This window comes from Frieseomelitta varia, unplaced genomic scaffold (assembly GCF_011392965.1).
Source record: "Frieseomelitta varia isolate USP_RPSP 00005682 unplaced genomic scaffold, Fvar_1.2 scaffold_927, whole genome shotgun sequence".
Taxonomy (NCBI): Eukaryota; Metazoa; Arthropoda; class Insecta; order Hymenoptera; family Apidae; genus Frieseomelitta; species Frieseomelitta varia.
In genome coordinates, this window is record NW_025110731.1 from 1 (window position 1) to 52,159 (window position 52,159).

The 52,159-nt window shown below is 36.2% G+C and overlaps 4 protein-coding genes across 16 annotated transcripts in view; all 4 read right to left on the reverse strand.

Moving 5' to 3' along the window:
• Positions 1-1,344: 1,344 nt before the first annotated feature.
• LOC122537736 (myb-like protein AA) lies at positions 1,345-25,609 on the reverse strand. 6 transcript variants are annotated; one of them, XM_043671178.1, is made up of 4 exons: positions 25,442-25,609; positions 22,694-23,027; positions 17,137-17,208; positions 1,345-2,084 (listed from the first exon to the last, which is right to left on the reverse strand). In XM_043671178.1, the coding sequence occupies exons 2-4, from the start codon at positions 22,842-22,844 to the stop codon at positions 1,624-1,626; spliced, it is 684 nt and encodes a 227-aa protein (XP_043527113.1). In that variant the 5' UTR covers positions 22,845-23,027; positions 25,442-25,609; the 3' UTR covers positions 1,345-1,623. The 6 variants fall into 6 exon arrangements, with proteins under 6 accessions (XP_043527113.1, XP_043527116.1, XP_043527114.1 ...); XM_043671181.1 differs by having other exon boundaries at positions 25,240-25,609; XM_043671179.1 differs by lacking the exon at positions 25,442-25,609 and adding an exon at positions 24,905-25,232.
• An 801-nt stretch (positions 25,610-26,410) lies between these two features.
• Positions 26,411-31,627, reverse strand: LOC122537742 (phosphorylase b kinase gamma catalytic chain, skeletal muscle/heart isoform). 3 transcript variants are annotated; one of them, XM_043671197.1, is made up of 9 exons: positions 31,328-31,626; positions 30,446-30,615; positions 30,078-30,362; positions 29,920-30,010; positions 29,710-29,846; positions 29,187-29,284; positions 28,766-28,849; positions 27,817-27,975; positions 26,411-27,730 (listed from the first exon to the last, which is right to left on the reverse strand). In XM_043671197.1, the coding sequence occupies exons 1-9, from the start codon at positions 31,417-31,419 to the stop codon at positions 27,596-27,598; spliced, it is 1,251 nt and encodes a 416-aa protein (XP_043527132.1). In that variant the 5' UTR covers positions 31,420-31,626; the 3' UTR covers positions 26,411-27,595. The 3 variants fall into 3 exon arrangements, with proteins under 3 accessions (XP_043527132.1, XP_043527134.1, XP_043527133.1); XM_043671199.1 differs by lacking the exon at positions 30,078-30,362 and having other exon boundaries at positions 31,328-31,627; XM_043671198.1 differs by lacking the exon at positions 28,766-28,849 and having other exon boundaries at positions 31,328-31,627.
• Positions 31,628-32,139: 512 nt separating this feature from the next.
• On the reverse strand, positions 32,140-36,150 carry LOC122537739 (coiled-coil domain-containing protein 93). 2 transcript variants are annotated; one of them, XM_043671189.1, is made up of 15 exons: positions 35,824-36,149; positions 35,287-35,400; positions 35,119-35,213; positions 34,937-35,048; positions 34,712-34,870; positions 34,448-34,636; positions 34,325-34,375; positions 34,158-34,262; positions 33,852-34,069; positions 33,457-33,773; positions 33,277-33,397; positions 33,094-33,178; positions 32,776-32,929; positions 32,581-32,650; positions 32,140-32,504 (listed from the first exon to the last, which is right to left on the reverse strand). In XM_043671189.1, exons 1-14 carry the CDS (start codon positions 35,872-35,874, stop codon positions 32,607-32,609), a joined length of 1,815 nt encoding a protein of 604 aa, XP_043527124.1. In that variant the 5' UTR covers positions 35,875-36,149; the 3' UTR covers positions 32,140-32,504; positions 32,581-32,606. The 2 variants fall into 2 exon arrangements, with proteins under 2 accessions (XP_043527124.1, XP_043527125.1); XM_043671190.1 differs by lacking the exon at positions 32,581-32,650 and having other exon boundaries at positions 35,824-36,150.
• A 1,061-nt stretch (positions 36,151-37,211) lies between these two features.
• LOC122537741 (proton-coupled amino acid transporter-like protein pathetic) overlaps positions 37,212-52,159 on the reverse strand; it is a 60,550-nt gene continuing 45,602 nt past the window's right edge. For all 5 annotated transcript variants that reach the window (XM_043671196.1, XM_043671193.1, XM_043671195.1 and 2 more), the window contains 3 exons: positions 46,616-47,023; positions 44,470-44,830; positions 37,212-42,384 (listed from right to left, as the gene is read on the reverse strand). In XM_043671196.1, coding sequence (XP_043527131.1) covers positions 41,791-42,384; positions 44,470-44,830; positions 46,616-47,023 — 1,363 coding nt within the window. In that variant the 3' untranslated portion in view covers positions 37,212-41,790. The remainder of the gene's footprint in view (positions 42,385-44,469; positions 44,831-46,615; positions 47,024-52,159) is intronic.

The window sequence follows — 52,159 nt, forward strand, 5'->3', positions numbered from 1 at the left end:
ATATATATATATATATATATATATATATATATATATATATATATATATATATATATATATATATATATATATATATAAAAAACAATAATCCTGAAAACTTATCACTTATAGAATTATGAGAAATTGTTTTATGTTATTACAAATTACAAATAATTCACAATTGACAAACATTTGCAAAAAAATTTACAACTGAGAAATTTCTTCGTTTAAGACCCTCTTCTCATGAAGATGAAATTCTCAAAAAATGATACTGCATTACGAACAAACAGTCTGAAGATGAATTTTGAAAATTCACAATTTTAAACGTTTCTCAAACAAATTTCTTTTATTTTTACATAATCTCCAAATATTCCAAAACGTAAGCTCCTAAAATTTTCAATTTCAGATAGCATTTTCCACGTGGCGCGAACAACGTACTCGTCGGACGCAGTTTAACAGGTTAAAGGGTAAATCGGAAGGTGACGGACAAATTACGATAATCTGTAATAAGAGCGGGAGGACATGGACGTGTGGTGCGCGTGCACTGGTATAGCGACGCGTTTAGCACTCGTCGTCTCGGTCTCACGACGTGGTGAAGTGACGCACGTGCCATTCACCCTGGGCACGTGTACCGCGTGAATGGGTAGCGGAGACTCTCTTGCCTCGACGCTCTCCTGCTGCCCCGTACATCGAGAAAAGAGAGAACGGACAAGACGGAGAGGGAGAGAACGCGCGAAGCAACAGGCTGACATATCGGCAGCCAGAAGGAAGACGGAAAAACGTAGAGAGAAGGAAGCGGAGTTGGCGACACCGAGAGTTGGAAAGAAGCAGCGACCATAAGAAAGGAAATATAACTGCCGCTGTTGCCGGGGAGAGGTCAAGTGAATAGAGGAGGTGTTCGAAAAGGATTCTTGTATATCGTGCAAAAAAAAAAAAAGAAAACCGGTGTCGTTCCCTCAGTTTTGAATTTTGGCGCGTCACAACAAGGGATATGATGAATAAACAGGGAAGAGAGATCAAAATTAAGCTCTTGAGAAATAAGTGTAGATGTGTTGTATTTTGCATTATAATAAAAAAAGTAACGCTCGCTTTATTTTAATGTTAATTGCAGGTTATTTATATATATGTATATGTATATGTATATATATATATATATATATATATATATATATATATATAATAAAATGATTTTATCGATATGATATTTGACAAACGTATTAACACGTTCTGACAATCTCAGCAAAGGCAAATCTTTCTCTAAAATATGATAAAAATATGCTGGAGGAAATAATGTTCACTTTCCCCCTCCAATTGAACTTCACGAAATACTGACCGAAGGAACGTTCACCTTTTCACCTAGCCGCAGAACGTGTTAATCATTTATTTCTTTTTAAATGTGACATAAGTACAATAGCGTCTAATTATGTTAATTGCGTAGGTTAGAAGTGCAGAAAGTATAACAAGGCTAATTCAGAATAATCGCAATACACCTGATATATCACTGATCTTATAAATTAACCGCGAGATTAAAAAAAAAAAAAGAAAACAGAACTTATCCTATCGGATTTTGCCGCACAAATAAAACACAACATCGAGTCAGTATACATACAAAAAAAACGAGATAAAAAATAATTACAACTGTCCTTACCCGTTCCGGTGCTTCTTATTGTCGTGGCTCGATTCAACGTCGACGATGAGATTGCCCGCGTTCTGTTGCGAGTGATTTGAATTATGATTTTCCACGTAAGGGTTATGCGTGCTGTTATGATTGTTGTGATGATGATGATGATGGTGATGATGATGGTGATGCTGCTGCTGCTGCTGCTGCTGCTGTTGCTGTTGCTGCTGTTGCTGTTGCTGCTGCTGCGGCGGCTGTTGTTGTTGCTGTTGCTGTTGCTGCTGTTGCTGTTGCTGCTGCTGTTGTTGTTGCTGTTGTTGTTGATGATGAGGCAAATGGTGATGTGACGCGGAGTGTAGAGTGGTCAGATGAGCCGAGTTCACGTTTACCGAAGGTGGCGTTACTCGCGTGCTTGAGATCACGGGACTTCCTCGAGAACTAGTCGAGTGATTCCCGTTCGTCCTATTGTTCTCCAGCGGTTCCTCCTCTGAAAACACGAGATCGAGGTCATTTTTAAAAATAACAGCAAAAAGATCTGTTGCTCAGAATGTAACTGAAAGCTCTCCTCTGTCATCATTTGTAAAATATCGTGGTGCAGAGTGGCCAGGATTTGCTCATTTTCAATCGTTTTTTTATTGTTGTTGTTTTATTGCTGTATTAAATAATAAAAAATTGAAAAAAACACATGTGTTTGTAAAAGTTATACCATTCAGTCTTTCAGTGACCACCCTATAGAAATACAATAGTATTTGCAAAATAATTTTAAAATTCAATATTCAAAAAAAGAAGAACACATGTTTGTGAAAGTTATTTTTGTCTTATACCCATTCAGTCTTTCAGTGACCACCTTATAGAAATACAATAGTATTTGCAAAATAATTTTAAAATTCAATATTCAAAAAAAGAAGAACACATGTTTGTGAAAGTTATTTTTGTCTTATACCCATTCAGTCTTTCAGTGACCATCCTATAGAAATACAATAGTATTTGCAAAATAATTTCAAAATTCAATATTCAAAAAAAGAAGAACACGTGTTTGTGAAAGTTATTTTTGTCTTATACCCATTCAGTCTTTCAGTGACCACCCTATAGAAATACAATAGTATTTGCAAAATAATTTCAAAATTCAATATTCAAAAAAGAGGAAGTTAATATAAAAAATTAACTTACAATGAAAATATTTGTCAATGGAGCAAATGTTATTGCTCTATAAAAAGATGGTTCAGTATAATTATGTTCTCGAGTGTTCATTATCCGAGGTTTAAGGATATTTTACTTAAGGACGTTTATCCTAATGATTCCTAGTATAATAGAACAATTGAAAGGAATAGAGGAAAGTTTACAAGAAAAAAGAAATATAAATGATTGAGCAAATAGAAATATAAATTTCGAGCAAAGTAGGAATCTGATCTTTTCAAATTCGAATTTTAATTAGCTGCGCGTATACACATATACTTGATTTAATATATATTTAAAATTTGAAATGAAAAATATAAATTATATATAACTATAAATAAATAATACATATATAACTTAATATTTGATTGATATATTTAATTTCACGCGTACTTTACAATGCAACTAGTGAAAATATTAATATTTTACAGATTTTTTTATTGCATAAAGTATTACCTAATTCTTCTACCACCGAAGTTACGAAAGAATTGTTTATCTTTTAAAATAGACTCTATTTCTTTTCTAACCTCGAAATTATTAATTTACATGTACCAGTTCTGAAACAAATATACATGACCTGAGACAAGTACCCTACGTATATCATTTCGAAACGACATCCTAAATCAATACGACCTAAAAGACAGATTTCTTCGAAACAGCCTATTGGCAACAAATTCTCCGGTAAATATTTTTACACTTTGCCCTAAAGAAGCCGTACAAAGTACAAGGAGGAATCGATTTCCGAGCGGTTGCACGATTTCGAAACTTTCATTCTGGTTAACATTCACAGAAGCACAGCAATTCCTCGCGTCTCTATGGTGCAGACGACAAAGCTCTCCCCTTGACCATTCTGTTCTACATGCGAACAGAACCTCCGACTGAATGACTACGTTCTCGCCTAAGATTAGCGGAATGCCTCTCTGGAGTGGCGATGGCTTCGATACGTGCGAGCAACTGCGTTTCGATTCGTACTCGCCTGAACAGTCTTTTTCACTTTTAAATTCGACAATTTAATAAATAACCAACATGAATATTATCACAATTTCGCATAATAAATAACCAACGTGAATATTATCACAATCTCGCAATATTATCACATTATTCGCAAATATTGTTGTACATACATTCATAGTATAATATCATAAATACCACGATAGATCATGTGGAATGGATTTTTTAATTCGACAATTACAAATAACTATAAATAAATGTCATTTCAATTTCTCATTATGTGTAAATATTATTATAGTATAATATAAATACCATGAATCGTGTGGAACGATTTTTAAATTCGACAATTTAATAAATAACCATAAATATTATTTCAATTTCTGATTATTTGTAAATATTATTGCACATACATTCGACAATTTAATAAATAACCATAAATATTATTTCAATTTCTCATTATTTGTAAATATTATTATAGTATAATATAAATACCATGAATCGTGTGGAACGATTTTTAAATTCGACAATTTAATAAATAACCATAAGTATTATTTCAATTTCGGATTATTTATAAATATTATTGCACATACATTCGACAATTTAATAAATAACCATAAATATCATTTCAATTTCTCATTATTTGCAAATATTATTGTTCATACATTTATAGTATTAATATCACAAATACCATAAATTATTTGGAACGGTTTTTAAATTCGACAATTTAACAAATAACCATAAATATCGTTTCAATTTGTGATTGTTTGTAAATATTATTGCACATACATTCGACAATTTAATAAATAACCATAAATATCATTTCAATTTCTCATTATTTGCAAATATTATTGTTCATACATTTATAGTATTAATATCACAAATACCATAAATTATTTGGAACGGTTTTTAAATTCGACAATTTAACAAATAACCATAAATATCGTTTCAATTTGTGATTGTTTGTAAATATTATTGCACATACATTCGACAATTTAATAAATAACCATAAATATCATTTCAATTTCTCATTATTTGCAAATATTATTGTTCATACATTTATAGTATTAATATCACAAGTATCATAAATTATTTGGAACGGTTTTTTAAATTCGACAATTTAACAAATAACCATAAATATCGTTTCAAGTTCTCATTATTTGTAAATATTATTATACAATACATTTATAATGTAATATCATAATAAATACCATGAATCATTAGATCGTGTGGTACGATCACGACGATTTTAATAAGCGTGTAATCGATTAATCAACAGCCAGACACTATCGATAGATCACTTTGATAGTTCACGAGCGACCAAAACGTTTCGCTACGACGAGGAGATCCTGTAGGATCTGCAATTTTCGTGCTCGGCGAGGGCCGGCTTCATTCGTCGCGATGCTATAAATTAGCGCAGCACGTGTACGCACATGCAACTAACTCATTCATGTACCAAGAGACTTGGCAAAGGCTCGTCGCATAGCTCGACGCTTCCTAAATCTATTCCGAGCTTTAAAGACGGCGTGTACGCGTACCACGAGGAACGAGAAGCAAGAAAACAGCCGGCGAATATATATACGTTGCACTCGCTTTGCAACGCTCGCTTCGACTTCGTTGAATCACACCCGAAACGTGCCATGCAACTACGGCTCGTACAATTCAGAAGAGCTTGCCTTTTGTTTCTCGGTATTTGAAAATACCGACGCGTTTTCGAACATCCTCTCGGAGGAATTTTTTATGTTTGTTGACGGGACACGCTCGATCTTTGCACTTGCGAGTTTTTTTCTTTCTTTCTTTCTTCATTTGTAAATAGAACGATCGAACGGCTAAATTATTACACGTGATATCGAAAATATAATATGTAATTTTATATGAAATTTATATTAAATATTATATAATTTAAATATTAAATATTAAATTTATATTAAACATTATATAACTTAAATATTAAATATAAATATTTTAATTAAATATTAAATATTATATAATTTATTATAATATAATATGTGTTATACGTATATTATGTTATCCTATAACAAAAAGCTGTGTATCGCAAATTGTTTCCTTTTCTCTTCTTAGTTTCGTAACTAAGAAGAGACTTAATTGTCACGATTTTTGATATTCGATATTTTTAACAAAATATTAGATATATTTACATTTAACAAAAATTAAACATTACATTTAACAAAATGTTTTTAAATAAAATAGACTCGCAAAAAAAAAAAAAGAAACAGAGTCACGTTACAACGATGTAAACTATTAATGTTGTGGATATATTGACAATTTTGGACAAATTTTTCGATATTTTATCGACTGGCCTACTTTGCATGATAAATTTCCGCAAACAGGAAACCCGCTCTTGCGTAACACAATGTTGACAGATTCGACAGGTTAAATCTTTCCGCCAAATTTTGCATCCCCCCCCCCCCCCCATCGTGTCAACGTCAACCGGTTTCCACTTAATTCATTTTATCTTTTGTATACGATTTGCATATGAAAGAAGAAAGAATTGCCACGAATGCGAATTTTTTCCTGAGAGGGTGGGGACTGAAGATGGACTGCTAAAAATCCTATCAAAACACTGAATGTGAACGAATGAAAGTGAAATTTTAAATAAATTTAAAATGTTTTCTTTTAGACGATTAGACGTTGAAAAAGAAATTCAGTATTGAGGGATGGGGTAAAAAGAAAAACAGCGTCAGAATATACGAACATAAACAAATCGAACGGTTCGTCGTTCTTGGTTCAGAACCTAACCTAAAAATAGTAACCTCTGTTAATTTCTTATTATTGGTTCTTATATTTCTTGGTTCAACCTAACCTAAAAACAGTTAACCTCTGTTAATTTCTTATTATCCAGTGATTAGCGATTTACTAATGTTAGCAAGTTTTATCAACAATTTCTCTTTTTTTCTTTGAACTCTAGCTGGCTATTTTGCGTTCGAACAACTGAATTTATGCGACAAATTTGCAGAATAAATTTCATTGGGATGGAATCACTCGAGTCGTACGAGCTTCTGGTGCATAGATAGAAAGGGGAGAGAAAGAAGCCAACTCCAGAGATAATTCCTGACACAAAATATATAAAAACGAGCCATCGAATGAACATCGAATTCGAATACAATTAAAGTATCTAAAGTAATGGCGACACACGTATGATAAACAAAGACACCATCTCTCTCATTATTTACATATTATTACATTTATATGTACTTTATATATTATTACATTTATATATATTTTCACAAAAATATGAATTTCACGATAATTTCAGATAATTTTTATTGGCAATGCAATTGAGCTGTTCTCGTTAGAGGGGGGAGGGTTCGTTCAAAGAAAGACACCGTTAAAAGGTGCCGTGTCTTTTTTTCTTCAGCATCGAGGATGCTTCGACTTAAAGTGGTTACGCACGCACAGCCTATAAATATATTCTTTAGCTGGACGTTGGGTTCTCGCGTTACAGTAGGACCCCACTAATTCAGCTAGAGGAGGTTAGATTCGCTAAAACTTTAAATACGAGTGTACACACGGCTGATCCTATCCGCTAAATATTCACTTTGATGTTCGCTCGCCCATAGGGTGGGGAGATTTTTCAAGATGAAGTTCAAGAATAGCCACAGTCGAAGCTCAATAACGTCGAATCTTCAAGGCTCGTTAATTCGCGAACTTTTTTACCATAATTTCCTACACGTTCGTCACGTTCATTACTCATTGAAACGTGTGAATATGGCAAAAGAGCTGACTTCGTTTGATCTAAATGCACGTTTCGTCTTTCAGAAAGACGAAAACTTTCTTCGTTCTTCGTGAAACCACTTGCGCTGGAATGACATTGCCACGCACGTCGACAATGTTTTCGTTCCAAAATCGTAATATCTTCTCAGTGTTAAGTATATTTAACCCGGGATTACCCACCTGGGGGTCTAGCGCAGGTACATCCCGGCGACTAGACCCCCACGTGGGTAATCCCGGGTTAAGTAAAACAGAATAGGCAAAACAAATAATAAATTTATTACCTCTCAATCATTTCTATCCAGTCGACTGTCATACCGACGAGTTCAAGAAAGAAAGCGACGAATTGTTGTATACGGTTCGGTCACTCGTTACGGTCCGCAATCCGTTGCCAGCGCAAGTGGTTAATATAAGAACATTATTCAGAGGAATAAGCTTCTATCAACTCAATTATTTACAATTATTTAAATTTAAATCGTTTAAAATTATTTAAACTTAAATTATTTACAATTATTTGTCATGCGTTTAGTATGCATACGTAATTAAACCTACAATCCTTAAATATTTAATTCTAACGTTAAACATTATTTTATTATAAAATCTAAATATTTAATTCTAACGTTAAACATTATTTTATTATAAAATCGACCGAGAATATACGATTACAAGTCTAAAAAAATTACGGTTTCGTCTGGCAATTTCAACCTTAAGATTCATACGTGCATATCTGAATAAAAAAAACTTTTTTTAAAAACACGTACATGAGTCATACACGACGACGACGTCATAGTTAAATAAAAAATAACTGACCATCGACTAAAATTACGAAATGCATCTCTGATTTTTCCTATAGCAAATCTACAATCAACACAGATCTTGAATTGCGAATGTCCAGTCAATTCAATGGTGATTTCGTCACTTGAACGAATTATCGCGTAAAACTGAATTCGAGCGTTGAGATTCGTGTATAAACAGACATGCTTACATTTACATCTAGTTACTTTGACCTCCAAGTCGTAAAGACTGGATTTTCATGCCGATTTTGCAGATAAAAGAGCAGGCACGTTCTTTCGTCTCTGACCGTTTTAGTTCATCGCTACGAATTACCATTCGAACGTCTGTCTAGACGTGCTCTCTCTCTCTCTCTCTGTCTCTCCCTCTCTGTACAGCCTTTAACCTTAATCTCCTTCTTTTCAAAGCAATTCATTAAAAGATCCAGCCAAGAGTCATTACTAGTTTTAATATTTAGATTTGAATCACTATTTCTTCTTGCGCCACGCACGTCGAACTTTCTGTCCCAAAATTGCAACGTTTTCTCAGTTTTAAGTATATTTAAATATAACCCACGCAAAACAAATAATACATTTATTACTTCTTAGTAATTTCTGTCCGGTGATATCACATACGACGAGTTCAAAAGAAAATGGAAAGCGACGAATTGTTGTGTACGGTTCGGTCACTCGTTATGGTCCGCAATCGAGAGGTTAACCTCTAGCGCTGGAATGACGTGCCACGCACGTCGAGAACTTTCTGTCCCAAAATTGCAACATTTTTCTCAGTTTTAAGTATATTTAAATATAACCCAAGCAAAACAAATAATACATTTATTACTTCTTAGTAATTTCTGTCCAGTGATATCACATACGACGAGTTCAAAAGAAAATGGAAAGCGACGAATTGTTGTGTACGGTTCGGTCACTCGTTATGGTCCGCAATCGAGAGGTTAACCTCTAGCGCTGGAATGACGTGCCACGCACGTCGAGAACTTTCTGTCCCAAAATTGCAACATTTTTCTCAGTTTTAAGTATATATTTAGGTATAACCCAGGCAAAATAAATAATAAATTTATTACTTGTCAATAATTTCTATCCAGTGACATCATATACCGACGAGTTTCAAGAAGAAAGCGACGAATTGTTGTATACGGTTCGGTCACTCGTTATGGTCCGCAATCAGTTGCCAACGCGAGAGGGTTAAATCGAGACCTTAACTTATATCGCGAATACGACTCGATATTATAAGATATTATAAGGAGTTTAAACCGTCGTTTTGGCGCGATATCAAGGCAATTATGTGAACCGCCATTCTCCACCCCCTTTCCTTGCCATTCCGCCGATTTCCTATTTCATCTTGCGCACGGATATCCGCTCCTACGGTCGTTAGTCCCGGTGGCACGTGGCCGCATCGTATCGCGGCCGTGACACTGCACTTAACCATCGACCAGCAGTCATAATGATTCTCCGGCGATTGCAGTTTTCAACGGGAAGGAAAAGCCCGCGAACTCCACGGTGGGCCCATTCATTGCGCTTTGTATTATCTATATCTATATTATATTATCTATATCTAATGTACCATCTTTATATTTTAATATACCACGCTTTTATTTATATCGATCACACACCTTTCCTCCGCGTTGATTTATCGAGAAATGGAGACGAAGGAGAATTTATCTTGGAGATATCATGACCTAACCAGATGTGCATTTTGATTCGCGAGTGACGGGATTTCTCTTCATGTGAGAAAAAAATGTGGTATAATTTCAATTAAACTGAAAATTGATAAATAAAAATTACATACAACGTTTCGAATACTTTGAATGTCCTGAGTTAATTTTACAGTTTCAATAGGTAATGCTTACTCATTAAAATTGAAAAGAAGAGATTTAGTTTTAAAAATCCCTCAGAGAAGCAACGACGAGAGTACACACGTATCGAAGAGTAATTGTTCCCATTATAAATTTGACAATTTAACTGCTTCGACGTATATACACGTCTACAAACATGCGGTTGACGTGTAAAATGAAAATAAAAATTACCGTTTACTTTAAAAACTCCAAATTTCAATGAGGACGTAATGAAAATGTCATTTGGTGGTATGCTGCCTTCATATTGCCAATAAAATTGCTATGCATTTTATAAAAAAAAAAAAAAGTTTGATTGTTCTCTTTGGTAAAATACACAAAACAATTCGGATGCATAACAGATGCACTGAGGAGAATAGTCAACTCAGTTTGTAGAAAGTAATCCATTGTACGAGGAATATCCGACATACCGAACTTTTTTTTTTTTTTTATAAAATGCATAGCAGTTTCATTGGTAATATAAAAGTAACATACCACCAAATGACATTTTTATTACTTCTCATTGAAATTTGGAGTTTTTGAGATAAATGGCAATTTTTTACTTTACACGACGATTTTTTTATATACACGTCGAACGCAGTTAAACTGGTACTAGAGACCACAATTTTACGCATGTTTAATATCACAATTAGACGCATATTTAATATATTTTATATTTAATATATAATTTTAATATCTTTCATATTAATATATATTTAATATAGAAATGAGATTCAGTCTAAAAATTCTATTAGTGCAGATTTTCATACTTTTTCGAAAAATAGGATCTTGAAATCCTAGAGGGAAGATGGAAAGAAAAAAATTTTCCAGATAGAAAACTGTGACTGTAACTGTGTAGAAAGTACTGTGTGGTCTACATACAGGGTGTGTCGCAAATTGGCGAACGACCAACTGAGGAACGATTCGAGACGAGAGAGATATATACGGTGGAGATATTCGTTTCGACTTTCTAAAAACGAGCACACGATCGCAAATTTATAAAATTTCGATGAAAAATCAAGATAACCAACTGGTTATCTTGATCAAACTGGTAAAGTGATAAATCAATCGTATCTATGAAAAAAAAAGAAAAAGTCTGAGATACATCAAAACCACTCGAGGACGATATTCATGTACAAATGTAATACGAATGACATATCTACATTTTTATTAGACAGCGTGTATCGAGTATGTATTGAACTGGCATGATGTAACTTGATAAAGCAGGCGAGTTGCTCGCACGTGCGTCTGATGCTCGGTTCGCTAATTATTTAAACACTTCAATCAGATCTACTGTTCCCCCAAGTTTAAATATTTTGGATTGCGACATTCTATATATTTTTATGGATTTCTGAACTCTATATTTTTATGAAATTTATTATATATTTACTATATTACTGTATTACTGTGTATTTACTATATTTACTATATTACTGTGTATTTACTATATTTACTATATTACTGTGTATTTACTATATTTACTATATTACTGTGTATTTACTATATTTACTATATTACTGTGTATTTACTATATTTACTATATTACTGTGTATTTACTATATTTACTATATTACTGTGTATTTACTATATTTACTTTATTATATTTTCTTTATTTATTATATTTACTATATTACTATGTATTTACTATGCTCACTATATTACTATATATTTGCTATATTACTTTACTATACTATTACTATATTACTCTATATTTTCTATATTAAACATGTGCGACACTGCAAATTAATAAATGAAAGTTTGAAAAGAAGGTTTTGTTTATAAATCTTTAAAAATGCACCGTTTCTATGAAAAATCACGTTTGGTCAATTTCAAGCTGCACATTGTTAATTTAATGCATTTTCACATACAATCTTTTTATACATAACACTGATTGAAATTGTGTTTAACTATTTGAATACGCTGTGTTATATATAGGAAGTGCTATTGTCAAGTTTTCATTTACAATCTCAGTTTCCCGACCTAGATCCCATAGAAATTAAAATTCGACAATAAAAATTCGTAAAACTCCAATTATGGCAGAATATTAAAAAAAAATATATATATATATATATATTAAACACGTCTGAAAAAAGTCTCCAAGATATTCACTCCAAGTTTATCCTGTAAAAGATATATACAAATATTAATTACAATACTTTGCCATTAAATGAAAAATGGAAATTGTTGAAAATGGAAATTACTTTGATTCAATCCATATTTTGAAAAGACAATGAAAGCTTGTTTTTGAATGAAACAACATTTGACATGCATTAACCTAATATTTACTTGCATGAACCTAACTTAACCTGCAGTTTATTATAATTGCAATTTACACAGATTCCGTACCGATAAATTTGTATTATTATTTTATTATCGATATATATTTATTTTATAATTTTGGACAAATTTTATTATTATTTTATTATCGATATATATTATTTTATAATTTTGGACAAATTTTATTATTATTTTATTATCGATATATATTTATTTTATAATTTTAGACAAATTTTATTATTATTTTATCATCGATATATATTTATTTTATAATTTTGGACAAATTTTATTGTTATTTTATCATCGATATATATTTATTTTATAATTTTGGACAAATTTTATTGTTATTTTATCATCGATATATATTTATTTTATAATTTTGGACAAATTTTATTGTTATTTTATCATCGATATATATTTATTTTATAATTTTGGACAAATTTTATTGTTATTTTATCATCGATATATATTTATTTTATAATTTTATTATCGAATACTTCAAGAAAGAGCTTAAAATTTCAAAACAACGAAGTAGAAAAGGAAGCCAAACCTAACTTACACCCTGTTACCGATCCATCGACTTTATCAAAACGATCAAGATTCGAAAGAGATTGATCTCCATAAAAAGTAACTTCACGGTAAACGAGAGTGACTTACATTTTCATCTCGTTAATTCGTTCTAAAAGCCAGGAAAATACTCGACGGTGGGGATAAAAAGTGTCAAGTTTTTCGAAAGTATCGCGAACCTCCGAGAGATGCTTAAGGCACGTATGCAAAAAAACGATGATCACAAGATACGGATCGTTTTCTAACGAGCCTCCACAAAACTCGGATCATGGAACGAGCTCAAAATACACGCCCGATTCAAAGTAATTTCAATCACTAATTTCCCTTGCTCGATTATCAACGCGACCTTCTCTAATTATAGGGTCGTATTTGTTTCGAGTAATTGATAAAAGACGTTAGAGACTTTACTTTATCGTTGGATCGTGGCATTATCGCGTCCCAGGCGTTGGAATGAATGTATCGTGTTCGCGACGCGAACAGTTCTCGCCCGTGGAAATATTCCTGCCGATAGTTGGATCAAAAATTGAACGGTCGATAAGACCGTTCTACTGCAAACAAAGAAATAAGCCGGCACGACTGGTTGTAGAACGAAAAAAAAGGCAACTAATATAGAGAAACACGATCGCCGCGGAATTTTCTGTATTTACAACGTTAACGATCACTTGGTAAACTATTAGTTAAAATCTGTTGGATCATTTGAAAATGAAATATCGTGACTATTAATTAGGTTGGTTTAAAAAACGATGTTTAAATCGAACGATGTTTAAAGAAGCAAAAAGCATTAATGATAAACTCTTGTTTGGTCCTTAACCTATTGCCAAGAACGTCGAGAATTTTTGGTCCCAAAACTGCAATATTTTCTCTAGTTTCAAGTATGTCTAAATATAACCCAAGCAAAATAATAAATCTAATGCTTCTTAATCATTTCTTTGTTACTTCTTAATATTTCTAACGTCCAGTGATATTCCGAGCGAGTTCAAAAACGAAGCGACGTATTTTATACGGTTTGGTCACTCGTTATGGTCCGCAAACCAGCGCAATGGAGGTTAACTTTCAGAGGGCGCGCATTTTTCAGGTAAAAGGTGGCGATTACTTCTGAGAAACTCGCGTACAAATATGAGAAAGGGACTTGGGGCACGTTCGTTTCGAAATACTCTCTATGTAACTTGATCGCGGACTGTCAGAACTTCTTTTACATTTTCTACGCTTCAGAGGAAGAAGAAAAAAAAAACAACAACAACAACACGAGTTTCGAAGGAAACTGAAGATGCTGGATCGACTGGAGAGCGAGAGACGAGAAACGAGAAAGGTTTGGCTCACCGAGCAGATAATGTCGTATCCATTTTTTCTTGGGCGGGGGCGGCATCCAGCTGCGCACCGGCTCGTCGTTGACGACCACGTCGATTATACCGACGACCTGCGCCGGCATCAGACTATTCGCGTCTCTTAGCCCGTTCACATTGTTATTCGCCTCGTTATCGATGTCGATCGCACGCTGCGCGCCCGTGGCTTTAACCGCGTTCAAATTCATACGAGGCTGAACCGCCGCTGTGCCATCCGAGACCAATAGAACACCCATGTTCCTGACGGTCGAGCGCGCGATCTCTGTTTCCCCCCGTTTTGCGCCGTGCACGAGAACACGCGCCAAAGAAAAGACAGAGAAAAGAAAAGAAAGAAAGGAAAGAAACGAAACGAAACGAAAGAAAGACCGAAGCACTTGCCCGCACTAGACGTTACCGGATATACATGGCACTGGTACACAGTCAGCGAACGTCTCTTCTCTTTGTTTTTCTTCACCTCCCTCAGCACGTCCGAGAAACTGTTTCCATATCCATTTGCTATTCTCCCCGATAGAATTTTCCGCTCAGACGGGTGAATTTATAATGGGACTAGATAGGCCACTATCCTCCACCACCTCCACTTCTGTCTTCCGAGTGAATTGAGAGTTTTCTTGCCGCACACGATAACTATCCACCACAACGTGCACACACATAGGACACGCCGACGACTTTGGAACTTTCTTCGATAGGAACTTCGATCTGTACGCGCAAGCGACGACGTTACGCGTATTTTTTTTTTTTTTTTTTTTCCTTAAACGACAACGAACGAGAGGTAGATAGACACGTCGTTGTCGGTCGGTGGTCGAGATCGTCGAGCACGCATAGCCTTGCGATGACCGATAAAACCGATCGTCGTATGCTGGACGCTCGAAAACAAGTGGAAACGACCGGGGAATGCGAGGCGCGTGGAAAAAGAGAGTGGGCTGCGTCGCACAGTTTCACACGGGCAGGGAGGAGGGAGGGGAGGAGAAGCAGTTACGACGAATGAATACGACGGCGAGGTCGTTGTCTATATACCGGCAACCGGGAGGGAAAAAAAAAAAAAAAAAAAAAATCAGAACTTTCGAAACACTCGTGGGTCTCGTGCGTGACTCTCGTCTCGCCTTCTGACGAATCACCCCGTGGCTTTTCTGTGCCGGGCGATATCTCAACGTGCAGACGTCCCTTAATCGTGCATCGTTTCGAAGGATGGGCCGAAGGATGACTGTTGGAAAGGCGTACGTGCCGAATGATCTTCAGTACTGTCGGTTCGTGCGTGAGGAAACCTAGGAAAGACACTGTATCCTATACAGTTCTCACTTGTGTAATCCCTCGAGTGATAAAGCGGTGGGTCTCGAGTATCGGTGTATCCGCAACGACGCACAACCTCGACCAGCGACCTTTTGCGCGTATCTAATAGCCAGTCTGACTTTTCATATATATACATATATGTGTGTGTATGTTTGTGTGCGTACACGCAGCTCCGCGACTTGGTCCTTTATGCAACTATATATTATACGACACGACGAGTACGTGTCCTCCCTGGAATCAATTTGAAAAACCGTCGATCGATAAACGAGAAGAGTTCGAAACGGTGCAATTGCCGGTGGTGTATTGGCTTTCAATGAAACAACGAGCGATCACTCGTATCGATCGTTCGATCGCGCGTGCGTGGACCTCGCCAAACGAAGGAAACTCCGTGACCGCGTGAGCCGCGGGTGCCGACTGAGGTCTAAACGTAAGTGCCACCGCCTCCAACCTGAGGATGACGATCCCCTGGCTCCCTTACCCCACTTCTTCCGCCAGTACACGCCGCCAGTGGCGACGGCAGCAGCAGCGACGCCGACCAACTCCTCTCTTCTCCTCTCTCCGCCGCTCGGCCCACCGCCGCCGCCTTCCGTGACATCTCCGTTCGCGCGAGAGCTGCCTCCAGTCATCCGCGACACTCTGTCCTTGTCGCCCGAGGGTACGCTGCCTATCTCCCACTTCGTCGAGCGCACGACACGTACGCGTACACGTACACCACCGTTCTGCGACTCGCGTTGAAACTCGAAACGTCCGTCGCGAAATCGCGTGTGCATTTCGAAACGTAATCGGAGCGAACGAGAATCGTTAGCCTCGCACAATGATGGAGGAGAGGGGGAAGGAAAAAAAACTCGCCAACAAACAGAGAAAGATTGAGTCGTTTGATTTCGAAGCGCGCGTTCCTCGATGCAGGCTCCTCCTTTATCTACTTGTTCCAGTAACTGTTACTCGTTTTTTTCCCCGCACTCGTTCGTCGACAGACGATGTATGTTGCCTACACATGGACAAACTGGACGATCTTTGTCGATCATTGGCGACAGGCGTTAGGAATCGAAACGATCGATTCAGGGTTAGTTAACGGCGGCGGCTCGAAGGTGGCCGAGAAAAGGACAGTCATTGTACGCTCTCTGAATTTTGTAGTTAAAAATACACGAGGTTCGACTGACGGCACCGCAAGGACACCGCAAGGGCGTTAATACGCGTGGTGCGATCGTGTGCTCGATCGAAATTGACCAGCTGCCGTTAACTGTGTTTTCGACTCATCGTCGGAAGCTTTACACTCTTCGTATCGGGCGAAACAACGCTCCTAAGACACGTAATACCAGTAGTCCCCACGTAACTGACCGACAGTCAGAAACTGGCCAATTAAGCGGGGTGGTGTATTCCAGGAATCGAAAGAAAGACTGAGCTTGAGCGTCAAATGTTTCACCAATACCATATATATCGTGTTACGTGCCAGTGTTATGTTTCACGTGGCCGCAACGAACGTAGAGGGGAGAGTCCCAATTCCAAGATTTGGTGGAGATAAGCGGAGTCCAAAGTGTGGTCAGTTACGTGGGGACTGCTGTACATATTTCTTTCTTCGACGCACTTACCGTCGATAATGAGCATCTTCTCCTCGCAGAACAAGTCATCCTGCTCTGTACGCTCCCTCTTCAATTTGGCACCTGGAAACGGAGTAACGAAAGTCAATGAGAAGAAAGCATACAATGGAAATTAATTGTTCGCAAGTTCTTTTAACTTATTATTCTAAAATTCCACCCTGACAACTGAAACAACACGTCTTGTACAAATCAGCATTTCCCTTACATCCTATCCGCCCGCTACAATGCAATGCCAACCGATAAACGGACCGAAAGCCCCTTCCATCCTACATCCGACGTTCCGACTGCACTTCCGGATCCTTCGTCGGACTTCCTTGCGAACGCATCTTCTCGCAACGCGACGGCTGAATCCACAGGTCGATAAGGTATGAAAAATTGAAAGAGGCGCGTCTCCACGTGCTAGGAGGGTGGGGATGGGCAAGGATATTCCCCTAGATCGGCAGGGTGAGCGGGCAACGATGCAGCGGGTGGGGAGGAGAAACGAAAACGCCGGGTAGCACCGTCCGCTGTTTCGTTTCGTCTCTGTCGCTCCCTCTTTCACCGGGTCAGTCGAGGACTTGGCAACGTCGCGATTGATCAGAACGCCACGCGGCCGGACACGCGTGGTAGGGGGCTCGCTGGGGACAGGGCGCATGCGCACTCGGGCGTACTCGTTTGCCCGCGTGCTTGGCTTCTCAGCCGAGCACAGTGCACCGCCGTTGCTCCGCGTTTTGCTCCGCTTTGCAGTTTGCCCTTATTTACCCTGTTCCTCTAGTCTAACCTACTTTATTTCGTTACGATCCGCGATCGAAATACATTCTCGCGTCTATGTCTCAGTGGTGAATACCGTGCCCTTCTTTCTTTCTTTCTTTCTTTCTTTCTTTCTGCCGCGCAATTTCGTCCTCTCGTACTTTCGTCCTCTATTTTTCCCCCTCCCGCCGGACTACTCATACAAAGATAGGTAATCTGCGCGTATCTGGCCAGTGCGACTGTCTCAACGGTAACGAGCGCCCCTGCGACGGTTCACGGAACAGTACGGAACGCACACTGACCGATGCTGTGCGACATAGGAGTGGTTAACGACGAGTGTAATGATCGGTCGCACATTTGAACATCCTAGAATCATGATTAGCCGGATAGAGTTCAACGAATGTGACGAAAAGTTAACCTCTTGCGCCAGTAACTGGTTGACGGACCATAACGAGTGACCAAACCGTACAACGATAATTCGTCTTCTTTTTAAATTCCATCGGTATATGACTGAATAGAAATTACTAAGTAAATAAATTTATTATTTGTTTTGCCTGGGCATACTTCGATATATTTAAAACTGAGAAAATATTGCAATTTTGGGCCAAATATTCTCGACGTGCGTGGCACGTCATTCCAGCGCAAGAGGTTAAAAATGTAAGAAATACGTACACGCTTGTACATCGAAAGTCTCCGATTAAATTATCGCATGTTAAAATAGATGGGAAAAAAAAAGGAGAATCCGGATCCAAGGTTCGCTGGGGTTTGAATCAATTGCGCGTACGCCAAATCGCTTTGACACGTTACATGGGCATTTCTCCCCCGTAAGATTTACGCCTCGCACGTCCGTCGTGCTAAAACACGCGCACGCTACGTGCGTTTATGAAGTTGTAAAACTGAATTGCAAAGCATCATTTAAGTACACGATAGACGGACTTAAATTATCGTTTAATGCGCATTGCCTGTTATATCATGCACCACCGTGCCAGCGAGCACGCGCATACGCGGTAACAGACCGGATGCGCGGAGATAGGGAGCGAATTACAACGTTTAAATCATCCGTGTTACGATCGGGTCCGTGTGCGAGACACCGCGTACTCGTGATTTTCCACTTCATAGACTGCTATCGAACTAAACGAACCGATCTTTTTTTTTTTTTTTTTTTTTAATAAATTTTACACGCCTGTAACTTTTTTCGCGAAAATAAATTTGTTTCAAGTAATCAATCGAAATATTGCGACGAGATGATAAAGAAGAAATATTGTTTTATTGAAAAAAAAAAAAAAAATCGTGCGTGCATCTTTGTAATAAAATTACATCATCGTTTCAGCGCTCATTCGTCATTCTGATGATGAAAGTTTCTTTCAATAGCGAAAAAAAAAAAGAAAAAAGAAAAGGGAGGAAATAAGTAACACGTATTTTCCAGTCTTCCGTCGCATTTCAACCGTGCGCACAGAGGCGTGACCGTGAAAACAAGGGATCGATCTCTCGATACGTGTATTCACCTTCCTTTAAGGTTTCATCATGACCCACGGGGAAAATAGTCCAACGCAACAATACTCGCTATTTGCACGCTCGTGCATATATAAATATATATATCTTCGTTGCTTCCTCCCCCATTTCTTTCTGTCTTTGATAATCGCGAATTTTATATATCTCTGTTAGATAGCTATCGATCTTCGTACGTTTCACGTATGACGATAAGAAGATAAGCTTCTCGCTGATCGGCGGATTAATTTTAGATACCATTTATCTCGTATTTATCTAAATATACAACGTCGAGGGTAAGTATGCATGTATACGAATTCGGCAACCAAATTTAAATCGCATTTGCCTCGGCTCACCTGATACGTTCATCGGGCCGCGCGTCGACGCGCACGAACCCACGAAACGGGAAGATCGATCTGACCTGTATCGTACGTATTCCTTTTTCTTTTTTTTTTTTTTTCTTTCTTTTTCTGCCTGCCTGCCTGCCTTCCTTCCGCGGACGTACAATGCACCTCGCGTGGCTACCTACGCGATCTCCCTTCACTCTCCTCCGTTTCCCCTTCCCTAACTGGCGATAGCCAGTGTCCACTGCGTGGCCCCTATGTACCGTGTGCAGCATGCGCACCAGCAGCGCACGCTCGGGAATTGCTGCTGATCGTAATAACGAACCGCGCGATAAATCAGATGCATGCGCGATAACGACGGAAAAAGCCGTGTATCGGTATCGGCGCGCGCGCGCGCGCGAGTGAGACAATAGGGAGAGGAAAAGCGTAACACCGACGTGTGGAGGGGAAAAAAAAGAAGACAAAGGGACAGAAAGAGAAAGAGAGAGAGAGAGAGAAAGGAGGGAACACGGGCGCAGAGACGCAAAGACGAAGAGAAAGAGAAGGCGACCGCACGCTGGCGCAAACATAAACGACTGTACGCGAGTAGGTGGCGCGCTCGTGAATGAAGCACAAAAGCTGTCGTAGTTTCTAGAGTCAGTGACCGGGGGTCCTCCGACTCCCCACTATGGTACCTTAGTGTATCCAGGTTTGTTCCTACCATCGTCACCGTAGCACCACGGTCACCACCATCGTTACCCCTCCAAAAGCGATATCGCATATCCCCACCTCCTCTAATCCACCATCATCCCCCTCCCAACCTCCCTCGCTCCACCCCTCTTTCCCTGCCCCCTGGTGTAACGTTCCCCCCTCCCTCCCTCCTCCCCCCTCAGCCGCGGTTGCCCGTCGCAAGCTAACGTACATACCCTTCTTCACGTCGCTCCCACCTAAGCCTAACTTCCGCCACCCTTTGCCTGTGCCTCTTTGCCTTTATACGTACCCAGTGGGTCTCTGTACGTGCACGTTTCTGATGGCTGGTTCACGTTGAATCGACGACCACAAACGAGAGAAAGAGAAAGAGAAAGAGAGAGAGAAGCATACGGTCAACTAAATCGTTCCCTTCCTCCCCATGCTTCCTTTATCCCCTCTCCCCTCGCCGCGCAGTCGCTCGACTCCCCTTCTTTCTCTCTCCTTCACCTTCTCTCGACTTTTCAATCTTCTATCTGCGCTCGAGAAACTTGTAAACACCTCGCCTGGACGCTCGTCAATCGCGATACACTTTCACGCCACGATATTTAACGCGGTGGAAACCTTCGACTTTAACGCTCGTCGCGAGAGAGATAATGTCATCAGTCAATTCCGATAAATAAAATAACGATTTCCAAGAAAAATTGCGCACAATCTCGGAACAGCAAACGGGCGAAATTTTGATTTCCCGGCGGCACGAATTCGAAGATAGACGCGTAAAAGGTAACAAGAGCCGATCGACGAGAAAACGAGGCGAAGTGTTTTTTTTTTTTTTGTCGTTGAGCAACGACAACGAACGTCGTACTTGCCCGGAACTACCGGTTCACCTCGGCAATGATCGTATAACTCGCAATCAGCCACGCAACCGGCTGGTTCTGCGACTTTTTCGCGAAACTTTATCGCGGAGAATCATTTGACTCGGACGGGATCGTTAGAGAAAGAGACCGATGGCACACAGTGGCGTGAGAGATCGCCGCGCACGTTTCGTGCCCCGCCGGGAACTCTTTCGCGTGTGGCTAAGACTCGCTTTACAGGATCGGTTGAGTCATTGACCTGGGAAAACGCGGGAATCAAAGGGACACACGACGAGATGGTATCCCCCCTCCCCTTTCGAACGATCGACCGAACACTTTTGCGATTATTATCGCATCAACCAGCTCTACCTCTGACGTGTCTTCGTTCACCCTCAGAATCATTATCGTGCTCGTCGAGCCTGACCCAACCTATCTCTGCGCGGAGTTTCACAAAGATAGACCCCCGATAACTCGGATGCAATATCGGTGAAATTCAGTGAGTTCAGATTTCGGAGCGCGGATCCGGATTTTTATGGAACTTTCCAGTGCGTGACGCGTAGAAGCCAGCCAACCCGTTTGAGAGTCACTGTCGCGAGGGAAATCATACCTAATTTGGAGGCGGTGAACGCATGGGTCATCGCGTGCTATTCGCATGTACGCTGCAGTGTCTCTCATTTCGCGCACGAGTATTTTGCAATTTTTTCTTTTTTTTTTTCCTGCCGATGGAACGAAGCATTTTTCCACGCAATGAGAAAGTATCGTTACATGCAATACGCGTTTTAATACGGATTCTTTAGTGTTGTTAAATTTGTTAGTTTTGTTTAAACAAAAGCGATATTGTTGGATATAATGACAATGAAACATCGAAAAATAACATTGTAAATCCTTAACCTTTTGCGCTAGTAACCGGTTGACGGACCATAACGAGTGACCAAACCGTATACAATAATTCGTTTTCTTTTTTGAATTCATCGACATATCACTGGATAGAAATTACTGAAAAGTAATAAATTTATCATTTGTTTTGCCTGGGTTATATTTCAATATACTTGAAACTGAGAAAATATTGCAATTTTGGGTCAAATATTCTCGACGTGCGTGGCACGTCATCTCAGCGCAAGAGGTTAAAAATCGTCGATCCCTAAAAATCTTTATGTTCATTTGTAAAATAATAAAATACGCCAAGCTTCCAAAACTAATTTTTTTCAAATCCATGCGTATTTTTGCATTTTTGTATATACACCCAGATTTTCAAAAATTCTCCATGCTCTTTTATAAAATGGATTCAATTTTTTTCATCAAAAAATCTGCGTTTGTAACTACATACTAATACTGTTATTCGTCGATCAAAAAGCATCAAAAGCCAATGAAAGATTTTAGAGAACGTAACGCCGAAACGTTAAAGCTATTCCATACGTATCCATACGTATCGCAAACGGTCGCCGAAAAGTGGCGCGTGGTACTCACCACGTGGCTCGCTGGAGCTGTGATGGTTGGAGTGGGGCGTCACAGCGAGCGTATGATCAGAGGAGGAGGAAGAGCTGCTCGCGAGGCGCTCCCTCTTTTTCTCTTGCTGCTCCACGAACCGCGCCGCTTCCAGCAACGTTTCCAGGCTCATCCTGACGTTGCCGATTCGCCCAACCAAGAGTTCTCCTCCTTCTTGAGATCCTTCGGGAGATTGAGACCCTGCGATCGGACCGTCGATCCCCGTCGCCGGCTGCCGAGGACGAAGAAGTCGAGAGCCCGTTCTCCCGTCTCAACCCTCCTCCACTTTTTCTGCTGCCCAGCCGCGATTGGCGATCTATCCGCAGAATGAAAAAAAAAAAAAAAAAAAAAAAAAAAAAACAAGCGTTCAGTTATGCTGAAAATGCACCACGGATCGCGGACTCACTAACAGAGTGGTGGGGGAAGACCCGTGGTAACTCCCCCCGTTGGATTTTAATTCGTCGACCTTGGCGAACGCGAGAAGACAGGACACAACGCTTATGAATGTAAATTTACTCGATGATCAGCGCAATCGACGTATCGGCGAAGAGAGAGAAAAAAAAAGAGAGAAACCAATTAACCGGACATAGGCGGTATGACATTCGATCGGCGACACGGGGCAAGTGAGGAGAGATCTCCGTTACCGTGAAAACAAGATCACCAACACACGTCACGCTTTCTCATTTGTTTTCGGCCAGGGGCTCGCGGATTCGAATCGATCAGCCGCATGATCGTTATTTTCTTCCCAATGTTTGAAACTTTGTTGTTCGATAATATTATTAGCCTGTTCGAAACGGAGCTGCAGACGTTACGGACACGACCGGTGTCTGAATATACGTCACGTGACGTACGCGTGACGTAACGCAGTCGCGCGGGAAGCCTCATCCCCTCCCACGTATCGTCTTCGTAATACCTCGCGGAGAGGACGCGCAAGCGCAACGGTGCGCTTTCCTGGAGCACGGAGCATTAGCACGCATCTCGAGTTCCGATCGCTGGAAACAATGTAACAGTCGAAAAAGAAAAGAACCCGTTGAAACGGCAAGTTCCTCCGTTGCGAAATGTATCTCGTTATTCGCTACGTTCGAGAAACAGACACGTTTACAAATATAAAATTTGTAAAAGTTTCGAGACTTTGGAGCATATGGAATGATCAATCGAAAAAAGAAGAAATCTCGAGACTTGCGTATAAATTTCAGATATTGTATGTTGAATCTAATATCACTAAATAAGTATTTTATGCGAGAGATAGTATTTTTAATTATTACGATACATTAGCGAAATAAATGGATTTTGATGAAAAGTAAACTTACTCGAGTAGAATTGAAACTCGAAGTACCGCAGTTAAAGTACCGTTAAGCAGAAAATTGACCGAATGAACTTTTGCGATCGTTTAAACATTCGCCGAGATACGCGGCGAAGTTGCAGGAGGCGATCGTCTCGTCTCGAGCCGGTTAAATTAGTTTCCCCGTGATGCGCGGCATCGAAAACAGTAACGAGAGTCGTTACGTGACGCTGGTACGCGCAAGAGCGTACTCGCGAATACAAAGAGCGTGTAGAGAGTGTGCAGCGCGCAGAGCCGTAAGAGTATATATGTTGTTGGGTGCGCGCAGTCCGAGAAGTCAGCGAGCGATGAAAAAAAGGTTGACGAGACAGAGAGGCGGGAAAGGCGAAGCGGAGAAACGAGGTTCCGCTGCTGATTTGAAAAGTAGATATATCCCGGGCAACGTAATCGCGAAAGCGTACCGCAATCACGAGCGGGCGCACAATTGCGTACCATGGTAGCCGCGACCGTGCAAAAATAGGAAAAGACGAGTACGATGCACGGGAGCTCTGTGCCTTACACGAGTTCGTGTTAAACGAGCGGACTCTCATGGTCTCGCCGCGGAATAGTATACGAAAAGTCAAGAAGCGTGCCTTAGACCGAACGAGCTCCTTAAACTGACAAAGCGACGCACACGTTAGACGGGCGACGCACGCACCGTTGGCCAATAGGAGCTTGCGATAACGTGACGTCATGAGTTGAAGTACCGTGCGATTGGCTGGGTCTATTATGGCACGGAAAACACGCCACGCAACCACCTATACACATGTTAATTAAATAGGCGATAGTTTCCGACGAGATAAATGCACGACGGAGGGTTTTAAACGGGCGTGGTGACGCCAGAAACCGATGGGAAATAATCAGGAACTTACGGGTACGCCGCCAATGTATCCCGGTCACGATGGAAACACGCTGGACACCCACTTTCACGGTAAAAATCAATTTCCTGCGAGAATTTCAACGATATCTCTCCTGTCAAATACGCGGCACATGCGTGAAACCACGGGACACACGTACGTTCTCGTATAGCGGACGATCTCGCGACGTTTCACGACACACGACGGTTATAACCTGATCGATCTAGCGCGTGGCAGAAACATTTTACAAGTGCTAACCACTGCGCATCAACAGCCATGCTTGCTTGGCCACGATTCACGTGTCTGGGGTCCGAGGTATAGACCAATCAAAGCGCGGTTCATGACGTCACCTGGCTGTATCGACCAATGAACGCAGCCCATGTGACGCAGCACTCCGCTGGGCGTGTAAGAGAAGTGTCGAGCTGCTGTATATTGCTCGTTAGTTGATGCACTTTTTCCCCCGATTTTCTCAGGTCTACCTCGGTACCATCGCGAGAGACCGACGGAACCGACGCCCCGGTGTCGGCCGATATCTTTTACGTGCACGCTTACCTTCCGGTGGACGCCAGAACGGACGAATATCGCGACAATCGTACACAGCACACCCGACACCCGGCTCGCCCGGGCAAACACTCACTCCGATCTCGGCGGCGTCACCCTCTGCCACCTTTTGTCACGTTCCTTCTCTGTCACATGGATCGGACCTCTACACTGTTGCCACTTTTATCCGTATAGAACCGTACAGTTCATTGTTTACTTTTGCGCGCGCGCCAAAACCACGTCCCGTCACTTTTCTCCAGCTAATTCTTCTTTTCCTTTTCTTTTTTCAATTTGCGCGAGACATCACTTTTTAATGCTGTTCAAAATTTTTACAATACTGCACGATATGATACACTTAAAAACGTCACTCTGTTGTATCATCTAATCGACCTACGTTTGAACAAACGTATTTAACATCAACATTTTTATTTTTCATTACTTTGAAAACGTACGAACATTTTTAAAAAGTCGCAACACTGATTTTCTGCTGTTAATCCCGCTTAATGTAGGAAACATCGTTTTCGAACAGTATACGTTTTTATTGAAATGAAAAAGTTATTGATACAATTCAAAGAAATATTTTTAGATATAAATTTTTTTAGAAATAAACATTCAACAAAGATTAAAGTTTATTCTCATTTTGTAAATTATTATCATTATATATGTATTATTTTGAATATAACACATTTCTGCATATACTTAATCCATATAGTAAAATTTACTAAATTCATACGAAATATAATCATCAACACGTACACCTCGTGTTTTTAACAATGAAATTATTTTCTAATAGAGAGGAATAAAAATATAAAGTATTAAATATCATTAAAAATGTTTTACTTCATATACATTTTGCACAAAATATATATACACTATATATAAATATAGTAATATATAATTTTTGAAAATTTACATATATTAAACTATCACTTGCTATCAATCTTCTAAATAGATATATAAAATTCAATTCACTTTGCTTTGTTATTCTCTCCCATGAAAAATTCGTTTCATTTCTAATCTAAAACAAATTCAGTACAAAATGTGACTAGAATTTGCAAAAAATATTATACATTACAATCTACATACAGATCTTAATACATAAATATCATCGTGGAATATATTTCTCTATTACTAGTACGAAGAGATTTGTAATTATACCTTTTATTTTTTTTCTACCAATTTTTCTAAATCTTTTGTTTCATATATATTCTTGCATAATTTCTTGATTAAATTTGAAAAGAATTTTTCAAGTTTGAAAATAAATTTTTACAAATATGTAATGTAATTATTCTAAATTATATTGAATTTCTGTTTGCTACTAAAATTATACATTAAATATTTAGATATCAAGAATATATATCCAAAATGTTAATACAAATTTAATTTTGTACAAATTGCTGATTTGTAATAAATTATACAAGTATTATTTATACAACCAGTGAACATTTAATAAAAACGTACAAACATAGAAACTAGAGTCATGGAACAGAATATATTGTATTATGTTTGTACGCATCAGCACCATCATTTATATTGACCAATCATCTTAAGTCTTACTTCTTTCTTTAGCACATATAGAATTTATTCGACATTTGGATATAAGTTATTCTATACTACAGAAAGAACAAAAAATACTGTGAAGAATATAATTACAGATTTAAAGTAGAACATTCAAAGTATAATTTCACAAACTGTCTTCATTATAATACTTCTTTTAAACATAAAACGTTATCTAAGAACGTGATATTAATTTATAGCATATCACTAAGCAACTGTTCACAATTCTTAATATTTTTTTTGCATTTTCATGTAATTTATATTTATTGAAACATAAATTAGACAGAATATAGAAGATCTTGATAAATAGCATTTAGAACCTATTTTCAACAGAGGGTATTTTAAATCCAAACAGCTCAATCACATACTTCTTTAGAACACGTATAATAATTAGAACAAAGTCTATGAATACTTTATAGTTATCATAAAGATCTTTTAAATGACAATCGTATTACAGTCAAAATAAAAAAAAATCTTTATACATGTTTTACCTTTTTACATAAATTATTTATTTTTTCTTCTTACTGAATATTTTTGTTAGATACTGTAAATGTCAACTAACGTAGGAAGTAATAATTTTAACTAAATAATGCTTCATTTAAGCATTAGTTATCTGCTTAAATTACTAACGTAGAGATGTTTAAGCTCTGTCTTTGGCGTATTTTCGAAAAGAGCAGCTCGATTTTGTCCTTCTCCTTTCTTTACCCAGTGACCGTATACTCTGAATGCGCAACCATCGATAACCTATAACAAAAGATTACATAAATATCATTTCATCAATCTATAGAACAAGTCGTTAATTAAAACATTCTTTAAATAAGCAATGATACCTTCCGCAAAATTTTGATCCTATAAGGATCAGTACATGCCACGTGAGTCGAAAGAGGTTCAGGCGTATTATGAAGATGCTTGATACGAATGACCGCACGAACACATAGAATTGCTAACTGGAACCTTTTTCTTGCATTAAATGATTTTGCCTTTAATTCCTGTACAAAATTTAAGAAAGGATAAAAGCTTGACGATATTTAAAATCTATGTATAGTTTTATATTTTTATTACACGATACGCTGCAACAAAACTGTTATTAAACATAGTAATAATTACACACAAATATATATATATATATATATATATATATATATATATATATATATATATATATATATATATATATTGCATTCAGAGGTAATATTAGGATGTGCATAATAATGAAATGGCATACGAACAAAGAGCTTTAAAATATTAATGTTATTTTAATCTTGCCAATCGAAAAGATCAAAAGTGAATATCAAACAAATGTAATTTTTTAAAAGCTTGCAGAAAAAGATGAAGCAGAAGTTAATATACATACACAATGATTCAAATATTGTTTTTTTAATCGTAATTTTTCAATGTATGCTGTAATATTAATGCTTCCTTATTTTTTTGATTATTAATTGTTTAATAACTTATATACATTTACATATACATGTTACGTCTTTTTGAAATATTATCAGTTATGCATAATTACTGATAATATTTATGTGTTGCTTCTTAACTATACAGAGAATAATATATTTCGTAAACAAATTTATGTGTTGCTTCTTAACTATACAGAGAATAATATATTTCGTAAACAAAAATAAAATAAAATAAAATATATATAAATATTATATTCACTTTGATTAAGTTGAAATATTAATAAAAGTTAAATTGTTAATTGTTATATTGTATGAAAATTACAACCAAAAAAATCCACATTTAATGACAAACAAAATAAAAACAAAAATAATTTACCAAAGCTAATTGAGATATCCTACTCAGACGTCGCGAATTAGTCGATAGTGAACGTTTTAAAGGAGCGATGTCTTGATCCCATAGCTGCAATTCCAATAATTTTCCGTTTATCATAGTAGCAAGATCTCCTTCTTTTGTTTAAAAAAAAAAGTACTTCCAGATTAATTATATACATAATTTATTAAATTAATATAAACAGACTTTTATATATAATTGTATGACAATGTTTGATATTTTATAAAGGCATGTATCATTATGGACATAGATAGTTGAACATATAAAGCAAACAAATAAAAACATAAAAATACGAATATAATACACTTATTTTAAATGCGGTAGTAAATATTTCGAGTGTATTCTACTTTTTTTGCTTAAACTTTTATATATTACCATTACAAATATGTTATACTAAAATACTTACCACTGTATGGAAAAACGAATGTTCCAAAGCTTCTTTGATACTAATTCTCTTCTTTGGATCAACAACTAACAATTTTCTGATCAAGTCTTTTGGAGCTTCTGAAAATACAATAAAAATTTCTTCTATACAAAATTTGTAAACATTAGACATATTAAGAAACTATTGATACACACAAAATATGTATATAACAGCACTCCACTCATTTAGCAAAAGAATGTACATCAAAGATTTATTAGTAATAATTTTTGCTACTTTTCACAAACAAAGCAACTCACACCAAAATGATATACCTTTGATAAAAACTCAAAATGATAATATTCTGATATTAATCACGGAGTTTTATTCATGTTTGTGTATTATTATAATTCAATAACAAAAACTTCCATCTAAAATTTTTCGCCTGTCTTGCATAGATTTACAAATTTTGTAAAACTTTGTCAATTGTATATTGCAGCAATTTTTTTTAAATTATTGTATATTTGTTTATCATAGTATTGTATGAATTTTTTTAAGGCAACATTACCTGTTATATCTGCCCATTCTGGAGATGTAAATGAATATTTCCCTTCCATAATATTTCTAAGCATAACCATTTGCTTCCTATGCCAAAAGGGAGGACAACCAACTAACAAAGTAAACATAATTACTCCGCAGGCCCATCTGAAAGATGATTAATATTGTTGTAATACTAATTATTATACATGTTTGTTTCCATTATATTTCATTAATTTACATGTCAACTTCATATCCATAGCCTTCTGCATTTTCAAACATATTACACTTGAGCACTTCTGGCGCCAAATATCCAGGAGTACCACAGAGATCTGAAAAAGCCATTAATAATATATTTTTGTGAATTATACAATTGCATTTTGTAAAGTAATTACATACCATATAATTTATCACCAGTTTTCAATACTCTAGCAAATCCAAAATCAGTTATTTTTACATTTAAATTATCATCAAGTAGTATGTTTTCTGGTTTTAAATCCCTATGCACTATCCCTTGATTATGTACATGTTGAACACCTTCGAAAACTTGTCTCATAATGTAACGCGTCTTTTTCTCTGAGAGAGTTACAACAGACGTGAGGTAGTCAAAAAGTTCGCCGTTTTTACAAATTTCAAAGATTAAAAATATAAATGTACTAGATTCGAAAACATCGTGCAATTCAACTGAAAAAGAAACAAATATTGTGAAGAAATTATCACAAACGTCACGTCTGTCACTATTAAGATTGAAAATGTGAAAAACTTACTAATATAAGGATGACCCGCTACTCTACGAAGAATTTGTACCTCCTGTAATGTAGCGTCCTTCATAATATGGCTATCATCATTAGTTTCATTACTAATATCTATGATTTTGGCTGCATACTCTGTACCTGTTTCTTTTTCTATGCATCTTCTAACAGTAGAAGATATTCCTCTGTAAATATCAAAGTAATATTTAACACAAATTAATCAATGCATCATCAATATGAAACTAACTTCAATTGAAACGGAGTTTCAATATTACTAATATTAACAATTTCACTAATGATGTTGCAGAAAAATGACAAAACACAGATTTATGACTTATTATAGTATTCCTTACCCTCGTTTACTTTACCTTCATTTACTAGAAAATCAGGTACATATACAAATTACCTAGGTAGTAACTCAGGTACTATGTCAGGTAATTTGTATACTTAAGTTATCAGTATACAAATACTATAAATACTATATAAATAGCTCTCAAATAATAGCCACAATATATAGGTACATTTTTGTTTAATACGAATGACTTCTCATAATACTAAAAATACTATCGACATAAGGAAATTTCGAATTTGACAAATTTCGAAAACAATACAGAAAACGTTTCAATGTAATTTTATAATTTGTATAATTATTGTTTCGAAATTTCATAAGTTTCATTATTTTGTTAATATATACATACGAAACTATGCGTTTAATTTTGTGAAATTATATAATTGCATAGGTTAGCTTGTTATTGAGAATTCCTCGATTCATTTATCGCGATCGTAGTACACAAATGCGGACAGATACGTATCAGCAGTACGCGCACATATTCGTTAAATAACATAAAAATAGTAAGGCTATGTTTCTTATTCTCGTCAGAATATCACGTGACCAACCTTCCTAGGATTTCTTTGGGCTCGTACTTCGCGTAGAATCCCTTGGCAGCGTCCTTGTCCGGTAAAAGATCGTCCCCTTCGTCTTTTGCCATGTTGCGCGCAATATTTCTCTCATATGAGTCGCGCTAACAGCCACCGTATAGATAGCACATGTCCCTCTCGATTTAAAAGAATAGTTCTTGCACTCGACGCGAATGTCATACGACGTCTGCACGACGTCCACACTGTTCAACTGTTCAACGTCACTGCGTGTACTACGGTCTTACGCGTACTGATTCCTTTGTCTCGTTCCAACTCCAATGCCTTTCTTCTACCACCACGATGCGGCGACCGTGGCTCCATCTGGTCACCGCGTCCCCACAAACATTTTCATTTCACCCAACAATCTACGAGTTGCACATCTACTCTCAACTTTGAACAACCGCAGCTAATCGACGACGATTTTGGATTAAACAATGCTCACAGACGAGATATGTATATGTATGATCATGTGCTATTCGCGATCCACTGTACCGCTCCTAGATGCAAACTTCTCAAATTTTCCCTCTTCCTCATGTCCACCGGGCGTTGAGCACTTTTGCGCTCTTTGGCTGCAGTTAGCGAGCCTCAGCCTCGGGTTACATATCTTATTCTAGTTCTATATTGTCCGCTATATTTCAAAAAAATCGTACATCGATACCTAGGCCAGACGAAAAATATACGTGAACCGTGGAAGGGAGAATTTCGGTATAAAAACGAGGAACGAAGAGCTCTGGCAATGTAACAAGAAAAGTCTTGTCGAGCGTGAAAAGGAAAAATAGCAATCTGTTATCAAACCCAAGGTGCATATAATATATTATACAGGATATTCATCTGTACTCGTATGTCATGTAATTTTCGTATTTTACTACTTTAAATTACAACGCTACGAATATCTTTTTCAAACACAATCTTTCTTTCTTTCGTGTAAGTTAATTTTTGACGTCGATATGTCGGGACCTACCATATGTCTCCGTAAAGATTAACCCGGGATTACCCACTTGGGGGTCTAATGCAGGTAAGATTAATGGAAGGTGAGCGAAAAAGCACATTTTAGCGAGTTCATATATTCTTTCTTATAAAATTAATGTATGGAACGAGAGACCGGTCTTCCACGAAGTTCTTCATAACACCAAGTGTTACCCTTTCGAATATGTATCTGAAACAACAGAAATTCCATATGTATTAACGGTGTGTATACGTGGTGTGAATATAAATAGAAAGCACACCGCTACCTCGCTTGTTCCTCGCAGTCTTGCTCTCAACGTTGAGAACTATTGTACTGCTCGGATGATGCATCCATTCCTTCAACACAATTTCAACATAATTATTAACACTCGTTGATGAAACAACTGTGAGACAAAAATACGAGGTTTTCGGATAAGCGATAGGTTTTCGGATAAGCGAAAATGAAGTTTGTATTTACGGACCTCGCAGTTGTGCGAGCAAGGCTTCATTTTTACGACATTCAATCGTGAGCTGCCTGACTGCAGCGACGTATTTGCGTTGTTGTTCTATCAGAGTCACTAGCTGCCGGCTGAGCGCGTCCCTTCGGTTTTTCTCGTCGGCACATCGTTTCTCCACCTACGCGAAACGATCTTATTGGAATACGAAACATTTTACTGTCAGCATGAAAGTTGGATTTCGGAAGACCCAACACGAAGTCGAATAGTTTCCCTTTACGTCTGCCGAGTTACGTCTAGAGTTATAAATAAAAACTAATTATACCATAAAAAGTCCTTCATTACCTTTGCCTTGTTACGCTTAACGCCTGCAACAATCGCCTCGAACTGTTTAAGAAATTCCTCTTTGCCGCTTGTTGATGCCATTGCTCTGTTAAAAACAGGAAAAAAGGGAAATACGTCATGCGTGTAATACATAATGCATATGATATTAATAAACATAAATGTAAAGTTTACCTTACTACTTACTCATTGTAATTATCTTGAATTGAATTCAGCAGTGATAACTCCTTGCTTAAATAAAGCTTCGTGTCATCCAAAGTATTGTACAATGTGTAATATTGCTTTGTTTCTTTGTGCTTTGCCGAAACTGTAAATTAAGTTACGATAAGTAAACATATGCCAATGTGTAAAAGTAGAGCGACAAACCTTGATTATAAAGTTCCATGAATCGCCTTTGGTATTGTGTAAGCTCTGAACGACCAGGAACGTCGTCCAATTGCCTAGTTAAGGACGCAATAGCCCTATTTTTTTTGGCCAGCTGTAGTCTGACCTTTGTAACCGCTTCCTTTTGTTGCTCGTACTCCTTCAAACGATCTTCCTCCTCCTCAGACGTACCATTTTCAATTTCTTGCAGCTTACCTTTTAGAAGATTCAAATCAGACTTACATTGTTCGCGGAAATCATGTTCTTGTTCCTTTAAACCATCGTGCACCAGAAGAAGTTCTTTCAAGCGTTTGTAGATACTAAATAAACAATTAATATTCAATTAAAAATTTTCAATGATAAAAACGTAGAAAAAAATAAATAAAAAAGATAAATACCTATCATTTTCATTGATATCCATTTCCTGTGCTTTCTTTAACGAGCGCTCGATGGCTTGTCGTTTTGCACGAGATTCGTTCAGTTTCTCCGTTAATTCCAAATGCTTGGCGGACAAAGCGTCTCTTTCCTTCGTTAATTTACGAACACGATTTTGAAGCGCAGCTCTTTGATTCTCTAGTGCAGTCAAAGCTGCCGAAGAATTTGTACCGCCTGTTTCCTGCGGTTGTTGAGACATTTGGAAGTTTCGATTTACTTAGATCGTTAATAGATGTTACCATGTCTAAATTAAAAATTGGAAAATTTACCTCGGCTTCGGAAATCGACATCGTCGCATATTTCTCGGCTACTTTGGCGATCTCTTGAGCTTGAATACCAACGATATTACCCACAGCTACTACGCTTAAACGAGCCTAAATGAATCATAAGTAATGAATAATTTTTTAATAGGAATTACAATAACAAAATTACTTACTGAACTTTCTTCTATAGCAGCCAAATTCCCAGTTAATTGATCTGTATTTTCCTACAAAAATAAATTTAATTTCATTTGTACTAAACATCTACTAAGGAGTGCGTTATTTCAACCAATATTCACCTTTTCCTTCAGCTCTTCTTTATTTTCATTTTCCTTAACATCACTTGAAGCAGCCTCGGCTGGTAAAGCAGCAATTTTTATAGAATATAAGGGTGCTTCATACTCCAGGACAGTGCCAAGAAATCTTGTAGACTCCTCTCTTTTGGCGTCGTCTTTGTGTTTAAAAAGACGTCGAGGTTCATACGATTTCTAAAAGGAATGATGCTTTTAATTATTTTAAATACAAACAGTAGTCTGAATAAGAATTAGAAAATAACGTCGTACCTTGATCAAATGAATATTTTTTATTAAATTTTCTTTGACACCTTGTGCCGCAGATGAATCCTCGGAAAAAGAATGCTTTTTGTGAAACTGACTTAAAGCAAATGATCGTACAAAATCTGCTGTTTCTTCCCGGGTTTCCATCGAACGTTTGACCAACCACTGAAACACACATATTATGAGTAAACATCAAAATTCAAAGAATTAATAATAATTAATAAAAATTACCTGAATCACAGGGAAAATGTGAATGCAATCTAAGCCTTGAATTTGATGTGGTTCTATTCGATATGGGCAATTCATTTTAGGTAACATAGCTACGATTTTTTCAGTCAATGAGCTAATGATATAAAATGTATAAGATATAATATAAATGTATAATATTTCAAATATTCCATAAATTTACTTACATTTTTTGACCTATGGTAAGATTTTCCCTAAACAGTAAATCGATATCTACATCGAAGTTACATGATTCTATGCACCAGGTCATCCCACCGATTACCTAAAAATTATGATATCTGTTGATCTTAAATGTATTCTTTGCAACTGTTCAAAAGAATTCATCTCGTACATACTTTATCAAAATTCGATAGTCCCTTTATCCTAGCTCGAAAGTAGCCCGCCGCAAGAAGCAAGTCGATAATGTCTTGAAATTTTTTCGTTTGCTCTTCATCTTCGCGAACATCAACCTGAAAATGTTCCGCAATAGGTAGTTCCAATTGTATCTTAGTTTTTGTCAAATCAAATTTCCCGCTCTTTATCTGGTACATGTTAATTAGCACACGAAATTACCGACAGAGCGGTTGGACAGGAAAGCGCTGTTACAATTTTTATACTAAAGTATTTCGAACAATTATGTTTAAACAAAACATGGACAGAGAAATACGTAAATGAAGATGTTGCGAGACATAGTAAAAAAGATAAAATATTGAGCGCAAGTAGGCGAAGCTATAGTAAAAAATACACGCGAGTGATATCGCATACTTTATTGTCGCATTGTATATATGTGCATTGTAAATACGTTTTACGATAACTTCTTTGTTTTCTTTTTTACAAACTTCGACGACTGATTCACTAACTTGTCGAAACACATGAACGTTTTGTGAACGTACCTCGGTTGTTTCGGAGCTTCGTGACAATCTCTTTGACACGTCGTTTAACATGGTTACATCCTTCGGTCAATATGCAAATCGAAAACGATCAATATATATATATATATACGAAATTTAAGACGAGTAATTCATGTTTTTATTTGATAATAATCGAGTTACATGACGATACAATCGAGTTCTGTCACTTGATAGTATACACTTTCGCTATCATTCTAGCCATTTTGCTATCGTCACGCCTTAAAGAGAAACCTTAAGCCGAGTTTCTACATGCTGTTCTCTAACTAGTTTTTTCTCTTTAAATTGTTCCCATCAAAAATATAAAATGTAAAACAGTCTATATTTGAAAAATATTAAATACCGGTTTTTCTTAAGTTTTATTTATTATTATTTCTCAAAATAGATTGCGTTCATGTCTCGTTCTAAAAGAAGTTAAAATTAAAAGTCTCGAGCGACATCTACAGATGTCGTTCCTCCTTCTTTGAATGGAAGTTAAATTGATACTTGAACAAGCACGATAAATCCTTCTCATGATGGCGTGATGCAATAATATGTAATATTATTGGTTATATATACGTTATATATTTATAGTACCATGTATTATAAATATATAACATGTGTATAACACGTGTTGTACTTTTATACCACGACATTCCTTAATGTATTCGCAATGTCAATTTTTAAATGACAACCAAGAGCAACAAGGAATTAATTTATTTTAAGTTTCGTCGACATCATTTTTCTTTTCTCTGTATAAAAATAGTTAAATTATTATATAACGTAATGTTAAGTAATCATTGTGAAAAACGCCACGTGTACAGGATAAAAATGATTAATAAAAAAAATTGCTTCTATCTCGATCTCTTTTAATTATTTAACGAATTACAAAATTATACCCTGAGAATAACCGACGTTATCAATTTTGCTTCCTCAAATGTAATATTATCACAAATGTACGATACAAGAACATTTCGCACAATAACAACAATCATTGCGGAAATTTTCACGAACTTTCTTGTTTTGTTAATTCCAGATGTTTTTAATATTCATCGTATATCGTATCGCTTTAGGATGAAGTTAATATATCGAAACGTTTGAAGGACGAGTGGAGAGGAAACGAGGAATGTCCTTCGAATTTCAAAATTGACCATCCTTCTTTATCGACCTCGTCGCACTTTTTTATCGATCTTAACGCACTTCTTTATCGACAGTTACAGTTACAGATTGTTACATATGCATTTAGAGCACACGTACGTTTTCTTTTATCTATCGATACTTTTACCTATTGTAGGCAAATATCAACATATCATTCGTAGAATTTTAATCTAGTCAATTCTTCAATGTTCAGTACGAAATGGACGAAGGATGCTGGATAAAAAGCAATATAGATATTCTTTTGCAAATTGTCGTGTATTAAATATTCATAACATTGTTTGGTAGAATGACCGACAAAAATTGACGGTGTGCACGAGATAACATGCACATGAAACATCCTTTGCGCGGCAACCATTGCCACAAAGACGCGCGATTTATCGCGGAAGTCCGAAGTAAAAAAGCAGCGAAACGATATATAGTAAATATATATATATATATCTCAAATTTTTCATTTCTTAATCGTGATTCTATTATTAGAGAATCCTCGTTGTAATTTTCGTTTTGATTATACAGTCGTCTATCCTGAACTATTCTTCGTGTACAACATAGTGTACATATATATTTATAAAAAAAAAAAAAAGGAAAAAAACCTGGATGGAAAAAAGAATTGACGAGTACAAAAAAACATGGACGAAGCTCGGCAAAATTCAGCAGCCTTCCGTGGCTCGAAAGAACAGTTTGCTCATTCTTGATGAAACACACATCTGATACATTTTTGATACAAAAAAAATGGCAATAACTACCGTGCATCGGTTATTGTCTCTCTTCGATCGACTGTGTCTTTTCACGTCGTCTTTCTCTCATACAAGATACATTATTATCGACTTTAAAAAAAAAAAAAAAATCATTGAAATCGAAACAGAACGCCAGAACTGCCAAGAATGGCGAAAATAACGATTTAAGGGTGAGGGAATTTATCATGGATTTGTATAATAGTGTATAATATTCTCAATGATTCGAACGATTCTTAAAAGGAAATATATAAATAGAAATTCTACAGTGTCAGATTGATGCACATGAAAATTTTGTTTCGTCGAAATTTAAATACCATCTGGACAATATTGTTCTGCCATTAATCGCCAATTTACTATAAATTCGACATTAAAAAGATTTACAGTAAAGTTACTAAATTTCATCGACGTATAATCCAGAAATATGATCCAATTGTTGTGAACAAAATGATGAAATTATTGAAAAGATGAGTCGTTTAAAAAAAAAAAGAAAGTTTATAAATGAGAAAAATTATAACAACTCTGTCCCAAGATAGTCTAAAATAATCTCTACCGAAACGAACGATATGAAAACTACAACGTTTTGAAAACATTACGCGTACTTCAATACTTTTACGCCCATCAATCTAACTCTTATAAACTCTCTTTCCTATTATTTCCCAAATTTTACGCATTCAGTCGTTGGTAGTTCTTTTGTCAACGTACAGAATGCATCGCCTAAAGTTACCTAAAGAATCTGATAACTCCGACGTGTAAAATACAACGACGTGTAAAATAATCGTAGAAACAGTTTCCATAATTTTGGACATTCATAATTTTAGCGATGCATCCTGCACGAACAACGATCTTACATCCTATCGATCTCCGCGAGGTGAAAACGATCAAGGCACTACAGTATTGCATTGCGTTTCGAAGTGCGAACGACAGGAATTGCTCGGACGCCGATCGAAAATAAAACGAAAACGGAGGACGATCGTGTCTGTCGCTGTGCAACACGCGCCGTTCCAAAGCGTATTATTATACTTTCCGAATATATAAATAGCACTCGGCGAGTACAAAGCTGAAACGAAGGCCGGAATTAGCGGCCATCAATTTCCATTTCGTTTTAAACTTCTCGCCGAGATCCGCTATTAACAATATTAATCTTCGAATGACAGCGAGAAAAATGGATCGTTGCAAATATTTCTCGAGCCCTTTTTTTTTTGTATACTATCCCACGCGAAGATTATCAGATTTGTTACTGTTTGTTTTTTCATTGTCCAGTGAATTATTTTGTCTAACGATTTTACAATGGATGACAATCTTCGAGATTATGATCGATGATATCTTTCGTGAGAATCGCTGAATATATATTCTACAAGATCTTCGACACTGTTCGACAAATTGATTCGTGCACAAGTTGCTCGTTTTTGTTTTTGTTTTTATTTTTATTTTTTTTTTTTTGGCTGATCTCGATTCCAAGATCAAAGATCCAATTTCGCATCGTACACCTCGCGCGACACACTTGTGTCGCTGTCACTCTCGCTGTGAACTTCTTCTTACAGACTAGCAAACGTGCACATCGCGATATTATCACACCCGCTGCGCCATTCTGTCACTTACTCTTAATTAGTACTCACTTTTGTACGTTACTCTTTCGTCTCATTTCGTGCAATGTGCACTAGGAACAGATTGACGATTTCCGCTCGATAGATCGATCGATCTTCCACTTTATCGGAATACAGAATATCCTTCTCTTCTTGTCTTTTTTTTCCTTTCCAATTTTAATATCAACTGAACGAATGTGTCCGAATTTCTGTCGATAAGATTGTTTCACAGATTTCAATTCAAATCAACAGGAGAATGTGATAACGCGGATCGATCGATCGATAATCGGCCTTGGAAACCTCTTATCTTACAGATTGCTCTTTTGTTAAACGCGACAAAGTTAAACGAGCGCACGTTAAAGTCGAAAAAAAAGGGGGAAAGGGGGGGGGGGTGGAAGAAGAAAAATAAAATCAACGGTGAACGGTCCTTGTTCATAGGTAAAAATGACGCTCAGTTAAGTATAATTTACGTATCTATGTCCGTGCGTGATACGGTGCGTAAACTACAAAGAAAAAGAAGAAAATAAAAAATAAAAAATAAAAAGAAAATTATGAGAAAAACCGTCCCGCAGTTGTGCGAAGTGCGATGGTAAAAAAAACTTCGTCGTGCGCACGGTCGACGCAACGCGAATAAATAATAAAAAAAAAAAAAAAAAAAAAAAAAAAAAAGAGAGAGAGAAACGGATGGGGGAAGTGAGAAAAAAAGACGGTGCTTCTATATCCACGTTCTTGATGGTGCTCTCGTCTTTTGAACGGATCCCACGGTCTGACGGATCCGGGTACTCCGAGCCACGTTGTGCCATTGACTTTGCTCGGTTAATCGCTCGAACGTATGATCGATGCGCGGTGAAAGTCATTAACGTCGTACACGAAGTCGAAAGTAGGCGTTTGAAGAGACGCGAGAAATCTGGAAGGCGTAGGAAATTCGAAATCTGACCGATGGATTTCGAATTTCATTCCACTAATCTATTAATAAAATTCAGAGAATGAAATTCAATAGATTTAACGATTTGAGAAATCGTTAAGAAGACAGTGTGGAAATCGATGGTTTAAAATGTTAAGTGAACGTTGAACTGCCTACGTGAAACACGCCGCATTAATGATTGTCACCGTACACCTAGTGTACATTGCAGCCCGACGTCAGTAGCGACGACTCTGACGTAAATCGGCGAAGATCGATTGAATTTTCTTTTGCGTCAAGCCGCGGTTCTTATGCCATTTATGTCGGTTACACGAGTTTCACGGGGAAACGAAGCCCTAGTGATGATTCTACAGTGTGCAAAAAGAAGTTTGTGTAAGCTCAAGATAATCGATCGAGCAATAAGACTCGTTTTTTTCTATCCCGCTTTGTATGTTGCGATAATTTTTCCTGTAACTATTATTGTCAAAATGATTGAACACAGACATCGAGCTCGTGAATATTGCTTGTTTACAGAACACCGATTAGAAAACGTTTCGCACACATTTGTACTTGTAGCATTTACATACTAATTAATTAGATTCAATTCAATAATGTATAATCTTTGTATAATGACAATCGTCAAAATTTGATGTTGCGAAAATCGCATGTAGATAAAAGTAAAATTCATCAAAAAACAAAATAAGAGTATGTGCAAACACGCCGCTGTACGTATTTGGGATTATATAACTTGCAGATGTAAATTTCTCTTCTTTAATTGTTCTTCATAAGTAGACTGCGAATATCTTTAAGGAACTTAGATAGAAATTTGCTTCATCTACCACGTATAATAATAAATACTCTACTTTAGACACTATATACACTTTTTGTATGTTACATGTATTCTGTAAACTATCAAGAGTAATTGCAATTTCTCTTAGAAATCTTAGAGATTTATAAAATAGATTTGTCATTATTGAAAGGAAACATTATTTTCTCTACTTTTCACAAAGTTTTCACTTCAATTCCCGACAAGTCTAATCTCAAAACTCCTTCCATCGAGTGGAGCGCAGTCCACTTACGTGCAACTAAAGTTACCGGAGACTCATTTTGAGCAAACATACGTATCACGAGTAATTTCCAATACACAAACTCCTCGTAGTGTCACGGACAGAGGTGACACGATTACATAACAGCGATATACGATTACGATTGTAACAAAAGAATGAGAAACAAGATTGATCTGTCGAGGATCCCTATCTACAATGTGACGCCTTTGTCGCCGTTACAGTCATCGTGCTATACAACGTGAAATACAGAAAAGGAGCGAGACGAAGCTACAAGTTCGGAGCTCGCGTGGCCGCGTGACTTTGACGCTGGATGGCCCAGCAGCAGCAGCAGTAGCAACAGCAGCGGCGGCACCCTCCTGGTGATGGTGGTGGTGGTGGTGGTTGTTGTTGTACGTGTTCGTCGTCGTCTACCTGATCTGACAACGAGCTCGCTCGACGAGAGCGCGGAAGGTGTCCAACGACACGCCGGCATCTGTGGTACGCGCTGAGCGATTATTCCGTCGCACCGCAGCTCCTTCGAACCCGGCGCTTCATTTGTGTTCCTCGAGGATCTCCTGGATGCTCACGTAGGTCCCGGTTAGGAAACCCAACACGCCGAACGTGATGATCGCCAGGTTCTTCCAGAGCCTCCAGTAACACGCTCCCAATCCGTTCTCCTGTTCCCAGACGGTGACCAGCTCGATCACAGACGGGAACATCAGTCCGAGGGTGGAGAGGCAGACGGCGCCAACCAACGAGATGAACGGCCCTAGATTTGGAATGGCAATCGCCACGCACACGGTGAAGATCACCATGCTGATGCGGATCATGTACTCGCCGAGGAGCTTCCTCGAGCCGAAATACTGTTTGAGATTCTTCCAGATGATCTCCATGGGCACGTAGAATTGCAGCCCGTAGGTAAGGAAGATGGCCACCGCGATCATTATCTTGACAGACTGAGCGAGGATGTCGCTCTGTTTCAGGTTCAGAGTGATCGAGGCCCTCGTCTCCTCGCCGTACCGCCAGTAACCGAAGAAACCAACCGTGCTGTACAGCAACACCACGAAGAACATGCCGGTGTTCAACACGCCTGGGCAACCGATGAAGTGCGTCGGGGTTTTCATATTGTTTTCCAGTGGCATCACCTGTGAAAAGTAAAGAGAATTTTTTATCTATAGGCAGATGAATCTTTATGGTTTTCCTATTTCCTATTGATTACAAAGGTTCCGCTCTTTCTCATTCTCCACACATATTACTTCAACACCCATTCTCCTTGAACATAACTGCTAATATTAAATAATGAATACAGTACCAATCTTCTAATACTAAATCTTTCAACTTGCTTCTGGCAATAATTTAACTATGAAGTTACTTGTCCCATAATTATTTTGCTCATTGTAAAATAGAATAGAATACACTAAACAAAAAAAAAAAAAACTGTATAAAACAACATATGATATATTGAAAATGATAAATATAATTCTTTATCTTCCCAACACTCCATCTTTGGTTTCACTTAAAGTAAATTTTTATAGTTATCTTTATAGATCTGTTTTGGATAATAATAATAGACTGTAGTATTTGAAATTTTGAAGTACTTTCGATTTTGGACTCTTGGACATTTCTTTTCAACAGTAGTTTAAAATATGTCTCAACTGAGAGAACGTCCTTAGATTCTATTGACAATCATGTTATGCGACCCGATGGAATATACCCTTACAAATATGACAATGGCAATTGTGCTGTTGATTCTATCATAATAATTTGCACAATTTAAAAGGAACAAAAGATCTGGTGCTATGCTTCTTTTCTGTTGCCGCAACGTAATCGTATTACGTTGATGTAACCAGCAAAAGTTTCTTACTACACGTCATTATGTAATAGCTTGTGTCTATTACCGTTTTTTATGCATCTCATTAAGGCCATGAACAGTATTTAGAAAATGGTAGAGAGAATTTCTACAATTATTATTAAATAATGATATTTAATGACAGTATTAATGTAATTTAATTGTCAATACTAATACTATATTATGCTATATTATAAATAATAATATTAATTAATAGACTGCAATTTTATATATCTATGGCTGTAACTCAAGAGATAGATTTTAAGTAAAAAGTTGCTTTGTTGTTTGGATATTTCATAATATTTAATAACAGTATTAAGTCAAGTTATATTAATAGTATACTATATTATAAATACCGAGTACTGTGTTATAGATAATAATATTAATTAATAGACTGCAATTTTATATATCTATGGCTGTAACTCAAGAGATAGATTTTAAATAGAAAGTTGCTTTGTTGTTTGGGTATTTGATGATATTTAATAACAGTATTAACTCAAGTTATATTAATAGTATACTATATTATAAATACCGAGTACTGTGTTATAGATAATAATATTAATTAACTGCAATTTTATATATCTATGGCTGTAACTCAAGAGATAGATTTTAAATAGAAAGTTGCTTTGTTGTTTGGGTATTTCATGTACTATTATACATTATATGTATGCACTTTGTAGATTTTTGGAAGCTTGATTTTCCTACAATTGCAAAAATTTTCCACGCTCGTTTTTTCGAGAAATTTTCAGATATTTTTATATTTATCACAGTCCGTTTTATTCTATCTTGTGCATCTCTGATTTCCATAGATTTTCTTAGACAAAAGAAATCGCAGTTTCAAGCCCACTTAAGAACTGCGCAATATCGAAGGGTGAATTTCATCGTGATCGTTCATCGGAATTTTCGATCTGGCAATCGTTCGTAAACGTTTATCGCATGATCGAAATACTAAACGCGATTCAACTGTAATCCTCGCGACTGATCGTGCTCTGAACAGAATATCAACGATACACAACATGGCTCAATAAAATAAACGATCAATTTTTTTTTTAACTGAACTATTTTTTAAATTTATACATTATTAATTTTCTTGCTATGCTCTTGCTTCTTTCAAAAATTGTACATTTGCGGGAATTGAAGAGGCGAGAGACTGACGGAAGATCAGTTTCCGAGTGGCTCAGTTATTAATTACCGAGGAGATTAACTTCCTGTCGAAATTTTCTCTGTTATTACTCACATTACAGTATAATTCAGGTTTTTTCTTTTTTTTTTTTTCTCAAAATTGTACATTTGCGCGAATTGAAGAGACTCAGTTATTCATGGAGGAGGAGATGAACTCGTTGTTTGAAAGTTCAGAGGGTCTAGAAGCTTCGACACTTACCACACCAATGCCTTCGAGGGCGAAGATCGCCGTGCCGAAGAACAGAGGTAACTGAGACCAGCTCGAGAATTTCGGTAGATCGCCGACGCTGGGCAGATCGCTGAAAATGTAGTAGAATGTGATCCCCATTCCAGTGGCGATCAGTATGTTGGCCAGCATGGAGAACGGCGCCAGGAATTTCAAGTTCCTCACGAGTGAGAACATTATCAGGAGAGGCAGCAGCAGCGCCATGTAATATCGGATATCGCGGTCAGTCTCTGTATAATAATCGACCACCTCCTTGACGTTCGTTGAAATGAAAACTATGTACACGCAGCAGCAGCCAATCAGGTCGATCACTAGGAACGAGTTGATCGTCGCCCTGGAAAATTATTCCAGAAATGATTGCTCGTTTCATTATTTACGTTATTCCATGATTTCCTTTTTCTTTTTCAATGATATTCGTTCGTTCAGCATTTATAGAAATATATTTACAGAACATCATGTTCAATGTAAACAGATGTATATTAAATGTAAGTAAACTTGGCATCTTTCATTTCATAGTATCATCTAATCATTTAATTTTTGTTACAATAATTTCGTACTTTTTTCAATGACAATCGTTCTAAGATATTTACAGAAATTTACTTTAGAACATGCTGTAATGTAATAGAAATAAATATGTCAAGTATAAAGTAAATAAATATATTAATATAAAGTAAACAATTTTAATAATATTATAAAATTGTTGATTTTTATAAATAATATATTTATTTACTTTATGATAATAATATAAAGTAATATTATTATAAAGTAAATAAATATATTAAATGTTATATAATAATATTAATATATTTATTACAAAGTAAATAATTGTAATAATATTATAAAGTGGATAATTTTTATAAATAATATATTTACTTATTTTTTATGATAATAATATAAAGCAATATTATTATAAAGTAAATAAATATATTAAATATTAATGTATTTATTACAAAATAAATAACTTTAATAATATTATAAAGTAGTTGATTTTTATAAATAATATATTTATTTACTTTATGATAATAATATAAAGTAAATATATATATTAAATATTCTATTTAATGTTAATTTAATAAATATATTAAATATTAATGTATTTATTACAAAGTAAATAACTTTAATAATATTATAAAGTAGTTGATTTTTAAATAATATATTTATTTACTTTATGATAATAATATAAAGTAATATTATTATAAAGTAAATAAATATATTAAATATTATAGTTAATGTTAATTTAATAAATATATTTAATATTAATGTATTTATTACAAAGTAAATAACTTTAATAATATTATAAAGTAGTTGATTTTTATAAATAATATATTTATTTACTTTATCACAATAATATAAAATAATATTATTATAGAGTAAATAAATATATTACATATTCTATTTAATGTTAATTTAATAAATATATTTAATATTAATGTATTTATTACAAAGTAAATAACTTTAACAATATTATAAAGTAGTTGAATTTTATAAATAATATATTTATTTACTTTATCACAATAATATAAAATAATATTATTATAGAATAAATAAATATATTAAATGTTATATTTAATGTTAATTTAATAAATATATTAATATATTTATTACAAAGTAAATAATTTTAATAATTAATTATAAGGTAGTAATAATTAATTATAAGGTAGTTTAATTTATAAATAATATATTTATTTATTTTATAATAACATTATAAAGTAAATAAATACATTAAATATTATATTTAATATTAATTGAATAAATATATTAAATATAAGTATGAAATAATTATATTATACATTAACATGCATAAAATATATATAAAAAAACATTTTTGGAATACGTTAAAACCAAGCATGACAAATATAAACTTCAAAAGTGAGATTTCGGAAGCTTTAAAAAACAAAAAAAAAAAAAGAAAAACATTTAATTTACTTTTACGAAGATAGATTAAATTTTGATAGATACAAATTTTTGTATAATACTTATAATAATGACAATAGTAACATTATTGCTATTAACAAAAATTATTTTCAATTTCAAATTTCAAATTTTCAATCTATTATTTAAATGCTCGATTCAGGTTTTATTTTTATACAGAATTTTGTTAAATGAAGGTTCAACTTACTTCGCTAGGCGAGCGTATTTCTGCACCGGCTCAGGGCCGACGAGGAACGCCGCTTCCGCCACGTCGGCGAAGCCCAAACTCGGCGTTTGCGTCCGCCTGCACAGATTGTGCGCGCATTTCACCAAAATGTGCACACAGTAGGTGCAAACCGCGCCGATGAAGAACGTGGCGAATAAACCGAACAGCAGGCCGGCATTGCGGAAGGCCATCGGCATCGCCAGGATCCCAGTTCCCAGGCTCCCCTTCAGCAAATGTATCAACGTGTCGAGGTCGGAGGTCGGGTGGGCCAGTTTCCTGTGCTCGAACGGATTGTAGAGGGCCGCCTCCTCGTCGTTCGGCCGCTCCACGAGCGGCAACGTGGAACCGTTCGTGACGGTGATCGGTATGTCATTTTTCTCGCACTTGTATCTGCAAAACCGACGCCGTTAATACCTGATCGCCGTTGAAAACTGTCTGTTTAATATAAGTAGGGATATATATATATATATATATATATATATATATATATATATATATATAATATATATATATATATATATATATATATATATATATATATATATATATATATATATATATATATATATATATGTATACATGATATATATATATATATATATTTGATATGATCAGAGTTTCGAGAGATCGCGAGTAGAGAAGTGTCTGACGTGGGGGAGGGTTTACGACTTTTATGTACGGGCACGCGTACAATTATGCGAATGTTTCTGATTCTGTGTCAAGTACGGCGATAAAAAAAACGTGTGTGTATATATATATATATATATATATATATATATATACACGTGGAGGGAAGAATGAAGAGTGACACGCGTGTAAGAGAGATTTTCTCGACTAGCATAAGGATTCACGGATCAGCGGGCAACAGAGAGGAACCAAATGTTCTAAATATCCGATTATTCATTCTATAATTAATATAAATATTATCTATATTTATAAATTTATTATTAATATAAAATTATTAATATAAATAGTAGACAATAAGATTATGTTTAGTATACAATAAAAATTTATCTACTTTAAATATAAAACTGTAGATACAGAATCGATAAAGTAATTTCGATATCGAAAATTAAAAATAATAATCTAATTAAGGAAAAAAATATTGAATGGTAATGTAAATTTTGAAATTGGATTAAATTCACATTCAAATGGGATTTTTTTTTTTTCCTAAATTGATCTTTTTACTCCTCCGAGAAAAATTTATTGAAATTAATGTGACAAATGTAATAAATAATATGTAACACAGCCGTATTCAGCTCTGCAGATGCTCGACTAAATGCGTGAAGCTTGTGTGTCAGTGATGATTACTCAGACATGTAATTAATAATTGATTTTTTGATTTAGATAGTCACAGCTTGTGACAGTGATGATTACTCAGGCATGTAATTAATAATTGATTTTTTGATTTAGATAGTCACAGACAAGATAGTCGTACAAAGAGCAGGTAATTATTAACACACACGACAAACTATTTTTGCATCATCTACCAGCAATGTGATTTACGAAGTATCATTCGTAAACTTCGAATAAAAATGACATTGGAAATCATCGTTCGAATGGTAATACGAAATTTCGTTGATTACACGTTTCTAACGTGTGATGTCGCTTAGATTTAACCACCTTGCGCTGGCAACCGATTGCGGACCATAACGAGTGACCAAACCGTATACAACAATTCGTCACTTTCTTTTTGAACTCGTCAGTATAATATCACTATTACTGGATAGAAATTATTGAGAAGTGATAAATTTATTATTTGTTTTGCCTGGATTATACTTAAATATACTTAAAACTGAGGAAATATTGCAATTTCGAGAGAAAAAATTCTCGACGTGCGTGGTAAGAGGTTAACTACTTGCGCTGGCAACCGATTGCGGACCATAACGAGTGACCAAACCGTATACAACAATTTGTCGCTTTCTTTTTGAACTCGTCAGTATAATATCACTATTACTGGATAGAAATTATTGAGAAGTGATAAATTTATTATTTGTTTTGCCTGGATTATACTTAAATATACTTAAAACTGAGGAAATATTGCAATTTTGAGACAAAAAAAAGAAAAAATTTCTCGATATGCGTGGCAAGAGGTTAACCACCTTGCGCTGGCAACTGATTGCGGACCATAACGAGTGATCAAACCGTATACAATAATTCGTCGCTCTCTTTTCGAACTCGTCACTGAATAGAAATTATTGAGAAGCAATAAATTTATTATTTGTTTCACTTGAATATATACTTAAAACTGAGAAAACATTGCAACTCTAGGACAAAAAATTCTCGAGTGCAAGAGGTGCAAAAGCAATCATCGCACAGTTTTCTAAAACAAGTTAATGACACATAGCTTCTCTGGGAAAATATCCCTATTTTTTTACATGAAAATACAAAAAAAAAAAAAATATATGCACGTTGCAATATAACATAAAAATTTCTTATTTACTTTTACAAAGGCAGAAATTTAGCATCGAGATTAATAATATTACAAAGCTCAATGAAACTCGAGTGATTCAAAAATTTAATGTCCTTAATTTCCAATATCCAATACAGGGTGTATCGGTTAGGAGTTAAATTCTACTAATCGTGATTTTTTGGTACCACGGATCATCCGATTCATTTGGCAAACTTAGTCACTCGACGATAAATTTTCCATTGCACAATAAAAGAAAAACTCATTCTAAGAACATTCTGATCCTTCGATTTCCTCCCTGTCGCCCAACTTTCCATTCTTCCGTACATTTCCGTGAAAATCAATCGAGAACGATCACGGAGGAAAGTGAAAGATCTCTCCAAAACGTCGTGGATCTCTTTTCCCTCCTCCTTTTCTTTTCTATCCCTCTCTCCTTTCGATGTTTCTCGTTGACGTTCCTTTCGACAGGTCTGAATCGCGCAGGCATGCAACAGGCTTTCCGTTCTGATTCACTGACTTCGTTATTACTTCACACGGTCAAGGGAAAGGAGCTGCATGGCGCAACGTGTCTCGCGACGATGACACCATTTTGGCTTTCGCGCAACGAGATCGGAATTTTCTGGTATTTTCAGAGTATTTTGGCAAGATTCTCGCGGGTATTTACGAAACAACGCTCGATTTATTATTATTATTCCGCGCCGGTGGATGGATCAAATCGCGAAATTATTAGATCGTGCGATGCAGTTTTTTCGTTCGTTGTGGATCATACAGAATGTCCAAAGTATTCTTTTTTATAATATTTACTGACAACGAGTGAAACTTCTTTGAAAAAGAAACGATGGATGTTTAACCGTTTGCGGACCGTAACGAGTGACCGAGCCGTGTACACAATAATTCGCCGCTTTCTTTTCCATTTGAACTCGTCGGTATGACATTATTGGATAGAAATTATCGAGAAGCAATAAGTTTATTATTTGTTTTACTTGAATATATACTTAAAACTGAGAAAACATTGCAATTCTGGGGGCAAAAAATTCTCGAGTGCAAGAGGTTAAAGCAAGTCATCGACGTGTCATCGCACACTTTTCTAAAAACAAGTATAACGTATAAAAGTTAATGACACATAGTTTCCATCTCTTGTTGTTATACTTAAATATACTTGAAACTGAGAAAGTATTGCAATTTTGGGACAAAAAGCGGACGTCATTTATATCTATTTCCAAAACGAAAGGACAGATCCATCACTGGCTAGATAGATTTTACATACATAAAAGCAATAAAATTTCTAAATAGATTTCACGAAGAACATCTTTTTACATAATTCAACAAAGAATTTGAATTGATTTAAAAGTTTTGCGCACATACCATAAGTGATACGAAACGTCTCTAACAAAAAGCCACTTCATTCGAGTTCATCGATGATTTAACAGAAATTCGTGCTGTGTTAACAGAAACTCGCAGCATCGTATGAAAAATACAATCGACAACTTGCCAAAAGTCTGTTTCTCCTTATCTCGCCGCGTGTATTAGTGAATCAATTTTATACCAGCGAAAGTACACGCCTGACGTTCGTGGAACAATCATCTCGAATATACGAAGTTTCTGAAGGAATGTTTGCAAATTCGTGCCAGGAGCTTTATATCTAGTTGAAATGTGTTCAGTTTCGAAAGGTTTATCGAATTTCACTATAGACTTGTTCACGACTGTAACACGATATTTTCGTTTTATCTCAGCCTGTCCATCACTATTCTCAAATCAAATTTGATATTATTTTTCGCAATAATTTTAACAAAATTATCGAAAGACAGAGAACGTATATAAGTAATATTGTATATAAGTAATATAAGTAATATATAATATATATATTATATATTATTTATTATTTATTATATATTATATATAATAATAATATAATAATATAATATATTATTATATATTATATAAATAATATATATATATATATATATATATTCGCGAATAATGTATACACATTATAAAAAAAACCAACGAATTTGCATTCTTTCCCCTAATGACGTCCCCTAATCTCTATTAAATTACAGCTGTCACAAGTCAACCGACCGTATGTTTTGCAGTATTAATTTCCCATTACATAAAGTCACGAAATTCTCTCATCCGTGTAATATTAAATATTACATTGTTGCGATATTAATACTTCGTAATATTAAGCTAGCAATGTATGTATCTGATTCGAGTGAAGTATCATCTCCACGCTTAGCCATGCGCTCGTTCCTCGATATCAACATCCTACGTAAAGATTAAAAAAACAGAGCCTCGGAGCCATGAACGACACAATAAAGGGCCGTTTGCGACGAGAAAAATGGGGGGGAAAAGGAAAAACGTGCGAGATGGACAATCGGTCGTTCTAATCCGTCATTTCAACGTTTTCACGTACATATCGTGTCTACGTGTCGCGTGTATGTATGTGTGTGTATGTGTGTGTGTAGCAATTTTAACACGCACTGGAGACAAAGAAAAAAAAAAAAAAAAAAAAGGAAAAAAAAAGAAAGAAAAAACGAGAAAGTGTCGCAAAAAAAAGGTAGGCGTGTAGGCATAGGTACCCATTGAGGTGCGGTAGTTTTTCTCTCCTTAGTCGTGACGAAGCTTTCTTTTAGTCGAGAAAGCTCCGAAATAGAATAGTAGTAGTAGTAGTAAGTAGTAGAGTAGTAGTAGAGTAGTAGTAGTAGTAGTAGTAATAGTAGTACTAGTAGTAGTAGGTCTGTGTGTGTCACGTTAACACGTGACAATAGTTCACGCGCCGCGGATCAGGCTTTTAGGAGGCAGCTGCAACTGCAACTGCACCGCACTGCATCAAGCCTCCTTTTGCTTCGACTTCTTTTGCCGAGCCGTGTTGCCATTATTATTTAATTAACCATTATTAATATTACTTTTCAATTGCTTTATTAATTTTGTTTAATTATTTATTTATTTATTTTTTTTTACGCACGTCAAACGATCGTCTGTTTATTTTCAATGCCAATTGTTTCTTTTGTTTTCTTTTTTTTTTCCGAGAAAGTTCCGTTTCTCTCTCTCTCTCTCTCTTTCTTTCTCGGTTCTCAATTCTTTTTTCTTTTACTTTTTTTGATTTGTTATTCTTT

Excerpts from the sequence above, each read along its gene's own strand:
- LOC122537736 (XM_043671177.1), bottom strand. The coding sequence starts at position 14,496 with ATGGGTGTTCTATTGGTCTCGGATGGCACAGCGGCGGTTCAGCCTCGT. Across the intron at positions 2,085-14,237 it reads GATACGACATTATCTGCTCG|AGGAGGAACCGCTGGAGAAC; the intron begins GTGAGCCAAACC and ends TCGTGTTTTCAG.
- LOC122537742 (XM_043671197.1), bottom strand. The coding sequence starts at position 31,419 with ATGGCAAAAGACGAAGGGGACGATCTTTTACCGGACAAGGACGCTGCC. Across the intron at positions 30,363-30,445 it reads AGCGGGTCATCCTTATATTA|TTGAATTGCACGATGTTTTC; the intron begins GTAAGTTTTTCA and ends TTTCTTTTTCAG. Across the intron at positions 27,731-27,816 it reads GGATCAAAATTTTGCGGAAG|GTTATCGATGGTTGCGCATT; the intron begins GTATCATTGCTT and ends CTTTTGTTATAG.
- LOC122537739 (XM_043671189.1), bottom strand. The coding sequence starts at position 35,874 with ATGTTAAACGACGTGTCAAAGAGATTGTCACGAAGCTCCGAAACAACC. Across the intron at positions 34,263-34,324 it reads CTGCTATAGAAGAAAGTTCA|GCTCGTTTAAGCGTAGTAGC; the intron begins GTAAGTAATTTT and ends TGATTCATTTAG. Across the intron at positions 33,398-33,456 it reads CATGGAACTTTATAATCAAG|TTTCGGCAAAGCACAAAGAA; the intron begins GTTTGTCGCTCT and ends CTTAATTTACAG.